Below are 70358 nucleotides of genomic sequence, written 5' to 3'. Positions count from 1 at the left end.
CAAACCCACCATTTTAATGAATATTCTAGATGTCTTTGTCCCTCACACTATGCACATTTCCCCAAAGTGCAGCCTGAAATATGTGGTATCTTTTAAACCTTAAGGATTGACTAGAATTTAAAATAAACTTGTGGAAGTTTGAACAATGTTTAGCTGCACAACATGAGTTTGTAATGACTGAGGTTTAAGGTGTTAAACAACTGAAGACCGTCTAGTATTACATATAATCTGTTTATTGTTCTGGAGGCATTTACCCCAATAAGTGAAGCATGTGTTTTAGGTTTATAAACACATTTTACAAAGTGCTTGCAAGAGAAGTATATATCTGTGCCCCTTTAAACACAACGAATATTCAGTCAATAAACATAATTTACTGACTATTATCATCTTACTTCAGCTCTGAAGTACACTATATTCAAGTAGATGGACGGACAGTTGTTTTTTTCAGCGGTGAACGTCCGCGGTGCTGATGTTGCAGGGAGGGACGTGACGTCACGGGAGAGACCGGGATGAAGAGGCGAATGAGGAGATGAGAAGAGGGGGAAGGAGAAGGGACGGAATGAGAGAGCGGGGGGATGACTGCATGAAAAGGGGGGAAAAAAACAAAAAAACAAAAACAAAACAACAATCATGACTCCCGTAATTCATCCTTCGTTCTTTTATAAATCACAATGCGTGGTCTGTTCACCTAGTATGCTGCAATAAATGACGAGCCTCCCCGATAAGGTAATTATCCTCTTTCGCGTTTCAATTTGCACGCCTGCATCATCTTCTAACACAGTTAAGTCAATTGTGTGGTCTTCACATTAAGGACCAAATGTCAATTCGAGGATAATATCGAGGATTATTAGAAGAAAAGACGGAAAAACCCCCAATCGATCGGCTACCTGGCTACATGTAGGATCTATAGTCAAATGTTTAGTTTAAATCGGAGCGATAATGATACGTAATCCTTGTAACTACCTCGAAAGCCATCATTGTGACAATCAGCGGCTCCATTGTAACCGATTTGAGCTTCCTCCATGAAATATTAAAATGGAAACAGCTTCACGAGAGCGCTGCCGCATACTACCCTGCTGTAGTCAGCCACGCCGAGCACATGGGTTTTGCGCACACCACTAGCATGCGCATTGGTTGCAGTGCGGCATGCCCATGATCGCTGTGCCATCGCTGTCTTCTGATGACTGCAGTGTCCTGGTGGTAGCACTACAGAACCATCAGCAGCACTAAGTTACTCACGTGACCACCATGCTACTTATGATGATCTTGAATGACCTCTAATGTGTAAAATCAACCCCATACTAGTCTGAACTTAACAATGTGTGTCACCCTTATGTATGCTACAGTGTAAGCTGGCTTGAGAGAAATGTCATCTCCGGGCATGGGCACCCCCAGTGACCCCCTTTTGGCCAGTCCAGGAGGGAGGTTACCCACAGCTCAGGAAGGTCTCTGGAGGAGCTCACTCTCCAAAACCGCCAGCTTCCCAACGTCCACCACCCGGCACCTCAGTCACCGAGCCAACAACTTCCAGAGACAGCCAAAGCGCCCGAAGCTGATTAGACCTTCACCACCTCCGCCGCCCAACACACCCTGTCCCCTGGACCAGCTGGACCTCAGTGAGCTTCCCCCAAGGCGTACCTTCCAAGAGCTGCTCTTCAATGGCTGCGTACTGTTTGGTATTGAATTCAGCTATGCCATGGAAACGGCTTATGTGACTCCTGTGCTGCTACAGATGGGCTTGCCTGATCAATTCTACAGCCTGGTGTGGTTTATTAGCCCCATTCTGGGTAAGTGAACAGCAAGGCAGGGATATATGATACATTCTCTTGTGATTTTGAGTATAGCAATAAGTTTTGTACAGTACTTATTAAGACTCTAACTTCGTCCTCTGTCTTTGGTATGAAGGATTCCTCGTTCAGCCTCTCCTTGGAGCATGGAGTGATCGTTGTACGTCCCGGTTCGGACGACGAAGACCTTTTATTTTTGCCTTGGCTATAGGTAAGAAAAGTATTGTGCCCAGTCAGTACAATACTAAATGTCAGTATGTATGTAAGTATACTTGTGAAAAGTTGGGGGACTTAAGAGAGACAGATTAATGGTCAAAACTGATGCAACAGAGGCTAAGATATCCTGACTTTTTGTCCATATTATGACATGGCAGGATTCTATACTTCTCGTAATGCAACTCAAATACACATCTTTTGTTAGATCTTTCCTGCCTGGTTATTGCAAATGTCTCCCAAACTTCACAGCCCAGTTATAAACGGGTTTACTGTTAATATTTGCATTTTATAAGCCTCGTTGATGTGACATTAATATTTGGCAAAGCTCCTCCAGAGCCACAGAAGACATTATACAACAGCTTTGCACTGCTCTCCATGCCTAGTAAATTGACTGTAAACTCAGAGGAGGGTAGGTTAACTCTCACCTGCAGAATTTTCAGTTGAACCTTACTTTCCTCCTTCTTAGGGGCTCTGTTTGGTCTAACCCTGGTGCTGAACGGGCGGGACATTGGAGGTGCGCTGGCTGACACTGCATCCAATCACAAGTGGGGAATTATCCTGACGGTGTGTGGTGTGGTCCTGATGGACTTCAGTGCAGATTCAGCCGACAACCCGAGCCACGCCTACATGATGGATGTGTGCAGTCCAGAGGACCAGGATCGGGGGCTGAACATCCATGCACTACTGGCAGGTAAGAAAACACTTTACACAGTACAAACTCAGGGTTGCTTTATCATTACACAGTGGAAGCTATAACTTATATTCATTATAATTTGGAGAAAAGAGACCCAAAATAAAGCTTTAAGACATTACCAATGTATTTTTTGTTGTTTCTTAATCTTGCTCTGCAGGACTAGGAGGGGGTTTTGGCTACATCGTGGGTGGCATCAACTGGGACCAGACACAATTTGGAAGGTTGATGGGAGGTCAACTGCGGGTCATATACCTGTTTACGAGTATCACTTTGGTGTTCGCCACAGCCATGACTCTGTTGAGTATCCCCGAGCGGCCGCTACCAAAGAACAAAAACTCCAGCAAAGCTCATCTAAAAAGCCCCAGCCTCGCCCTTCCTCCCTCTCCTCCTGTTCCCCCAGCTTTGGGACTGGATGAGGAAGACGAGGAAGGTCTTTACAGCTACAATTTTTCAACGTCTCACCCATATAACTCTGACCATCTTGCCCATTCTTGCAGTGCCAATGCAAGGCTCTGTGCTGGCCTCACTAGCCCCATATCGCCCATGAGCCCCCTCACTCCGAAATATGGCAGCTTTATTAGTAGGGACAGCTCGCTCACTGGCATCAATGACTTTGCCTCTTCATTAGGAACCTCCTATATAGACAGTGTGCTCATAAACTGCTACACAGGTCAGCAGACACCACAAGCCTCTGCCAATTCCACCACTGTGCTCCTGCCTCCTGGGGACTCTCCTCCCCCTGACGAATCCACGCAGGGATCAGGGAGCCATCCTGCAGGACAGACCCAGGCCAACGTGGTGTCTCATCCAGCTGGGGAAGCTCAGGATGCAGAAGCGCCCCAGCCTGAGGGAGAAGGACAATCTCAGGTCACAGCTGGGGCTCAGCCTGGTGCTGGATCACATAGAGGCTCTTCTGCTGGTATCCTGAAGCGACCCCAGAGTCTTGCACTAATGGTGGACCCCATTTCAACCCAGATTGGTGGGCTGGAGAACGGACGCAGGAGAACAGTGACCTTCAGCCAGCAGGTCCGGACACATATTTTGGAAACGATCGAAGCTGTTTAGTCAGTAGAAGCCACCACAGCATTTCTAAACACTGTGTCTTTCTTTTTCTGATGAAGGTTGCAAACATTCTGCTGAATGGGGTGCGCTATGAGAGTGACCTGAGCGAGAATGTCGAGACTGGAGAGTCGCAATTGTCAATAAGGCTGCTGTGTGTAGCCATTTACAGGATGCCTCCCTCTCTGCGGAGTTTATGCACTAATCATTTCCTGGGTGAGAATTATCACCATTTATGATTTGTTGCACATCAAACCCTGCAACACTGTAAAAACGGCCTGGCTTGTATTTAATATGAACTAATTGTCTCTCTCTAGGCTGGCTGTCCTTTGAAGGCATGCTGCTCTTCTACACTGACTTCATGGGGGAGGTTGTGTTCAAAGGAGACCCCAAAGCACCCCACGACTCTGAGGCTTACCAACGGTACAACGCTGGTGTTAGCATGGGCTGCTGGGGCATGTGCATCTATGCATTCAGTGCTGCTTTCTATTCAGGTAAGCTACACTCGCAATCACCACATGTATGGGTTGTTAGTGCAGCACCATTATTTTGTCTTCCTTTCCTTGGCAATCTTTATATGTGTGCCTTCTGTTTCTCTCTTGGGATTCTTCTTCAATTTTCAGCCATATTGGAGAAACTGGAGGAGCGTTTCTCTCTTCGCACTCTATATTTTTTTGCCTACCTGGCGTTCGGTTTGGGCACGGGCCTGGCCACACTATCCACCAACCTCTACGTGGTCCTTTCTCTCTGTGTCACCTATGGGGTGCTCTTCTCCTCTCTATGCACGCTGCCTTACTCTCTGCTGTGTGAATACTACCAGAGCCCTCAGGTCAGTATCTAGATATGGAGCTTTATGATATTTTACTTACTTCAAGGAATAGTTCAACGTTTTGGTTTAGAGTTAGATTGGAAGATCTATCCCACTCACACGTTTGTACAGTAAACATGAAGCCAGAGCTAGCAGCTTCGCTTAGCACAAAGACTTTGTTTCCCTGTTTGCGGTCTTAATGCAAATGTAAATTAGCCAAATTCTGGCTGGAGCTGTATATATAGAGCACAGGCATGAGTGGTATCAATCTTCTCATCTAAATCTCAGCAAGAACGCGCATAATTGTACGTCTCATAAATGTTTAACTACTCCTTCAATGCTGTAGTGATTTTGTGGTGCACTACAGAGGATGACCATATACGTAAACTGTTTGCATATGTCCCTCAGTTTTGTGGCTCATCGGAGGAAGGGACCAAACGAGGGATGGGGGTGGACATCTCCCTGCTCAGCTGCCAGTATTTCCTGGCACAGATCCTGGTCTCTGTGGCGATGGGACCTCTGACCTCACTGGTGGGTGGGGCCCAGGGAGTGATGTACTTTTCAAGCCTGATGTCATTCGTGGGCTGCGTGTACTCCTCTCTCTTCGTGGTGTACCATCTCCCCCCCCCTGAGGGTGAGCCCCCCGATAGCGAGACCCAGCCACTATTGGTGCACATTTAGAAAAGTCTCTTAGTTTACTTTACCTCACACGCGCAGTCTCGGCGGGGCACGCGCTCTCACGCTGTCGCTTAGTGTCTTGAGTGTGTATACCTTCACAGCAGTCATAGGACAAACACACTGCACCTCCAGCAGCACATTGTACAGCACAATTCCATATATCGTTTCACACCAATCGGCACTGCTCTTCTCAGAGCTAGACAGACAGACAGACAGACATTGGCCACCGCTCTAGTATGTGTATACATGACCAGTGTGTTCATACAGTGTGTGTGCCCATGCATTTTTTCCTAACTTTTGCAAACGAATGTGTGACCTTTTTGAATGCAGTGTGGGATAAATGGATGAGAGAGAGAGAGAGAGAAAGAGAGAGAGACAGAGAGAGAGTCAGGATAGATAAGCCTAAGCTGTTCTTCTGTCTGATTCTTTGCTGTAATATCTTGCATCATCTTTTCTTGCTTGTTTGTGTTCAGTATAGAAATGTCGATCACTACGCGCAAGCTAACCACAGCTTCCCCCCTCTATTTCTTCCTTTTATCAGTTGCCTAACATCTGCATGAGCTGCAATGTAATCTCTCAAAAACTTTTATTTTTTATTGTTTTGTTTGGTCATACGGCCAGGGAATGTCTACCTGCCTGTTTCTCTGAGTTAGAATATGAGCATCACACCTTAAGCAGGTTTTGTCTGAATAAATGAATGTGCTGCCAGTGTCCACGCGCACTCACCGTTAATGCACCTTCATTAATTCAAGAGCTCTTTAATTTAGCAAACACATACTTAATATTTAAGCTGAACAACACGTAATCACTGTAACAGTCTTGAAGGGCTCCACATTGTTCTCATTTTAACAGCAGATAAAAACAACTCTTCCCACAAAAAGCAATCATTATGAGACTTACCAGTGTGCTATCCCTAAATTTCACACTTTGGTGCTGGTTGACTCCTAATCAAGTCCCAAGTATGAGTACAATTGCCAATTACGTACTAAAACAGCATAGAGCCATAACTAATAGAATGACACGCATACACACGCTCCTACACAAACTTTCAAAAACACAGAGAAATGTGTGCTGGTGGCAAATTCTGTCTGGGCCCTCACTAAGCCATGGTACAGCCGTGAGCTGTCACCCTACTCCAGGCCATGCCATTGTAATAATGACAGTGATTCTTGTCATTGTCAGGAAGAGGAGAAGTTGAAACTGGGGTGTGAATCAGCATTCAGTGGGAAACCGAACGAAACAGAAGAACAGCAAACAGGGAGAAGACTCATGTGAACAATGGGTAACCCTGAAGGTGGACAACACTGAAGGAAAAGACTGTGGGAGTTCATAGAGCCAGCAGCAAGTGCTTATTGTCATCATTAGGGCGCATGCTTGAGGTAGTAGGCTTCTGCTCCACCCCCGCTCGGCCCATCAACTCACTATAGTGATTATCTTACTTTCGTTAGCCAGCTTCCTCCTTTTTTCCATCCTAAAGAAGCCATCTTCATCAGCACAACGGTAGTTTTTTTTGTTTTTGTACATCTGTTGTGCCAGAGCAAACAGTATGCTTCGTCAGCCTCAACACAGGCACCATGTCTGACTTCAGGGCTTTAACAAAAGGTTAAGTATATAACCTGTTTCAAGCCCACCATTGTGATAAGTTTCATTGACCGGCGCTCACACTGAACACACCAACATTAGACTGGTGCCAGTCTTAATTGCTGCCTCAGCAGAATGTCAATTGCCTACTATTTAAGCCTCCTGGACTGAATGGATGCACGCCATGCTAACGTTTCTGAGGGAACAGCAACTGTATGGATCATGCTGTTGCAGCTTGCTTGAGAAGAAAATAAGTTTTTGTGTTATATGGTACCACCTATTGCTCAATATTTGCAGTTTTACTGTAAAAGCTACTTTTAGTCAGGGTTCAGTTCAAACTAAAATGATAATTTTGCCATTTTGGACTCCTGTGTCAGTTATTGTTTTTCACTGATAACCATTATAGCCCATACCAGTTGTCCTTCCAGCTCACTTCAGAAATAATGATCTGCAATCTTTAAGCACACCACACGGGGGAGCCAGGAGACAAGACTGCAATCCATTCTGTGCACCCATTTCCATTACCAAGTGAATTAGATTATTCCTGTTCCTTCCTGCAGCTAAGCCAGCCATTTTCCATGATAAGAAAAATTGGGTCAAGTGACATCATCTACTTATAAAACCATGGTTTTAAGAAGCACTAATGATCAAGTAACACACATAAAAAAAAGATATACTTAAGTAAAAAGACAATTTATTTGTTAATCAGAATATACAAAGCAGTGGCTGAAGTAACCGAATGTCATTCTGGTTCTGAGAAAGGCAGTCTTGGACACAAAACTGGGCTACCCAGCCACAACATAAAACTCATTGAAATTGTAAGAAAAACAAAAGTATAAATGGTACAAACTTGCATGGAATGCATACAGAACAAATGACCAAAGTGTTAAGATTTAAGAGGGGTTAACTAACATTGCAAAATTCTACCTCCATAAAACAAGGTCAAGCAATCTTATGAGGAAGGCGCAAGACGGAGCCCCTTTATACATTTGCACCATCTGTTATGTTAACAGGGCAGCCAAGCCAAGGATTAGCAAGCAGCTCAACACAAAAAAATGATGCCTCAACTAATAATGCTAACAACTGTCCATTAGCCCCTGCTTAAAACTTATCTTTGGTCCTTAAGTGAATCTGAGAGGTCAACATGAGCCATGGAGGAGTTGAGCAGCTACCTGTACGTATGAATCATCTGGTCAGCACTGACATAATAGAGATTGTGCTTCTAACATCCTGAAAGAACACCTCAAGAAATGATCTCATGGTGTGGCCCAATTTGTACAAGTAAAGACAAAACAAAGCTCATTTTAAAGACCAATAAATAACATTTCATAAAAAAAAAGAAAAAAAAAAAAAAAAAAAAAAAGATTCAGGGCCACTATGTTTAAGGACTCCAGTGCAATGTGATAACATGGGAGCAAACAAAAAGAAATATTTCTCAAAAGGTACAGAAAGCACAAGCCCTACAACGCGGTGTTGACCAGGCTGGTGGGACAGTGCTGAAAAACAAGTAGCAGGGCAGAGACCTAAGCCTTCACTTCTGCCTCTTTTGAATCTCCATTTTCCTCCGTCTTCTGCTTTTTTGTCTCCACCTTCTCCTATTTAAAAAAAAAAAGAAAAAAGAAAAAAAAAGGGAAACATTTCAGGCATTAGCAAAGACTGAAGTTCACCAGATTAGTCAACGCACTTGATTATAATTGTATATTTCAGCCCGGTGACAACCCACCTCCTCCTCCTCCTCCTCCTCCTCTTCAGCTGCACGCTTCACAGGCTGTGCATCAGTCTCCTCAGCAGGGGGCGCCTCCTCTGCCTCTCCTGTAAACACAGTTTGTCACTTCAGAAAGTACATCGCTCACTTTGAGTGTAATCAAGAGAAGCTTCATGGAATTTCAACCTCAAGGCCACACACGGTAACGGCATTTATGACGCAAAATCGGAGGACACAAAATGAGACACGTAGAGACTTGCTTTAGGTATTTTCCTGAAAACAGTAACACTGCTTCCTGTGAACATACCATCTCCATTCTTGTGTTTCTCCTCTGTCTTTTTTTCGGTCTTCTTTTCTGTCTTCTTTTCCACTTTGTCACTGTGATCAGCACCATTCTGAATGAAGAGAGGGAAGATGTCAGTCCAATAAAACAGCAAAATTCAGGATTGGGCTTTTATTATACGAGCAATGTTGCACAGAAGAAAAAAATCAAAACATGGAATACCAAGCATATTTGAAATAATCCTCCCAGGGTCTTACAAGTACAGACCCCTGTGGAGACACACTTAAAAAAGGCATGTGTGGAGCTCTTACTCCCCAGAGGATTAGCTACAAAGCTAAACTAGAGACACCAATGGAAACGTCCAAAGGCTGGCTAGCTAACATCTGTGCCATTTCACAACCCAAACAAAGCACTGTGTGGAGAGCAGCTGAACAGGAAGGGGAGGCGGGTGCAGCGACACCTGCATCATGAGGGCTGCTAAGACAAAAGGCCATGAGGCCGGTCCTCGTCTCCTACTCACTGTGCCATTGGCAGGTGCGTCCCCGTTGTCGGTCTTCTTCTCCTCCTCCTCCTCCTCCTCCTCCTCCTTCACTTCTACGTCTTTCTTCTCCTTCACCTCTACGTCTTTCTTCTCCTTCAGCTCCTACAAAATAAAAGCATGGCTCTCGATCAATGTGACGGCTCAGCGAAAGAGTTTATTCTGAAGTGCCCACGTCTGGCTTTTAATGAGAAAGCGTGTTTACCATATCTGGGATAAAGTCTAATTCAAGCAAAACCCATGTTAGAAGGTAATTAGTGGCGATGTTGAACGTTTTCATCCCAACCCGTAATGCAACGTTAACGTAACGGTTGCTTCCCGCCCACAGCAGCAGCTCTACCGCTTTGTCTGCTCAACAAGACGCGTTAAGCTCACCACACCACACACGTTTGAGTTTACACTCAATATTTAGCGGAACACGCTGAAGTTGACGAACACGTCCCTTCTGCGGTGAATGGTTTGTCGACAAGTTACAATTCAAGATAAGACTCATTTAGGTAATTCACATTTTTTTTTTGCCCAATTACTATTAACTTAAAATTAAATAACATTAAAAGGGTAAACGTGTAGCTTCTGCAATCGCCCACGAGCTAGCCAAACCAATGGTGAACACAAATAATACAACTTCAAAAAGTTCAGAAAATCTTTTAACACGACAGTTCAACCGAAGAAAAAAAACGGAATGAAACGAACCTTGGCTGTAACCTCTGCAGTTGCGGGTTTGTCGACAGCTGTGTCGGCCATGGCTAATTTTCTAAATTAATTTAGATAAGTATATTCCTGTTAAGATTTTTTTTTTTAATTTTTTTTTGTTCTTGGCTCTTTGCCTTCGTGTAGATAGTCCAAAGGCGCTGAGAGAGAAATGATGTCTGCCTGTCTCCGCTTTTCTCTCGAGCTCGTTGAAAATCCACTCTTGTTGGATACAGCGGGTCGATCCCGCACACAATTGGACAATGTCTGCCACCGGAGTATTTGATTGGAGGGTTGTCCTGTCAATCTTGACAAGGTATCCCGCCCACTTGCCATCTCGTCGTTGATTGGTCAATTGTATTAAAGCTCCGAACCAAGGTATCAGACTTCGTTTTCCTACGATACATCAGTTTGCGTTTGATTTTTGTACTTAAAATGTCAACAATGGCCCGTTGTTGAAGTAGTGATGAACCGCGAAAGCCTACTCACAGCTGAATATCGAATCAAGTTGATGGAGTGAAAAGTTTCTAAACATATGCCCATGAACGGCATTCACAGGTTTTAGCGCCCTTTCTCTGCAGACATGGGGTATCAAATTACAAGCAGAGAGGAATAATGTGACGATTTGAAAACACTGCGGCCACTCCTCCTTTCTATATTTAACACATGTAACAAAATGTGTTCCTGCTTAAATGTGCTTACGCTTTCACTGGTTTAAATGGAGGACCAGTAACACCGCAATTTGCACATTGAACAAGCGTAATTAAACAATTCATTATTCCATTACAAAATTCCCTAAAGACAACATAGCTGCACAGCTTGAGAGCTATACATCCACTTTACAGATTCAAATGTATTTGAATACTAAAATGGGCAGTGAATGATAATTTGATATCAATATACATGAATTGATCATCATCTCATATAGTTTTGTCCTTCTGTGGTATTTGCATATCATTGGAGAACAATAAGTTAGTGAAACTAGTTGTCTGTTTAAGGCAATATTTGAAACAAAGAAAAGGAAAAACATGTGCTGAGAAGAGGCTAAGCAATAAATGTGTTGCCTTGTGATTTGTGAGTACCAGGGACAGTAATGGGGTGATGTGTGGTATAGTAAGTGTGTGTAGCTATAGTACTGTGTGAAATCATTTACAGCATGCATTGAATCACAGTTATTGTCATAATACCATTAAAGGTGATATTTTTTCTTCGCCCTGGGAAAGAACAAAGTGACCTTGCTATAAGCACTTATATACACATGCAGAGAATGAAAAAGGACAGCATGCACCTCATGAATACATGATGTGTCTTGGGGTATTTCTTAGGAAGAGATTTGCCAGACCTCATAGATGAGATACTATTGTCTTTTATTCATAGCCAGTTTCAAGTGTAACTGATAATTTAAAGGTTATATTTCTTCAGATATGTTTCCCTTTCCCTCTCAATTAAGAAACATGCACTCGCTCATCCAACTGTTAAACCAAAGGAAGTGGCAACACACACAACTTTGTGGGTTGTAATTTAAGCCTCCACATGGTCAGTTCCTCAATTAAAATAAATCATTATTTTTTTTTATCACGGGTAAAATCTATCATTTTTTTGCCATACTCTAACCTACAATGAAATTTCTCAAGTATCAACATGATCATGAACAACCCTATTTGCCACGCCTGTTATTGTTTTCAACCCACACACATCATACAACTTTTACCTGCACTTATCAGCAGATAGTTGTCAGAGCAACAGAGTCATTTACACTTGCATGACTCTGTTTATAAAACATTTGTGTGTTCCAGATGATATGGATTTTAAATATTTCTAAGCAGCCGTACTACTGTTTGTGTCCTTAACTTGCCTCAACAAACCCATTGAGGATATCTTGACACAAGTATGTTTTCAGTCTCTAATTTTAGGGCTTAATCCTTAACCGCCTCACTTATTCTCTATGCCAGTATTCATACTGGTTTTGAAGAAGCCTCCAGGCCCCATTTAGTCATTCACCTCACATTCAGCTGAAATATTATCATAAAGACTGTAATTACAGAGATCAAAGGGTTGTGTGTCAGTGTGCCAGCTGGTTACTTTGAGATTTATTTTATGCCTCATATACAGTAAGGATGTTTTTTGAATTATTCTGTTGTTCAAACATAAGTCTACTAAGCGCATATGAAAATATTGCTAATTTGAATACTAAAACTTCTGATATACATCATGTGAAAGATTTATATACACACAAACTACTCATCACGAACTACACACAATAGATAATAACACTGACAAAGCATTGGTTGTATATTGTTTGGCAATTTAAGACATTATGTCACTGCACTTAAAGGCAAGGACTCATCTGGGCATTGCATAAAGTGTAATATCCTTTTATTTGGGAAATAAAGACCATGTGGCAACTACAGAGCATTAAAGCACATCCACAATGTAATGGTCTTCAGTAGATCCACGGGAGGAACAGAGGAGCAGACTCAAAGCAGCAGAAGGCATTACTCACTCTGTTTCTGTAACTGGAAAATGGGAGCAATCAGAGGGGGAGTGTTTGTGAGATCATTTCCTGTCTTTTTTTTCTTTATTTGCCTACCTCAACATGTTTCCATGTGCCACCAATCTTTAACAAAAAAAAGAAAATCCATCTATGGGCAGCCTATTTCACTCTGCAGGTAATTAAGCGAACCAAACCGTTGCAGGAAGTAGGGCAGTCAAGGAAAAGCCGAAAAAGAGATTACATTTATGTGGGGATTTCTTCAAACCTCTCATTTGCCAACAACTGGAGTGTTTACCACACTTTCCACAAGTAGGAACAGGAAAACCTTTTTGACACTAATCAAAATTATGGAAACACAGAAAGCAATACTGTATAAAATAAAAGCCTCTTTGTGTTTACGATGAAATACGTTTGACAGTAAATGTTTTGCATCAGTTCCCAGCCTGGGGAAACATTTATTTTAATGTTAAACTTGATATATGTGCAGCACCTTAATTTCACTTAATTTCTTCAGGACAAAGGACTGACCTGACTTGTGGAATGTCAGTGCTGCAGGGGTAAGTGAGGCCCATCAAAGAGCATAGGGGCCGGGATTAGGCGGGGGAAGGGTCCCTATAATTGGATGCATTGGCAGGGGGCAAACTGAGCTCTTTTGTTTTGAACAGCAGTGTCCTGCATGGTCTGTCTGGCTTTCTCTGGCGTTCAGGTCCTGCAGAGTACAGGACAACATGAAGTTGACTTCTCAGTGGAATGCACAGTAAGGGAGAAAGTTATTGATCTATAAGTAACACAATTAAGTACAGTCATTGTGGACCACAATTACAACATGTACACTAGTGGTGCTGCCAGACCCCCAGAGGCTCATACCGTATTTTCAAATAAAAGCTGCAGGGATGTTTCTAAAGTGCCTTCATAGTCAAAAGTCACATGTTTAACAATGTTTCTGTAAACTAATACTGTTATGCAAGGTCTATATTGAATAAAACAATGGCATTTTTATTAATATTCTTTTGAGATGTCTTTATAGTTGTGCAAAAAGTAAACCATTATTTTCTTTCCTTTAAATTTTATTTTACATGATACAAGTTCTTGTAGGAACAATAAAAGTGCATCAATATCACTCAATAACAACACAAAGACCCAAGAACTAAGGCAACTAAATAAAACAACAGCAAGACTATAATAATAATAATAATAATAATAAACAGCAAATTAATGAATACTTTCATGTATAGGGATGGGTATATGCAATTAAAGAAAATGTTTACATTGTAGGGCTCACATTTACACAGTTACATTGGGGATATTACGTCACTGCAACAGCCATATAGGATTCAAATGATAAAATGAAAAGAAAAAAAACAGTATGAAAGTAAGCAATAATAACTGCACAAACAAATATTTCAATAAAATAGCAAAATTAAAAACAACCGCCAAGTTACAATACAACCAAAAACAATTTACATGGAGCATGAAAAACTAATATGAAAAACGTAGTCGAGAGAAACACAAATAATGTAAACCAAAGCTCCTCAGAGTCAGGGTGCCAAGAGATCTGGAAATCCTAGTTTGGGCTGTTGTGGTTTAAATGTATCTTCAGTGTTGCATGGATTAGTCTGTAGGTGCTTTGAGGATTTGGAAAATGCCAGAGCTAGTGTTTCTGAATATCAAAGTCTATTATTGGTCTCTCTAAACTCGGATTTAACACACTGTTTGTCATTATCTCAAGCCAGTTCAAAAGGATGTGCATTGTCCCCTTCCCTGTTTGCAGGATATCATGGGGCAGCCACAGTCTGGAGATGTTGCTCTGTCAACATTTGGGTTATGAACTCCGCTGGCTCTGGCTCCATTTTTGATGCACAGCAGCCAACTGCTCCCGGGTGTAAAGTAGTAGTGGGACCACATCCCAAACTGAGGCTGAAAATTCTCTCCTGAAGAAAAAGGTGTCTTTTCCCATCCAGGGGAGGTGAAAGAAACTACCATATGTATAGGAGTTCAGATTATTCAGGGTCTCATTACAAACAAATGTAGAACACAAATGCATCAGTAGCCATTGTAAGCTACTGGACCATGGGGCTGACAAGAGGGCTAAACCATAATGCACGCTATTTGGCTGTTCATCTTTTCTTTGACCCTGACCTAAAAGTAGTGACAAGAATAACAATGAGAATACATGCAGCTGAAATATTGGGGGGGGGGCCTCCCTCTGAAGGATTGGAAAAAGATCCCAGAACAGACTCAGTACATGCCACAGGGACTACATCTCCCAGCTGGCTTGTGAGCGCTTGGTGGAGGTGTTGAAAGAAACTGCTGGGGAAAAGGTCACCTGGGTGACTACTGACTGTGTTGCCACAGCTACGTTGACACAGAAAAGCTGCTGGAAAATAAATCAATGGATAGATGGATGAAGAGATGTGTAAAGGTGCTATGTACTCAAGTTACAGAAGCCAAGATACTGTATGTATTTTGTAAATTGTATGTTCAAAACATAGGTTGAAATGTCAAAGAATGTATTTAAATTCAACAGATGTTGAAATATGTGCAGAGATTTATACTATGTTTGCATTTATTGTTACAACACAGCAATAGCAAATGATGAGCATATTTCAGTCCTACCATCTGATTGCAGTGCAACATATCATCTGTCAGCAAGCACTTTGCCTTCCTAACCAGGAAATAATACATAATTCACAGCATTAAAACCAATACCACACATGCATACTACATTTCTCTGTAAAACATATACACAAAGAAGAAGAAAAAACAAAATACAATATATATATTTATGTATATATACATAAATATATATTGATATGTCGGTTATCTTAAGTTGAGTTAGTGAATCATTACTGGTGTTATATCACCGTCTCATCAGAGATCATTTAAGTCTTATCTTATTTTTCTTAAACTTCATATTACATTGTCTTTCATAGATCTTGCATTTCCTAAACATTTTGGGATGACTTTGGTTTATTCAAGTATATCCTGATTATTTTACTCCCATGTAAACACACCAGAACCTGAAAAAGTACTGCTGTCGATGTTTGCTGTATACATTTACAACATTCTGTCGTCATTTCTTGCCCAAAAGGTATCAGAAATTGAACATACAATAATTATTTAACAACTTATTACATCCACATAAGCACAATTTCTTCTTCTTCCTTCAACATTGCCTGACAGTATATTAAGCTGGGTGCATAACTGAACAAACACAGTAACAGGAACAGGAACACAGGTGTCAGTGATCAGATGGATGTGTGAAGAGATGTGTGCATTTTGATTGTTATATGAATAAAATATATAAAGTTAATCAATTAATCAAAGGTTATAATAACGTAGGACACATATAATGTTATGTTATTCTATGTAATCTTCACATCTTCAATTTTTAATGTGAGGATGTCGGCCATATTATCCACCCGGTTCATTGTTTCTGTTGCTGCTGTTTACATTCCTTATGATGCAAATTCAAGAAATGCACTAAAGAAATGTACTACTGTTTTTGTTTTGTTTGTCATGTGTTTGTTGTGTTTGAAATGGGCTACAACTGAATTTAGTTTTGCATCCCTGTGTTACATAATCACCATTAATGATCATTGAATCCTTGAATTTAACATATACTATGTATATACATATATAAAGTAAAAAAAAACGTCTTTTAGGTTTCATAAACTTAATTAACAAATATGAAAGAGTAGCTTCAGTTTTCCCTCTGCGCTGCTGAAGTTCAACTGTACTACCTTATTTATTACACCTTCTACAGCTCCACCCTTGCAACTGCCTTGCCAGAGAAGTGGAAATTTCCAGTAATTTCTTCTGGTTTGCAAGAAATGCTCCTCCTCCTTCTAGTTTCCCGCCTTTCAGTCTACCTGCTCCTTCCTGCTATAAACCCCAACCAAGACCTCACAGCCCTCTGCTGCTGAGCTTTAGTGCCCAGCGGATTTTACTTTGTACAATGGGAAAACCTATTTCTCACATAGACAAAACATAACATCTGTTTATGCTTCTGGCATTATCGTTTGTCTGTAAATGTATGTATATTGGCACCGAAATATGATCCTTGAACTGAAGATGTTAAAGATTAGAGTGTTTAAACTCTATTTTATTTGGATGACAGGCGGATTAGTAAATGTGCAATTTGCACTGATCTTTCTGTGAGAGATGCCTGAATGTTTCTTTGTTTACTAGTCTGAAAGTACATCTTGTTATCCTCAGAATTATAAAGGGTAAGCTATACGAGTAAGTATTACACTAGCTCTTGAATGATGAAGGGTTGGATTGGGATCACAGAACAGATGGTGGATTTGCATTTCTATTTCTCTGGCTGATCTGATATTCTGCTCTCTGGTTTGTTACAGAGATGCTCCGAAGCTTGTCTTCAACTGCCATATCAAGAATTAGGAAATGTGACGAGTGTTTAAGAGATCACAAAGAATGCCCTGGTGTAGTGCAGTTTTGTGAAAACAAGGTGACATCTGTTGTCGCCTTTACAGCCTGAAAGGTCCAGGCTATCTCTGCGCTACATCTGTGGTTTTAGAACTTCCTCTTAATTCAAGACCACAACATAACCGTGTACACATGAGCAGCCCTGATGCTTGCTAGAGAATTATTTTAGATAAACTAAGAAAATAGTTACGAGACAGCTGCAGTGGAGAAGTTTGAGTGTGCTGATGGCATGAGGCACACTGACCTTAGACCCATTGTGAAGCACCAACAAAGAGCCATCTGCACAGCAACCAAAGCTGAGATGAGGGACTCGCACACAGGGGAATCGAGGAGGGGGAGGGACACAGGGACCTGGGGAGTGTAAAAAAAGACAACAAACCAGTGATTAAGAAATATCTGAACGGGACTTGATCAGCTGGATCATGTCTGAAACATCAAAGCAGTCCATGCTAAATATCTCAGAGGTTTGTACACAAAGAAAACAGGAAGCTGCACAACACGTCAGCCCACAGAGTGTATGGATCGCTCCACTGCTGGTAAAGTGGAAGACAAGAGCTGCTGGCCTAATCACTCAAGAGCACATTTCCTGCCTCCTGCATGATGAGATGAAGTCAGCTGAAGCCGTTCAAGGCTAATGTTTAACCCAAACCTGCAGATCTCACACACGGTGGATATCTCAATCCTTCTGCCAGCAGAAACACGCAGGCTTTGTCTCCGCAGTGGTCTGAATTGTAATGATATCTTTCGGAGGGTTCATCATTTTGGATTTGAAGAGATTTCATAGTGCAACCAAAATTGTTTTCCTTCTCGAGTGGGGTGCATTTCAAAATGGTGAAAACAAAGACAAAATGGTGGCAGGGACATCTGTAAAAATCAAAAATGTTTCACAGGTAAGACATGAGAGTCAGGATTGCTTAGCAACAGCAGTAAAAGATTCTTGCAGCCTGAATGGAAACATAGAAACTGATCCTGCTGCCACCCAGTGGTGCACTGCTAATACGAGCTAGGGAGGAACCGGCATTGGAAATGATCAAAGGCTCACTTCTCTAAAATATGTGTGTAGCATAACGATATAGCTACAATTACCTGCAAGGTGTAAACCCCATAATTGATGAAGGACTTGATGGGGGGGAAAAAAGGTGATATGCTTGTTCCTTCCTCAACACCGTTTGAAAATATGTTCAGTAATTTGATTGGCTGAAAATTGCACCAGCTCTCATGTTGCTTAGCAACATACATGGAAGGGTGGATTGTGGGTGGGAGGGTGTGAGAGTTGGGTTAGGGGGGGGTGGAGCAGTTCTTCAAGAGGAGGGAACATTGTGGGTGCAGCATGCAGGCAGACTGGCTGGGGAAATACCTGGCAAAATTCCCAAATAAACAAACAAGAGGGAGGAGGACAGCGCGGCAGACAGAGGACAGGGGTATTTTCTGGGTCCAGATAACAGTCTTGTTTGAGATAAAGGGAACAATGCATTTTATAAGTGCTACCACAGTTTGTTCCCAAAGCAGAACAAGACTAGAGATAGGAAGTGGAGAGCATTACACTGAAAACTTTGCCTGCCGTCAGATGGAAGTTGACAAGAACTTTACAATCCATATTAAACTGCTAGTGGCTTGAGACAAATGTCTTTCAGCATTAGTTTTTGGAGAGATTGAGGGGACTGTGAGTAGCACTATGGTTATTACAGGACATGGGACTCTGCAGTTGATCATGTAACAGTTTGACGAGGAACAGATGAATAGGCGGCGGACAAGCGTGTAGTTTCTTGATGAGTGTGGAGAAACGTTACCTGTTCATGCAGGTTTTTGTTGGTGTGGTTCGGTGTGTAGGGTTTTCCAAGCACCAGTTAATCATTACTTTTTGATTAGGATAAGTTGAACTTAATACAACAATCAGCCTGCAGCAGATGTAAAAAAAAAAGAATGAAAAGGACAAACATTACAAATGATTACAAGGTGCGAAGCAGAAGGTGCACAAAAAAAATGAGGCAACTGTTAAGCTAAAGGAAGAGAAAAGATGGAAAATGTGCTTATATGGAGAGGGAAGGGTAAATAAAGCTGCTGCTGGTAGGTACAGCCTGCAGAAGGAGGCGGGCCTTGGAAATGGCTGATGCAGGCGGTCTCTACAGGCAATGAGGACTCTTTTGTCAGGAGTAGGAAATGAGGTTTCTGTTGTGATTAAAAGGAAGGTTTCTATGGCAATGCAGAGAGCCGTGTGCACAGAGCGTTTGTCGGGAGTGGAGGGGGCTAAGTGAGAGTAGAATTTCAAAGAAAGCAGCCTCCTCCATCTCATCTCCCACCATCGCCACCCGTCTGTCTTTCCACAGCACTCTTTTATCTCTGATAATCTGTTTTCATAGCCACACAGTTGAGACTGCAAGGAGGATTATCCTGAGCAGACCAAGTCATTGGTCAATCGGTCATAAAGGTTTACAGAGTAACAGTTTCACTTCCCAAAAATCGCTGCTGTCAAAACCGGAAAAATAACCTTTAACAGATAAGCTAATTAAAACCACACAACTCAAGTTAGATTGTTAACATAATGCCCGATATGTCTCTTTCTTGTTTGGACAGGTACACTTGTCAAATCATTCTTTCCTTGAACAGCCCATGATACATAAAAAAAGCTATGATGGCATCAAGGTGACCTTTAAAGCTAAATATAGCAACACCCTTTGTTAATTGTTTCACAGTTAAAAAAATATGTTTCTTAAAATAAGTTCCCCGTGCCAATGTTCTCATGACAGAGGAAGCTGCTCTCTGCAGCAGTGACTGCCATCTTTTCCCAACCAGAGGCTTGCCCCAGGATGTTTGGATAAGATGACATGAAACTCCTGAGGATCAAAGTGAAGTTTTTTTTTTAAATCCTTGCACATTACAAGCCACACTGAACGAAAAAAAAGAGAGACAGACGCTCCTGATATTACTGGTACACATGAAGATGATATGGTAAGCCTAAACTACAAATATGTAGCTGACTGAGCATGAAGAGTGGCTGGTGTTAACTGTGGTGTATGAACAGATAACTGATTTAATGGAAAGGTAACAGTTTATTTAAATAATGACACTGATTTGATAACATACATCTGAGCATGATTCGGCAAAAACACATCTGAGAAAAATCTGCATTATTCCAGCAACAAAAATGTGTTCAAAATCTGTGTGTACGGTGAAGCACTAAATGCTCCTCGTGTCCTTTTTGGAAACACAGACTCAAGAGCTCAGCAAGCCAATTAGAATTACAAAAGGTTCTGCTGCCCCCAACCTTTCCGTTTCAGCATAGCAGCAACTATCATGTAATGAAACGCTGCCAGTGCGGGAGGGTTGTACTGCAACCAGATTACATAGTCAAAGCCAGATGGCAAGTCCCACATCAAAAGGACAGCTGGTTACCAGAATCCGAAAAGCCATCTTTATAGCTCTCAACCTAATTATTTCCAACAAAACAAATCACACCAACATGCAGGCATTGAACAGGCCATGCCAATGATTCATCATAAAAGGTGACATGCATAACATAATTAAGCTTTAAATGTTTACATGTGCAAGCTGCAACATTTGAAAATGGCCAATCAGGCTGGTTCCATCAGCGGCCGTGGCCTTCGTGGATCTATATTATGCTTAGCAATAAAAGCAGGCCCTTCAGATGCAGATGACGAGGATCCCATTTTAAACATCAGCTCAAAGTGTCAGATTAGTGCGTCCTCCAGCGAGCGTCGTCTGTCGTCAAACTGCTGACTACTCTTTGAGGCTTTGGTTGCTGCCTGCCGGACTGACCTCTCTTTCTGCAGAACCTGTGAATCATAATCCAGAAGAATGAACAAAGTACTGGAAAAATGTATCATGATGAAAAGCACAAACAATCACTTAAGTGCAGGATTGGCACTTAGCATTGCACTAACCCCTTTTAATATTCTCTTGCGAAGTTCCCCCTGTGAAAGTGGTCGTTCTTCCTCATCAGTGACAGGAGACTCTTCTGCATCATATTCCACACTGAGGAGCCCAACCAACACAGAAACACTCATCAACCTGATGTTCGAGGTGTTTAGATGTATTTATAGGTTTACTAATTATAAAAACATGGGCATCAAATTGAATAGATAAAAGGCCGACCCGTTGATTGCAGGTTGGATGCTAACGCTCTGCTGAAGTAGCTCTGGATTTTGACCTAAAAGAAATTTGGCCAGATCTTTTGGATTGTAGTCCTTTTCTAGATCCTGCAAGAGTCACAAATACAGAGGCACATTACATCACAAGGCAGAAATACAACAGGAACGTTCGTCAGGAGAGTAAAAGACAGAACCACAGGTTGACAGGTTACTTTAGAATTGAGGAAAGCTTGTATGGTGAGCAGCTCGTTGGTCTTCTGTTCCACCAGACCCAGGTAGGACATGATGTTGTTCTCACTGATCCCTGTAGAGGAGCCCAGTAGATCCTCCATCACTGAGCGGTCGCAATCCATTTTAGAGAAGATGCTGTTCACCCCTACGAGATGGAAAAGACCACAGTCAGGAGTACCTGGAACTGTCTGTGTAGGCTTATGTGTGATACAAATATGTACATACTGTATATCTGTAGTTTCTTGATAGTTTTAAGGAATATTTCTCAAATTTTATACTTATTTAAGGGAAACTGCTCAAATCGAACCATGTAAATATTCAGTAATTATACATTTCCTATTGGATATTGTTCTTTATTTGTGTTGAACTGCATGCTTGCCCAATTTGACATTTTTGCATGTTCATCCGGCCTGCTTAACATTGACTAAAAGACTCCAAGTGACGCTGCCTATTTATTGGAATGAATGAATTGAAATTATATTAACAGAACATTGACACTATTTCCCCTATAGTTACTAATGATAAAACGTCTTTTAAAAAACGATGAATGAGGAAATTACACACCAGTAAAATAAATTGTTGCCAAACTAAGGCTGGGAGTTATGCGAAAAATACCTAATTACCTAATTTATTATATTTATATTGTAGGGTTGACTATTGGTGCATTCACAAAATATTTATGACAATGAGATTTTGGTTAAATTGTGATCAGTAATGTGGATAAAATGACTAAATGGAAGGCAATGACAGAACAGTCTGGTAAGTCAGAAAATGACACGACTCTACTGTAATGCAGCCTTTAAAACCAGGAAAAGACATTTGTGCGATATTAGGATATCAAAATTGAAGACAATATCTTGTCTCATATCCCAATATAATATTGACATATTTCCTAGCTGTATGCCAAACCTGTTTTGATCTCGTCCAGGATTTTGCTTATGATGCTGGCTTGGTTTTCATAGTCCTCAGCTTGAGACTCGCTTTCCTTTTGCTGCTCATCGATGTCTTTCAGCAGAGAGCGATGATCCTGCTCTTGTTGCAAACCTGCTACTCGAAATTGCTGTATCTCTGCTTGTGTCTGCAAATTCACACATTCACACACAGACATTCAAATACATAGATATTTGGTGTCAACCAACAACACTGAATACTACATGCTCCCTTTCACTCACTCTAACTATAGACAGAAATGACCACTTTCATTCAATTTCCTAGAACTTACTATAATTTTGTAAGAACTCTATGACTCTGGCCATTGAAGCCCTTCATACTGGTTGCTTGTAAACTTTGTGAACAAGGAATTAAGTATATCTGCTCTATTGTTACACTGAATAGGAGTATAGGTACATTTTGTGAAGCTAAAAATGACGAGTACATAGAGAAAAGATACTCACCTTGCTGATCTGATCTCTCAGTGCCTCAGCCTCATTGTTTTGCTCATTTACAAAGTTGAAGAGTGCAAAGTTCTGGTCTTCAGCTACATAGCAAATCAGCAATACAACAGAAAGATACATTTAAATATCTTCAACTGAAACTGATTATTACCAAAGTGGGACATAAAGTGTTCCTCCAAATGCAAAAAAAAAAACATCATATATAATCTTTTGTCAAAGGAAAGAGATGCAATTATGGTGTCATTGTTTATAAATCAACAATGAATATACAAATAACATACATTTTTATAACTCAGATCCTGTCATAACTTAAATAATGAATTCAGGTTCCAGAGCCAAAGGACTGTAAGAAGTGTTGTCTTTGTGTCTGTGTGAGTCTGAAACCTGTGTTGGTAAGACGTACCCTGGATGAACCTGCTGACCAGCATGTCCAGGTTGTCCTCCCCTGTCACTGCTTGGATCCTCTCAAACACCTCCTCTAGAGCGTCCAGCGACTCTTCCCCCGAGTCCATCCTCCTCTGCTCCTTCATCTCTGACACTTGGACAAACGAGCACCTTCATATCAGTATCATCAGAACTGTACAACTGTCAAGTCTCAAGTCTTTGAGCCATCTAGTCTGCTTAGAACAGCTATATCTACTATATTCTAAGTCAAAGCATGCACTGTATTATCACTCCTTTATCTATTATTATGATATGATCACTTTAAACACGCTCTTGCATATGAAAAACACACACAATGACAAAACTTTCCTTTAAGGTAAATTACTGTATTTTGCCCCTAAAAAAATCAATATAGACCAACGTCACTCAGGGTAACAGGAAAATATTGCTAACATTATTGGACTTGCAATAATAAGCCTAACCTATTTGTCAATAACAGTTATGGTTATTGTATAATTTCACTGGGTCTCCAACTAACATCTTATAATCTACGATAATTTAACACATCCCTCCAGCCTCTCAAGCCAAGAGGTGCTCACAAGTCATTTTTAGCAAGTCCATGGCAAGTCTCAAGTCACTGTGTGTTAACACACTCTGTGGAAAGTGTAGTGTTTGGTTCTATTACAGTTGTGATGACTCTGGTATCATTTAGTTTGCTGCCTCATTCACCTGTCAGTGCTCTCTCTCTGCAGGTGATCGTTAGAGCAACTGGGAACACCTGAGGGTTTTTTGAGTCAGCTACTCTCTGGCTGACCATCCACTCTGCTGCACTTTGCTTCTCTTGTTTATTGGATCACATTTATGCACCTTTTCAACGCCTACACATGCTGCAGACTTTACTGATATCCACGCCCCACATTTCAAGTTAAGCCTTTAATTTGGTCTAAATTGCTTTAATTTGTTAAACAATGCTTCTTTTGTTAATTGGGCATGTCTGTCTTTTGTTATGGCCACCTGGGCCAGGTTATAACACAGCGTTCAAGGACTCGCTGTCAGGACAGACTGTACTGTTTCCCTCTTGTTAGTTTCAAGACAAAAGAAACTTTACCAAAGTTTTCTTTCTTTCTCTTGCTGCTGTCTGATTGTTTCTGCTGTAAAATCCTAAATAATTGTTGGCTATACTGTGTCAATTGTAGCGTGTTAATAATGTTTTATTGCCTATTTGCAAAAAGCAGGCACTGCTTGTGGTACTGTAAAGAAGTTATATTCACATTTTGTCCTGACTGAAAAGAAACCATCAATAAAAAAAAACAAACAATGTTACTGATACATCTGAGTAAATACTGTGTTTTAGCAAACCATCCTAATTGTTGTGAGCATAAACTGAACTAAGCAATGCTATGGTGTTTGCCATTATACAGTTTGGCACAGACAGGGAATGACGAATAGATGATTGATGAGTCAAACAATGTTCCTCTAACTTTTTACATAGAAATGAGATCTGTACTATCCAGGGTTAAACGTTAATGGTTTTTTTCACATTCTCAATGTGGCTACATTAGGCTTTTGAATCATCTCAAAATCATTTCACAAGGACCTTATATTTGTATTACATGTAGACCACATTAGATTCTTCTCTCTAGCTTGAGCTCGTTGTATATATTGCATGAGACTGTGCCGGGGCATTCATAAAGCAGAAGCTGATAATTGGTAGGACTCCTGAATAAACATTGAATAACCGCTGCCAGCGTTATTATCGTCGGCAACACTTTTGCCATTCACATAATGATCAATATTGTCAAAACAGCAATATTAGCTACAACACAGAGGCTGTGTCTTACGTTGTTTGTGTCCCATCTCATGGCCCTCATCCTGCCCACTCCTCTCGCTGCACTTGGTGGTCATAAACTCTTTCAGGCTGAACTCTTGTGCAATAACCCTCTCCAGTTCCTTCATCTCAGTGTTGTACTGGGCGAGGTCCTTCACTGCCTTCTCCCTCATCATGGTCAACTTGGATTGGGCCTCCAACCTGAAACACAAAAGTTTGTAAATAATCCAAAAACCAAGATAATGACGTGCATATCCTTTTGATTCTTACATTTTATTACACAACCGTCTAAAATCTGACCTGGTATCATAGGCAACATTGGACAAGTTGACAGTTTCCCCGATTTTCTTGCGGACATCGTAAAGTTCCTACAACACACAGAAAACAGCAACGTGTTGAAAACCAGTTTACGAACATGTCTTCTAATCATGTATGGTGTGACCTCTGACCTTGTCCAGCTTGTTGTGGAGTTGCTGGAAACGGATGCGCTCAATATGAAGAGTCTGCAACTCCTCTCTCAGGTGGCTGTTTTTGGTCAGCTGCTCATTGAAGCGAGTCAAGGACTGGAGAGGACATAGAACATTAACAAACTTTTAAAATAATATAATAAAAGTATATGTGAAGTGTCTCTGAAAACAGACAAAGAACAGTATAACTTCATAACATGATAATATTTGGAGATCCGTTTTCTCCGTATTTTGTGATAATGGCTTTCACAACTCACTCTGTCCAGTTTGTATTCCAAAGTGTGTATGGCCTTCTGAGTCCTCCGTAACTTAGACTTTTGTGTATCCCCAGTGCCGACCTCCCCTTTTCTCAACTCTGCCAGCTTCAACTCTGTGTTTTTAATCTGCTTACATTACAGACACATGACATAAACTGTGGTTTGTGACCAAAACTATCAGTAAACATGAAATGTATAGTATCATATAGAGTGAACGGACTTAAATCACCTCTTTTTCAAGCTCTTTTTGACACTGCTTCTCTTTCCACAGCTCCTCCTCTAACATGTCTCTCTGCTCCAGCAGAGCACGAAGACTCTGAGTGTCCTCACTGTCCTGCTGCTGGCGTGACACGCTTTTACATGCACCAAGGTTTGTATGAAGGTCCTCCTGCTCCTTCAGCAGCTTCTCTATCTCCTGCCTTCATCCACATCACATAGACAAGCAATCAGGCAAATAAAAAAAAACCACACATGCACATTTGACAATGTGATGAAGGCGTAGTGCTTAGTCACTGTTGTTTGCGGATCTGCTCCTGGGCTTGGAAGTTGTAGGCCTGCCGATCTCCTTCCATGATCCTGAACTGTCTCTGCAGTTTGGCTATCTCTGATTCTGCTTTTTAAATAAATCACATGGACATTATAACTGTTTCAACCATTCAAATGGCAAAAATATTATTAAGAGAGCATCAACATCTAGTTGATAGCAACATAACCAACATTACCTGTACCATCAATATCCATCTCACTGCTGTCTGAACGGGCACTAGTGGCTGTTCTTCCACGTGGCATGGTTACACTGGGCTTTACCGGATGAAACAAAAAAAGTAAAGTGACATTTGCAGAAAATATTGAACTTTTACTTGTGGAAATGTCATTTTCCTCTGACCATTAAGTTTAATCCAAACTCTCATATTCAGCTTTCAAACCTTAAAGCTGAATATGAGACTACATTAGTTATAAATGTTTTCCTTTAGTGATTGCCTGGAAGCAGCATTCGATTAACATTGATCTTGTCAGCACATTGCATCACTAGAGTAAGTTTTAAGATTGGAGGGGGAATTTAAATCATTTTTCCTTTTACATTGCTTTTGAAGTGGTAGTTTAAGTGAGGAAATGCTATATAGCCATATTTGTCATTTACAATGAACAAGACACATTTATCTTCACAAACCATTAGTGTGCACTGCTGCATGTTCCTATATGATTAATCAATATTTAAATCAAGGTTTAAGATCATCTAACTAGCAGAATAGCAACTCCAAGGCATCATATTCAGTTATAAGACAGACAAGATATTGGTTATAGTTAGCTAACATATGAAAGGTATCTAAAAAGTGCCTGCTGTTGAGGACAAATAAGAATTTATCTCACCAGTTCAATGTTTAAAAAGGTAGAAACCCCAGTGCTACCTCCCAGGACACACGACAGGCTCACAGCCTGAGTTGTTAGCAACCGTTGCTCAGTGCCCTGTGAGCGGCAGTCCCTATTGGACAGGTTGAGTGAAGAGGTCCGAGTCTGCAGTGCCACACACAGCCTGAGGGGAGCACGTTTTGATGTGTGAGTCCAAACTCAAATAACGACCCGAAAGCAAGACAGGTGACACGAAGGTCAGAGTATATACAAATAAAGGTCAAAGCAATAGAAGGACCATCTGCAAGACATTCTTATATAAAGTCTATTATGCAAGCACATAACAGGGTAACATTAGAAGAAATACATAAAACTAAGCCAATGTGAGTATGACGCTTGTGGTTGATTATAGGTGGTTTAATATGGTATATTTATCCAGTTTTCGATTAACGAGTGCATTTTTTGGTGCAGTGCAGTATATAATTTAATCTAAGTTGTAATTGTGCGTGCAGAGTTGTTGCTCTTTTTTCTACCGTTTCCACTGTTGCTTGAGTAAACGCAGCTTGGACTGGAAAGTGTTTAACTTCTCTACCACTAGATGGCAGTATGAGTAAATTAAATCGTATATTTAGAAATATATGCCTGTGTCTTTGCTAATTATCTAGGTTAATGATACAGATGTATTTAAAAATGCTGTTGATTTGATTTACTTTGTATTTCTATGTAATTTCAGATCCACACATATCTATGTTTTCTTTGGCCATAAATAATGGTAATTGAAAAATAAAGAGATTTATTTGGTTTATTCTAATTGAAAACCTTTCAGTGGACTTCAGTTACCACCCAGTCTTAGTACCATGTGCTCCCCGTTTTTACCTTTATCCTGTATCCTCATCTTCATCACTGTCGTCATCATCATTCATCCTCAAACCTGCATGTCCTGTTCAAACTCATCCTCTTAACAGTTCTGGCAAACTCACATCATCATAATATAAAGTAGGTTTTGGTCTAAAGAATGATTCAGTACTGTGCTTGTGTGTGAACACTATTTTAGGAGTTGACTGCACGGCTACTCACAATTCTAAGGAGATGACTTGCATCTTTTTACTTTGTTCCGCTTTGTTGTCCCTGTTTTTAGTTGCATGTCCATTTCTGTGCACTGACATTGAGACCAACAAAAGTCATATTTCTTGTAGGTGCACACACTTACTTGGCCATTAAAGCTGATTCCGATTATATAATTGACAATATTTTAATTTGATGTTCCTGTAAAACGGAGCAACAGAGCCTTTGGGTGACCCAGGTTACATGTCGGACGCAAATAAACCCACATCAGCAGGTCATGACCTTCGTTAGCTAAGAGCAGTAGCTCACATCTATTTGTGACATCTGCACACATGTCTAGATTGGCAGAGAAGGACCATATTTGGTATTTCCTAATTCTGTATGTGAGTTTAGTGATCGTCTCCAGACAGGAGACCCTTAGAAACGAAGATGGAACGATTCACTGTAAATAGTAATAGTAAAGCATTTGCACATCAATATTTATATCTTTTCATATTTATATAATACACTTATAGTAAAGTGTTACAGATTCTTACTATTCCATTGAACACGGGAACTTCAGTCTAAAATATGTCAACAAGCCAGTAAACTCAAGCTGTTACACTTCTAACCCTCAAATATTATCAAATTGTTCTTTTAATAAACACTCAAGTAATGTCACTAAACACATATGTCATTGCTTTACTGTAAATCAATTCATTTATTGACTACTAATGAGCAAAAAGCTGCAGGGTTGCTTGAGAATTTCCCGCAGAGGATCAATACATTCTTTGCTGATTATATTTACTATATTAAATAAAGTTACAAAATAAACAGACTAAAAAGTACAATATTTCCCTCTGAAATGCAAAATGGCCTCTGTCAGTATTAAATTGTGCCTTAAAGGTCCAGAAAGAAATAACTATGTATATATCTTATTCTATGCACACAAGATAATAATTTGTACACACAAGTTATTATCTCTTGCAATAAGATAAAACAAAATCCAGGACTTAAGGGCTCTCCTGCATGTGTTGAGGGGCAACTTATTATTTATCTTTGCTTCTACCTCATGACCTCCCTTAAATCTCAGCATACAGTAACTCCTACCTGGAGTAGTCTAATCAGCAGCATAACTGAAAACTCCTGTGAGGGTATGTGGGGCCTGTATAACAATGCATCATATTTAGTTCGTTGATCATGTGTTTTGTATTTAAAAACAAAGTAACTAACTATAGCGTGATGAAGTTAAAAGTACAATATTTATTTTTGAAATGTATAAAGTAGCATAAATTGCATATGCTTAACATACAAGATTACATGATTAAATGATTTCCACCACTGACTAAATTTACATTCACGTTGTACTCGATTACATTTTCCGATTGTGCATATGTGGAGCTTAAAAATGCCCTTTTTATTTATTTAACTACCCCACAAGATATGTTGAAATTGGCTCCAAGCCTTCAACTTGACCAGCCACATTAAAATGCGCTCTACATAACCACTGATCGTTATTTCAAGTAAAAGCAGTGCCTTGAAAAATCTAAGAAAATGTTATCTTATATCTATATATATATATTACATATCTTGCATAAACATAGCTTAGCAATGTTAAAAATACATTTTGACCCTTTATTATCATGGAAAATTTCAAAATACATGTTTGAGCTGATTTGTGTTATGTTTTTCACAATAACATATTCATATTACATAATAGGAGCCTATACTGTAGGCCTAAACTAGTTTATGACACACACAAACATTCTTTGTTCACATATAAAGCATGCAAATGTACAATTTACAATATATATGACTGGTACAGATCCTTTCTTTGAGCTTTTATGCATAAACGGCATTCATAAATCTTAAGTTTATTTCCCTGACTCTTTCAGGGGTTGTGGTTCCTCCTGAGCTTGTGTTACTGGAGTGACCTCTAGGAAGGTACAAAAGTGCTCTGCTGTATTGAGCTCAGGCTTTCTCAAGAGCAAGTAACATTTTGGGAAATAGTAGGCTGCCACCAATCCCATGTTGCTTGCCAGGGAGAAAAAAACATGGACTATAGACTTCTTCCTCTCATTCAAACCTATGTAGATCGGAATAAAGGTCATCCAAATCACACAGTAGAACAGAGAAGAAAAGGTGATGTCCCTGGCGAGGTTGTACTGATGAAGAGGCTTTGCTGCCATGAAGGTGCACATGAATGATATAAGGGCCAATGCGCCGTTGAACCCTTGCATTACAGCAAATCCAGACAAGGGTGACATTGGACATGACAGAAATGCTCTCACAAAGGCTATTTTCATTTCTGTCACATACTCAGACAGCGAAGGCCCTTCCTGAACAAACCAGCCACAGAGAGCAGCCTGTACAGTACAGCAGACCACCACAAATAGCCAGCTTCCAGGGCCTCTTAGTATGTGTAGGTGAGAGGCGGCCATCTTTGGGAACTCTGTCACGTACAGAATCTGTTTAAAAAGACGGGTTTGCAACCAGATTACAATGTGCGCTCTTTATTTCGTCCTTCAGTTGTCTACATTAATGTATTTTACCATTTTCATTACTCACCTGTAGTGAGATGGATGTGATAATGGAGAGGGCCACTGTTTGGAAAATGGTGGTGAGGGGCAGCTGAATACGACACACCATGTCCCCTGGCTGCCCCAGGAAGAGCAGCACACTGAGGCAAGCTCCCATCAGGCTAAGCAGAGCCACAAAACTCAGGGCTCCCCCCGAGGCTGTTACCAACAGGGTCCCCCGGTGTTTCAGGAACACGACACCCACTGAAATCTGACATACCAGGAGCAGCACCATAGCCAGTGTCATTTCCAGAGCCTCAGTCGTGTCCCAGGACAAATAGAAAAAGGTGGGTTCAATGCAATTGTTGCTGCGAATCGGAGACCATTTACGTTTTGGGCACTTCTTGCACTGGATGTCGTCTACAAGTCAGAAAGCACAACATGACATTTGGTTTGATTAACAAGCACACCATCTACCGCTCTCATGTCTGTGTATTACATCTGGAGATACAGCCAGCAGCTGTGCTAGCTTAGTTTAGCACTAAAGACTGGAGGCAGGGGGAAACAGCTAGCCTGGCTGTGTCCGGTGTAATACAAATCTGCCTACTAGCACCTCCAAAGCTCACTAATTAACACATTGTCTTGTTTGTTTAATCTGTACAAAAACTGAAATGTGAAAAATTAAAGTTGTTTTTTTAGGCAGATTATGTTACCTTTGGACTGAGCCAGGCTAGCTTGTTTTGTGCTGTCTCCAATCTTTATGCTGAGCTAAACAAACCGCCTCAAGGCTGGAGGCTTAAATTGACCATATGGACATGAGGGTGATATGAATCTTCTCATTTAGCTGTTGGTTTTTAAGCGAATAAGCACATTTCCTGAAATGCTCCACTATTACTTTAAATACAATTCAAGTATTTGAATGATACCACATTACCCTCATTTGCCCGGTAAGTTCCCGGCAAACAGTCGATACAATCATAACAGCAGGAATGGAAGCCTTTGACTCTGCGAACCTGGCCGTCATTACATTCTGCTGAACAGGTGGACTGAGGAACCTGCAAAAGTTGTTAAAAAAGTTTGGATTGTTATGGTAACAATTACAACAATTACAACATTTCAGGAACCCAAACTGGATTAGGATCAGATGGAAGATAACCACCAAGCTTTTAAAGTATGCATGTTCAAATGTATATAATAACTTCTTAATACATTTCTGAAATTACCTTAGAGTTTGCAGTGTGCCATTTGAAGAGGGTTTTGTTGATGGTCAGTTCTCTACGAAAGTTTCCAACTTCTATAAAGTCTAAAACCGAACCATTCCAGACCCACTCAATTATCTTGTATCCCATGTTTGGGTTGCCATTGCTGTCAAACTTTAAATGTGTGCCATTTATGTCCACATAAGTATTCTTTAAAACCTCCAACAGCTGCAAAACAAGATTGTATTCATAAAATAATCTTAATGTTTTTAAAAAAAATGTTTTATTACAAATCATAACCACCTATACAGCAGACCAAAAAAAAGAAAGACATCACCTTCCAGGGAAAGATTTTGGTTTCAGGTCCCTGCATGCATGCAGTTGAATTGCATTCCAGCAGGTTGTGCAGGGCCTGTGCCACACTGTAGACGGCAGCATACACACTGAAAGCTTGGTGCTTCACTGCAGGGTCTGTCACCAAGCTAATATTAGCAGGTGACAGGTTCCAACATTGTGGGCAGGGATTGTCAGGAAGGCCTGTGGACTTTTGTGCTGGAAGGGGGGTCTTCGCCCTCTCTTCACTCAGTTTCGTGAAGAGCTCCTCTGTGTAGGGACGGAGCAGGTCCAGGGGCTGTGTCTTGTCAATGAATCCAATGATTGTGCCGATTGTTTGGATATTGGGTAGCGATGTCAGCCGATTATTGATGGCCCAACTTGTGCTGGCAATCCAGACAGCAGTTATGTTCTTCCTGATGACCTGGAGTAGATTGGATTTGATCATTGGTTGTGAATTGAATATAATGTATCCACCAATTACATGTAATACTTGTTAAAAGTGATTCGCTAACCTCTTTAAAAAAGACCTCAACTTGCTCTGCGATAGAAAAGACCACTACCACTTTAACTTTTGTTGTGTTGATGTTATTGATGATGGTAGCTATCGCTGGTTTCGGGTCAGTATACACTGGAATCAGTCCCTGATAGGCCACACAGACAGACGTATTCTCTGCTGTTTTGGAGAATTCCTGCACACCTCGTTGTCCATACTCCTCTTCACTGCCCACCACTGCCACCCAGTTCCAGTTAAACCGCTGCAGCAGAAGCACCATGACTTCCACTTGCCATTTGTCACTGGGCACCGTGCGGAAGAATGACGGGTAGAGAAGCTTGTTACTGAATTTGTCACTGGTGGCACCGAAGCTGACCTGAAGTAAGAAAAGTTGTATTATAGCACTTTTGAATTTTACCCCACTGATGTTCCCCAGCAATTCTCCATCATTAAAATAGAAGGCCTAATGTACTTTTAACATTAGAAATATTTCTTTAAGGAAATGTCAAATCAGCCCAGGACATGAATGTGAGCAGATATATGACCTGACATATTTGTAATCAAACCTGCGGCATCAGAAAGAATCCCAGGAGTTTTCCTATGACCGACACCATCTCTGAGCTAAGAGGACCAATCACGGCTGATATGCTGGTCTCATATTGTGTGTAATTACACTCCACAGATAGCACTTTGTTCGATTTTGCAGTGAGGAAAGACATGGTGGGCTTCACAACGACGGCAGATTGTTTGCATGTATCATAGATTTCATAACCCAACTTAATGCCAGGGAGCATAATTTGGTTTGCATTGATCTCATCCACTGCATATTTCATCACAAGAGCGAGGGCCAGTCCAAGCTCATATGTACTGTGGAACCACAAGCAGATAAAAAAACAAGGAGACTTGTTAGTCGGGTAGAGCATACATACTGTATTTGTGCAGAATCTCAAATAATAGGGTAATTATTTCCCAAAAATGCTATTTTTCACAACCTCTCACCTTTCACAGCTGATGTTGTCAGGCTCCGTCCTCTGGCTGAGGTTGCTGGAGAGCTGGTTAATGGGAAAGAGCCCTCCGAGCATAATGTCACCAGACAAATTGAAGAGACTGGTAGAAATGTTGTGGAACCATTCCGGATTCTCACCGCAGCTCGGTCTGAATGCCCAGCACAAAACCAGCAGTGTGAAAGGTGTAGCCATGATGCAGATAACCGGGAGAGTGAAGGTAAAGTAACGATAACAGTGCGTATATGTGTCAGTACTTCTGTTGTTGTATGCAAACTCACCCAAAACCCCCAAAGCGAAATTGGTGCAATGGGCCCCTCCCCTTACCGGCCACAAACAGAGTATTGATGTAATACCAAGTAACTGCAAATCATGTGAAATGATCCTTATAATATTTCACCCACATTTGCATTTGTGGTATAAAATGACGTGACATTTTATATTACAGATAATCTTTACTAATGTTATCAGAAAAAGCAATAGCTGTAGCATTAATTGCACTACTATTGTGATCATGTCTAGATCAATAGATCCTTAATTCTAAAGTAATTGTAAATGATAGCATCTTATTTAATGACATTATTGACTTGTTTGTCAGGCGCTGCAATGAAGAAGGAAAGATTCACTCTGCACCTTGTGTGTATGTATACGTGTGTGTCGTGCAAGTGGTGTTTATCTTTTCCGGAGCATTTTCCTGACATTTGCTTGTGGCTTGCTCTTTGAATCTCTTTGGTCTAACTATCTGTCGGGAGATAAGCAAGCATTTTTACCTTCTCACCCTGAGTTGTTATCACAGCAAAACCTCACATTTATCCCTTTGCAAATGTTACTTTTAGTGGGTGGTTAATTATGTCACCTTAGGGAAAATATATACTACATTAACTCAGCCATTGCAACCAGTGAGCCGTTAAGATAACCAGCAATAAGTATCAAGCTCAATACTGTTAAAGCTCATAATACAATGTGTATCAAGTTCGTTTGCATTAAATGTTTTGAATGCATTCACCTCAGTGTTGCTTTTGCATATACATTTGCATGCAACACTGAATGTTTGTCATCCAAACAAGGATATTGACATATTTCCTCCCAAGACATTTGCATAGTAGACTTAATGCTCTTTTAAAAGGCTCTTGACAACAACATATTGAACAAGCCGTAATATTTTTCTGCTGTTACAGGTCCAGGCTATTTGTTTCAAAGCTGTTGTTCACAGAGCTTTGTAAACCACATAGCTTATTTTAACATGTATAGTCGGACAACAATTAAAGCAAATGTGAGATACCAAGGGCAGAGGAAAGGACAAAGCACTGGCACTCACAGATAAAGGGTATTTTTTGTGTGATAATAGCTTCTAGCTATAGGACAATGATATTTTTACCACGACACAAGAGTGTCGTGGCTTTGTTTCTTCTTTTACATGAAATACAAACCCTTTTGTACAGTAAGAACCTTTTAAATCTGCACTGTGAACTATGCCGCACTGTCTCAAACAAAGGCTGAATATGAGAATAATCGTGTCGTCTATTACATCACTCAAGTAAGACTTCAATAAGGAAGGAAAATGAGGAAATTAAGTCAATGGCAAATGTCACAGGCTAGAAATGTTACAGCAATTATTTAATTGGAGCACAATGACAGATTAACTGACAGAATGATGGATGCGGAGAGTAAAAATGGAAACAAAAGGTAGACTTCTTCATTGTATTATACAAGGAAGACTTGGGTTTTGTTCCTGAGCATTTCTCTTTGATCTTAGCATGCACACTTTCATACAAAGTCCAAAACGGAGTCAATTGAGGAAGTGTTTTGTTTATCTGCCTCACGGGCAAAAGTATTCTTCTCAATCACACGTCAACACAAGATTCTCATTTGATTAATAGGTCAATAATTAGTTGTCAAACCAGGCAGAGCAAGCCTCAGTGCAAAGCAATTAATGTTACATGAATTTACAACCACTTACAGTTGTAGTTGACATTCATTAATGATTTCACTCTACAGTGCAATTGGCTCTCATGATGTCTATTTTTTTTTCTTTACATTGCTTTCAAAGTGTGGTTGTTTATGTGGAAAAATGCTGCATAGACATATTTGTCTTTTGTCATAATTATTTGATTGCCATTTTAAAACATAATGCATTAGATTTCATGTCATATCACAATATAGAGTTTCCCCCAAATAGTTTTGCTTTTACCAATATACATTTATCTCAACACCTTTAGTGTGCACTGCTGCAGGTTCTTGTAATTATACGTGATTGCAACTTTTCTGTACTTGCATTATCATTTGTCTCATGTGCATTTATCTTTTGAGGTCAACCAGACCGCTTCAAAGACATATCAGTTACAGGAAGGGTTTGTTCAGGGACAGAAAAGAGGTGTTCTGTTGCCTATCTTGTTAGTCATCTTGACGTAGGAAGACCGGTGATGACACTCAATGTTTTCAGTACAGCCTGTCTACTTGTTCCACCTACAGATTGTTCTTATACAGCAAGCTGGGAATGCAAGGTTCAATCCTCTATGTGACTAATGTTAATGACATGATTTGCAGAAACATATGAAATTGCTTACAAGTCTCTGACTGGATCTTGTGTTGGCTCAGTGTTTCTGTTCTGTTCTTGTCTGCAGACGGTGGATTTAGATTGACATCTTGTTTTGGTTGAGGCAGGTTTCTTTCTCAAGCATGAATTCACCTTTTGCCTTGTTGGGTGTCGTAGTTACAGAGACTTTCATTGACGATTTGCGCCAGCATCACACACATACAAACATACCCATCTGTTTTGTTTCAAGGTTATTAAATTCTTTCTCAGTGGCCTGACACGCTTAATAGAAAATAACTGGTACATGGACAATCGCTATCATTATTGCCACTTGATGGTCAAATAAGTAAGCTCACAGTAAATGCATGGTAATAATTTTGTGGTTTAGAGCTGGTGAATGTAGGATGAACGCTTGTTAAACACTCAAATTACAGGGTCATTTGAAAAAATGTAATGCAAATAGTTTTGTTATTAAACGTCTCGGTTTTTTGATTTTGGTTGGATATTGATTTCTGCTTCAATCACAATACAATGGAATTTTGTTTATGATGCATCACATTGAAAAATTGCAAAAGCAACCTATTCTTCAGATGCAATGTCCCAGCTACTTCGAATAATCCACATATAGGCTACTAGCCTCTAAACCGCTCTAATCCCACTTCTTTCTAACTCCACACCTCCAGATTTATTTTCATTTACAATCTTGTAAGCTTCAGCCCTCACCAACGCTGTCTGAAGTGACATCACTTTAGGTCAAGAAGAAGCAGCAAACTCACACATTTTTGTGAAACTGTATCCAGCTAATTTGTGGAGGTTTGGCTTGAATAATGACTGACATGATTATCGATTATCAATAGCTGTAGATTAATTGATTAAATGGTGCAGCTCTAGTGTAAAAGTGTAGAAGTTTACACTGAGCAAGTGTACACTGAGCTCCTCTCTTTCTTTTTCTTTCTCTCCTTCTGTAAGAATTCATGTCCCATTAGTGCACATTACTAACTTTGCTTCTTCCCCGGAGTCTTTGTGCTTTCTCGCCTCACAGGTTTCCGTGGATCGTGGTTATATCTGGACCGTGACATTTCTGTCATATGTATTTAATGTGTTGTAACTCTGTTGTGTTGTTCATTCTGTACACATGACATCTATTGCACTTCTATCCATCCTGGGAGAGGGGTCCCTCCTCTGTTGCTCTCCCAAAGGTTTCTTCCATTTTTTCTCCCTGTTAAAGTTTTTTTTTGGGGGGGGGTTTCCTGTACCAATGTGAGGGTCCCAGGACAGAGGTTGTGTACAGATTGTAAAGCTCTCTTAGGCAAATTTGTGATTTGTGATTTTGGGCTATAATAAATTGAATGGAATTGAATTGAAAGTGAGAAAATCTTTTGTGAAAAAAGTCTTTCCATTACTTGGATGAACTGATCCTCAAAAAAGGGGTTCACACTTACATTTAGTCCTCTGGTTGCCTTGATATTGTGAAGCTTATGATAAGTCCTCCACTCCCTGAGTGTGTACATTTATATAGCTCAACCACTAGGTGTCATGTGTGTGTATCATATTATCGCCACCCCCTGGACTCATACTGCCTGTCTTTTAGGGCTGTTGAAATCTGGCACTTTACTTGTACATACATATGGGGAATATTTACGTTATGAGGAGCTGGTGAGAAATCTCAGAACGAGACATATTGTGTTGCTTGTGATGGAGGTGAAGGTGGAGCTTCTTGTAGCTGTGTGGGCAGCAGGTACTTTGTGTAGCAAAGGGCTGTTTGAACAACTGATAACGGAGGGGAGTCAACCTGCGTTAAGGCTGAAATGATTTTCTTGGTAGCCTACTGCTATGTTTTGGGTCAATCGTTTGCATTGATTAGCCCTATGACCTGCAAAGAAGGGAACATTGCTGCACAACTCCTCTCAGATTGAGAAATTACAGACGTTCTTTGCATCAAGGGAGCACCATGTGCGATATGAAGAAATAGATACTCGCGCACGTATGGGTACTTTGTGCATGTGTTATGAACTGTAGCTGGCAAACATAATATGCCACCAGTGCCCCCTCTGTCAGTCCCAAATGGCTGTGACTGTTGCAAAACACTGAGCTAGATTCCCTCCCTGAGAGAGACCCAGGAATACCACCCTCTCTCCCTTGCTTCCTTTCACCCTCTTTCCCTCCCACTACTCCCCCCCCCCTTTGCCTGCACAGTGGCCGGATAAGCCCCGCTCTCTAATCTCCATCGCTGGCCTGAGAAACACTGGGCCCGTTGTTGACATGCTGGCCTCATACCCCACAGGGGCTGACAAATTATTAGCCAGCCTCTCCGTGCAGAGTGAGGACAGCCGTGCAGCCAGGGAGCAGAGAGCTAAGCTGTGCTGCCGGACATCTGTCTTGATCAGCTTCATGGCAATGATGCTGGAGGAAATGTGGGAACGACGAGATTCTGTTGAACGATGATGGGGGGCGGCTGGTCAGGGTTGAACCAGCTGTGGTGGTGCAACATTCCTCAGTTTACTACACCATGCAGAAACGCTTGTGCGTCTTATCACAGCCTGAACACTTGCAGTATGAAGGTGTTTTTACCGCACCATGAAGGGTTAAATAAAGGATTCATCCTCCCTCCTTCCAGCAGTAAAACTTGTTCTACTTCGTGTCTTCAGCCTGTGTGTGTATGTGTGTGTGTGTGTGGGATACATTATTGTGCATTGTTTTATGTAGTTGCTTTGTTTCATATCCACAAGTGCTTAAACTTATCACACTTCTCTGTGGAGGTTTATCCATGGCTACAACATTTTACTGTACACAGCAGAGAGAAAACCTAACTAAAATTCAACAAAAAGTGCCTACAAATTAACCCGATTCTTAGAACTGTGTTGGCACTGTCCAAGGACTGGAACATTGATGTTTGCACTCTGGGTTGACTAACCTGTGGCTCTGAAAACCATTTACAGTTCACATCGGGACAAGAGTATTTGGCTTCATCTCTGTCAGTCTGCTTTTCTACTTACACAGCAGTGAATGACTGATAGCAGCAGCTCACAGGCTTGAAGCAGTTGGAAATGTATGAGAAAAAAGTGTGTCACCTTGTTCTGGGGGCTTGTGCTGTGTTATGAAATGACATGAAAAGGGATTGGCAAACAGCTGACTTGCACACAGTTGTCACGCAAAAAGTTGAGTTACTATTTTAAGTGTTGGAAATGTTGCATGATTTATTCAGACTGTTTGGGCAGAAAGTTGGAGGGGGGGGGGGGGAGAAGTGAGCGATAGAATGACAGAGGACCTTGAAATTTTGACATCAGTGTAACGATTGATTCAGTTATCTTTCAGTTTGAGCAAACGCAGTGTTTAGAAATCCAGCTGTCACAGCTGTGTAAAGTCTGTTAACATTATGGACCAAAGATAAGTACAGTGTGTGTTGTACAACCAATGCCAGACCTCCACAAAGTTGAATATACAATATGCTCAGTTGTTATCTTGCGCATACAATGCACATTGTTGGAGGTAGTTAATCATCTGTTAAGGAACATCATTGCAATCATAGTACACAAACATATTCAGATATAATTCTTAAGATGTCAGTGCTTAACAGAAGAAAGAAACAATTTAGTAGTTTCTGAATTGCATCAGCCAGAATATGTGTAACTGATCCATTTTATTGATGTTACACTGGATTTAAAATGGACATGAGTAATGCTGCAGAAAGCTCTTACTATCTGACTTTTTATCAGTCATATTTGACTGTGTGTGTGAGTGTGTGTGTGTGTGTGTGAGAGTGTGTGTGTGTGTGTGCGTGTGTGTGTGTGCGTGTGCGTGTGACTGTGAGTGAACTCTCCTGTGGTGGTGTCGTGTTACATCCCAAAGTGAACTGATAGGTCTCATCTGTCATCCTCCGGTCTGTGACTCATGCGAGTTATCTGTGATCTCTGAGTTAGTCTTCTCTCCTGCTGCAGTTTTTACCTGCTGGAAATGGTAATTTGAGACATTTTCTAAAGAATCTGCACAGCGAATAAGAAATGAAAAGACAAGGTAGTGCAACGGGGGTAAGAGTAATGCTGTGTTCACACCAAACGCGACGTGAATTATTCTAAAAGGGATAAACAAATTAAAGCCATATTAGCATCTGATGTTCACTGTGTGCACATTTAGCCAATTTTAGTTAAGTCATATATTTCGTTTCCTATTCCCTATAGATAAAAGTGGTGTTTAATGTCCTTCAGATCAGTGGCAGCCAAAGCGTCCCCAGTTCACATGAGAGTGAGAAGACCACTTAAAACATTGACACAGTGTTTTCAGATGATGGGCTCTCGTAAAGGTGAAGCCTCTCCTCCGTCAAGCCCCCTTTAAAGTGAGGTGGCCTGTTTGTGAGCAGCTGGAAAAACATCCTATGAGTGGACAGCTGGATCTGAACAGTAGGAAATTGTTGTCGCTACGGGGTGAAACACTTGTAAGTCAGAGGAGCAGGGAGCAAAGTGAGCGCTGTGGAATTTTACCAGGTCAACTTTATGTCAGAGGATAAGAGTCATACAGCCAGACACACAGAGAGAGAGACTGGAGCCAAGAGTGGAGGATTGAAATGCTGTTCATGAGGCAAGAAATGAAAGTGTGGGATGTCTGGTGCCCGAAGCTCTGTCTTCCCTGCATGAGTCTGCCTCTATTAAGACCTGTAATTCATTTTTCTCTTTGTCATTGTTGAAGCTCTTCACTTCCGTCCAACGCGTGAGTCATACGGTTGTCAGTCAATGGATGATTTGATGTGGGTTTATTAAAGGGAGGCGTGTCTTTCCCTCTGACTCAATAATTGCTTCCTCCTGAAGACAGACAGGATCAGCATCTGCTGTGAAGAATAGAGGAGGAGGTGAGGAAGGGAGGGTAGGTTGCCTGTTTTTAGAAGCATGCCAGCTGCCACAGTCTGACCCTCGGGGGTGTCTGTCTTCCTCAACACAGGTTAGGAGCTGCCCCATGCAGCCACATGCCCAGTCAAGGGACCTGACTGTCTCCAGTCATAGTCTTTTTCACGTTTACCACCACAAACATTTAAAGCATCTTTGCTAAGTAAGTGAGGTTCGGCTTGTGCTTCCAGCTGCATTATCTTTGTAAATTACTCTGTTTTCAATCTTTTAGGTCCATTTTGCCATTTTATATCTTTTATAAAAGTGTACCATCATCTCTGAAATCATACAAGCACCTGAAGTTTTAAATGTGGCAAGATGAAACATATGCTTTCCAATACGTGACATGGGTAACACTCTGCTTTAAACTTTAATTATTTGTCAACAACCAGCCTATAATATCTCCTGAAGTCATATTTTATATTACTGTGTTCTACTAAATTGTGATTCATTATCTGTTTATGCAGCAGCCGTCACTTATGTGTACCCACAGAAGGAGTTATAGTACATTAATAAATTAATAAGAGCTTATATCTGCATACAGCTGATAGTGTGTAAAGTGTCGCTGTTGCTTGTTTCTCTCCAAATTAAAAAAAGAAAGATCATTTAGATTTTTGCCAGCCTCTTTTGTTAGATGTAATGGAAACACTGGCAAAGCTCATGACCCTGAACATCACTTAACCGGAGCAGCCTTCACATTACTGTTATCACTGGACCAAATTTTCCAGCAGTCACTGATGAGTTGCAGATGAAGGCAGTACCTCTGCAGTTTCCAGCTGCTCATTAAGGCTGCTTGACAGTGTATCACTATTTCAATTATTTTTAGTGCCGCCGGCCCAAGGGCAGCCGCGTGGGTGAGAGGAAGGAGGGAGAAACAGGAGACAGAGGGGGATGAAGAAAGGGAAATGGGTAAAAAGAAAATTAACACATTTATTATTTCAGGAAGGAGGAGGGTTTTCAAGTGTTGTATTAGCTGCATTAAAACATATAGGCCTCTATTCTGAACTCCTTTAAATGACCTTATTTTGCCATTGCAACATTAATCAAGCTGGAGTCTATTTAAGCTGTAACAAGACACTGACATATTATCACCTTTATATAGCGAAGTTGTTTGCAAACAGTTGCCTATTACACATCAAGCAAATACAGAGCAACATTAGCATTCATTTGGACTCCTGTTTCTGTCCGCCTATATAGATCCTCAATTCACGGCCCAATCAGCTCTTTGCTCTCCACCGACTCCTGAGGGAAATATCTGGTTCCTAAGCTGCTAAATGCTCCACAATGTTCACCAGCTAGTTGCTAACTTTGTTTGTCTTCCGTCTGTTGCTGGACAGACAGTGTGCAGTTGGTTTTTAGGGGTTCCTTATCCGATGCAACTGTCCAAGGACAGAAGATGTGGTATGTTGTACAGATTGTAAAGCCCTCTGAGGCAAATTTGTGATTAAAACATGATTAAAACAATCATACAGCCTAAAGTTAGAATATTTTGTGTGAGAAATTACTTAGGACTGTTTGCTAGCTGAGCTATAATAAAACAACAAAAACTGCTGAACATGCATTTTTGCACCGAATGAGGACTGTTGATTTGGTCCATCTCTTAAGAAGTTATTTCTTCATGCATTGATAGACAGTTAACGCTTTAATACAGTTTCACAAAGTTTTTCTCTGGGGATCCACTAATCTATAAATCACGAGAGTTTGTGCGTTATTGGAAAATTCTGCACATGTCGAATGCTTTATAAGTAAGATCAAATACAGACAGAGTTAACATGCTATCTCATTGTTTCCATTTCCTCTCATCAGTTAAACAAACAGAATGTTCACCAGCCTATCATATTAGATTTAATGTTATAAGTAGGCTGCAATTATCAAAACAATACGAACATGCAGGCTCCCTCATGTGACTTAAAGGTCTACTGCAAATACAAATGTGAAATAAAAGACTATATAAAATATTCTTCAAATTTATTTGGCGACCTCAATGAAATCTCCTGCGACCCACGTGTGGGTCCCGACCCAGTCTTTGGGAATAGCTGCTTTCATACATAAATGTATCTTTCATAAATACAGGCTTGTTAAAATTGTTTTAAAATGTGATCCTACCTTTAACGACGTCCTCTGATCTACTATCTATGATAAACTATGTGTTGTAGATGCGATACAGATCAGTATGAGTTCATATGATTTGTGGAAAGAAAAGTGGAGAGGAAACCCATGTAGAGAGATCAGTAAAACTCCACTCAGAAACATGCCAGTCTTATCTGGGCAGGTTCCGAACCACTGAACCACGAGGATTTCAAGTCATCGACACAAGCTGAAAAGCTGGCGAAGAGGCCTGCAGTTTATCGTGTATCCCAGATTTGGCACAATGTGTTCTAAACACAAGGTGATAGACATGTGAAAGTGCTGTACTCACACCAGATATATTGCATTTTATCTGGATAGATGACTGAGTTTGTGCTCTTGAGACACAGGCTTTGCGTCACTCTGGTGGCCTTACAGGAAAATCCACATTGCATTACTCCACGCAAGTGACAATACCAGTCATCACCATTATCGTACATTGGTTATAGCCCTTATGATGACAGGCTAGTACTGTGATATAGGGCTGGGCTCTGGGTTGGACTGAAGACCCCCAACTTTGTTAAAAACTCTCTGAACCTAAAAGGAAGAATGTCCTTATGTGTTTTTAGATCCTCGGTGTGTGTGTGTGTGTGTGTGTACCTAATCTGAACATCCAGATTTAACTCTGTCTCTTTTATGGAGCTTAATACAATCATTATCAGTGTTTGTTATCCTTAAATAAGTGCAAACTCTACCTGTGTCTGATATCAACTTGCCTCCCAAGGGAGAGATCAGTTGTATCCAAGCCTGGTCTAAATCTGTCAACGTGTAAACACAGACGCCCCCAGCTGCAAACCCTCCGACTGTCTCCAGTGTGATGAATGATAACCTACACGCTCCTCCTGACTGACAGCAGGCTTGCGTGTGAAGCTGCAGGCTGCCTCATAACTATACACCTATGAAACCTGGGGAAGGGGGTGGTGTTAGAGGCCTCCCTTAAATTGCAAAACACCTGTATCTGACTCACACAGAGTTAATCACACACCTTCACGGTGCAGCAGAACAGCCTGCACTGTTCCACACTGATGGAAGAGAGAGAGAGAACAATGAGACGGACTCTGTTTGATCTATGTTAGACCTTTCATTTATTTTAAAGTAGCATGTATTAAAATCATTCAATTATTCTTATTCTTATTAGGTGTTTACTGACACACTATACAACATTTCTCTCTACATCAATTTGTACCTTCTATGCTGCACATTTCTATTGCCACTGTACCTTTGCTGTAAAGTAGGACTCACTGGATTGATGTGGCAGAGGATTAGTCTATGAGCAAAAGACTCGGGGCGGCATCTAGACATCCATTAGCAGCTGCGTGGGATATACTGTACTGACTGTGAAATCCAAAGAGAGATGCATTTATATCAATTTAAACCAGGTGCATACTGCTGTATGGCTGGTGTTGGTCAGTGTGTGGGGGAGAGCACAGTCTGACCCACCAGCTATTGCTCACCACCAGACCTTGCTTTAGCAGAGAGAGTGTGTGTGTGTGTGTGTGTGTGTGGAGAGAGAGAAATAGAGATTGAGAGAGAGTTGAGTGGACAAAACAGGAGAAGGGAGGAGCTACTCTTCATATCTAAAAGATCTCAAACTGCATATGTTTACATTTGGTTGGCAGCAACAAGATTGAGACCGTTATGAAAAGAACGATGTGCACTCGGCAAACATTGTGTATGTGCAGATGAGCGAGACAGACGTGAAATGTGAAGTTTTATTAGGGTAAAGTGGATGGTATAAATCGGGTACACCTTTAGTGTACAGTATGTGTGTGTGAGCAAGAGAAAAACTGTAAAGAGGAGATGTGTGTGTGTGTGTGTGTGTGTGTGTGTGTGTGTGTGTGTGTGTGTGTGTGTGGAGGAGTGTGTGTTGTGAGGGTAAAGTGGATGGTTGACTCCACTGGAATGCGGCGCTGACTCAGTCCGTCTGTCAGCCACGACCATGTTCGCTCTGTGGACTTATTCACACTCTGCGACCCTTTCAAGGGGGCGGCCTGTTGCCTCATGTTGGATTTCCGGCAGCAACTCTTGGAATTTCAGGGAACAGAACTCCAGGAAGCTCTGGGATATGGCTATGTTTGGGTTCAGGCTTTACTGTGCTTTTGTAGATAAAACATGTCTGATGTTTTTTATTTAATTTGAGTCATTTATAGGTTTAAAGGTAGAGTAATATGATAGGCATAAAAGGTAAAAAATAGTATTTCAGCTTTAAAGTTTCTATCAGAAATGTTGACTTCATTCACAGGCTGATAATGATCACTGATCTATAACTGATCAGAGACCAGTGCAATGAGCTCAACTGATCAGCACTTTTAAAAAATCAAACTGGCGGACTCAAGTTCTCACGCTGCAAAGGTGCTGTCTTTGATTCCCCTATAGTATTTAAAAACATGATAACATGTCCTGCAGTGGCCCAATGTGTAAGAAAACATGATGAAGTGCCCTCTAGGGTGCACTTCCAGTGGAAAAAATGCTATGCAATGCCATATAAAATGCGCTACTTGCTAGACAATTTTCGGCATGCTGTCTTATAGGAAGCATCCTAAAGAGACATAATACACAAGTGGAGAGATGATTTGATTCAGACTGTGAAGGTACAATCTTAGTGACCTATATTGCTCGTGACTGGCAACTTTTAGTCTAGCGCCACCAACAGGTCTGTTTCCACTTGTCCAACACTTAAGTGACCAAATTCCTCTCAGCCTCAGTTCTTTATTAATGGTAACATGGCACGCTAATATGCTAATGTTATTGCGGTACACTAGCATGTTAAATGATGCTAACATGGAAAACATGCTTAATGCTGACATGCTAACTGTGTGTCACTATGGTCACATTATTTCAACAAGCCAAATGAACACGTGAGCATGTTTTCATCTATTTAATGATTTCCCTTTTTTGGTGTGTGTGACCAGCTTTATCGCCTCATGCGGCTGCTAGCGTTGAAATTTTGTCTTTTTTAGAGCTTTGATTAATTTCAAACACAATTTTTAAACACAAAGTCAAAGCTCGACTGTTAGCCAAAACTTAAATCCTGCACATGTTTTTACTAAAATCAGTTGGTTATCCAACAGAACCCTCACAGTGCTGTTTGTATTCTCTGTAGCAATCAGACATGTCTCATGTCAGTTTCTTGGCCTCCCACGCTCATATGTCACACCCTCTCCAGACAGACAGAGATCTGCTGTGTGTGTGTCTCGTCCTCTGTGGGCTCCTCATCAGATTGCTTCTCCCTTTCCAGATGATGGCCAGGGCAGAAAACAAGACCAGGACAGGTCATCTTGTGATTACCTGGGTCTCCTCTCCCTCACTGGGTTCAGACAAGTATCATTTCTGATGCTTTCTGTGTATTCAGTTAAAGTTTTGCTGTTGGGGAAATTTGTTGGATTTGCATGCAATTTGGCATGAATTGCTTCTGGACATGGACACAAAAAGTTGTAGGCAGTGGTGTAATGTATGTAACTATAACACTTACTCAAGTACTGTATTGAAGTACACGTTAGAGAGACTTTAAATAAGTATTTCTACTGCCTGCTTCTCTATACTTTACATTCAATATACATTTGCTCCACTGCATTTATGTAGCAGCTGTTGTTACTATAACTCAACAGATTTCTGTAAGATTTGACATGCAGGACATGTGACGGTTTTATATAATGTGATGCTTTGCTATTGATTCATTCGATTCTTCTGCTGATTTGCTGATATTAGGTTGTTTTTTCATTGATGCTGCTGTTATTTGAATGGAGTTTTTTATAGTGTAGTATTAACATTTTTATTTACATAAAAGATCTGATTCTGTAGCTAATTTAAGAAGAAAAAATCAAATTATCTCTGATGCTGGTTAACAATATGCAGTATTCCTGCACTCTATATGAAAATAGCTTCTGCCTTTGGGGGATCTCTATGGCTGGGTTTTTTTAAATGCCAAACTGTGTTGAATTTCTCACATAGTGCTCTACTGACTCTCTTCACTTCCGCTGGTGTGCTCAAGTGTCAAGTACACAGAGCCTAAATCAACCAGATAGACTTAAAATATGTCTATTTGCAATTGATCCTGAAGGATCAGTGTCCACCCCCGAGCAAACAGCAGTTTCTCATAGCACTCGCCTCGCAGCCAACCAGGACTGTTGAAAGTATGTATGGAGACAACCACATTAATCACACTCCCGTACAACATGTCCTTTTAAAGCTCTATATTTCAAATACAACCTGTGTGTGTGTGTGTGTGTGTGTGTGTGTGTGTGTGTGTGTCCCTCTATCTGTCACCAGTGCAGAACTCTCTTGCAATGCCTCTCCTCGAACAGAATGCAGTTTGTGGCATGAAAGACAAACAATCCATGCACACACGCCACACAAACACACATGCGCACACACACACTTCCACACTACTTGAACCCTGGGGCAGAATGCCAAAGAGCTGGAGGAATGTGACCTGGTGACCTTGGCTTGCAGACTTCCACATGGAGACCGGACACTAGGATGGTGTGCATCGGAAGAGGAGGCTAGAATAGCTCCGGTGTCCGGTAACGGGAGACTGACTCTGTTTGTAAACTGTAGCCATATGACACACTGAGAGCCTGAAGTGCACATGTATATGCACAGATCCACAGGTGATGGAAACACATGTCCAGAGATTAGGAGGTGGGCGATGATGGGCAACATGCAAGGGGGGTGCTAGCTTTGAGATTTGGTACATTTCTCCTGTACAACACTGGGTTAAAACCTTGCAGAAACACATTTTTCTACTTTCATAAATCCTGACTTTCCTGTTTGACTTTCAAGTTTTTTTCTTTTTCTTTAAATACGTCCTTAGAACAGAGAGAGGCCAAGTTTGACTTACTCGATAGTACTTCAATCTACAAATCTCTCAGTATAAAATAAAATTTAAAGTATTCCAGCAAGAGAAATAAATCCTACATGTGGGTGGACATAGAATCAGCGATGCACGTGTATGCACGTTCAGATTACCAAATGCAATTTTCGCATTTGTTTCTGCACACATTTACTTGCATTGCCTGCCACACAACAATCTCCATGTCAAACGGTTGCTCAATATGCTGACCTGTTTTTTTTCTCTGCTTCAGTGAGTGCATGCAGTGGGGATCCAAGTCATGCATCAAAGATGGTGAAGATAAGAGTGTACCACAGCTGCTAGAAATATATGTGACACTTTTTATAAACCTCATACCGGTAGGTGTATTGTCAGAGCATCGCAGCAACATGCAGCCTTCCTTTCTCAGATGTCTGTTGATATAAAAGGTTAGTGGCCACATCATCGTTTTAGTTAAATACTTTTACTGATTCCACAATCTGCATGTTTTCACTTAATCTTATTCGTTTAACGAAATAGACAGAAAATGTGTTTTCTGTAAATCTTTTTTCTTTTACTCTTCTGCACAGAAAGGACAGGGGTAAACCCCACCCCTTGTGCTCAGAGGGAGGACAGAGATACAAGTGACAGATCAGGTCCAACCAGTCACAGATGACAAACCCTCAGTGTTGCCCCACCATTATCTGACAAACACTTGAGCCCTCTGCAAGAGTCTTTCTTTGAATAAGTTTGATTTCTTGCTAATGCAACCAACGTTTTTGAATTTCTGTCATTATTTTGTAGATTAGTTTCAGCTGATTCATTTTTAAAGATATGTGGAACTAATAAAAGGCTCTGTAACATCATACTTTGTTGCTAAGCACATTTATATTCATATTGTCAGCATAGTAGTATCAAATTCACTGTTCCAGTGTGTGACAAATGGTTTCATCTGATTCCCCACTTAACACTTGCTCATAAAGTACCTGACTACTCTGACTGAGGAGACAGTCAGCTTTTAAAGTCTTAGGAGGCTGTCTCCAGACCTGTGTGTAGTTTTGTGTGTGTACCCTATCAGTCTTGCTGAGCACACAGGTGCAGATCCTACCTGAGGCAGACGGTCTGGTGCCAATGGGTTGTAAAACAATCAGACAGAGGTAATATAACCCTCTGCCTATCAAATAGCTAACAGAGCAGGAAAGGAACAGGGTGTTGATCCAGAACCAAACAGTGTACAGCCCCCACACCTCCCCAGGATGATCTGTTTTAGTCGCTCTTCATCACTGTCACTCCAGAAACAGACTCCAGCCTTCCTTCACGCCGAGTAGAGCTACCAATCATACACACAGCCCTGAAAGTGACCATGTTATTTTGAAATGTACCTATTGGAAAGGTCTTATTTAAGACAAAGCAGCACTGTAAGAGTATATCAGCAGCTGAAAGAGACTGTATACTTTACTACCGAAAGCAAGCAAGCCCAGTGTAATGTATTTGCTGGGATTGATAGACTATAGTCTGATCCATTTCTATTCTCATATGTTTAGCAGAAGCAAAGCAAATCAAGCTGTGCCCGGCGCTAACACCATGGCATCTATTCAGGTCAACTATTGAGAGATGCCACTATCACTAGGGCAACAAGTAAAACAAACAATGTGTGGGTTTTGAATGTGTATGAAACACTAGACTCAAGTCAGTCAGCCACACAAAATGCAGCAGAGGTCTGCGCCCAGTTCAAGCTGTACTTTCAACCACGTCCTGCCTTTATGAGACAGTGTGGGTGGTGGGAGTTTAAAATCCGTCAGACCTTTTTTATCCCGTGTTTACCACAATGGGGAGCTCTGTAAACACATTGGTTTGCCACAACATTATTCCAACAAGCCAGCATGCTTGGATCCAGAACACACTGAGGTCTCTCCAACTAGGAGCTGATTGTACTCCGAGATGAGCTGGCTCCTAACTGTTTAACATTTCCCAGACTTTTGGTAACATTGTGGCTCGGAACAATGACAGGTCGTGACAACTTGGACAAGATGGAGAAGTCTTTGAACATTTTCAAACAGCTGTTTAAAATCCAAATATGTAATACCTCTTACCCTCCAGTGCTGTACGGTGCTCGTCCAGTTCTTCATTTAACTTTAGTTTTCTGCATCCGGCCTAGAGCTGGCACCTGCTCTTAATTCAATATAATGGAGACAAACACAACTTGGCCCCTGTTGAGTAATCGACTCATACACAGCGTGCAATCCAGGAAAGTTTTACATTTTGTGTCACACAAAAGAACTGTACTGTTGTGTAGTAACTCCAGAATCGGATAACTAAGTATCTAACAAATGGTGACAAGACCTGAAGCATTCGTTAAGTGTTTGCACTAAGTGCAATTTGCCCCAGAGGGCTTAGTGGGATGACAGGAATGTTTTTTTTTTCCTTCTTCTTCCGTAGTTTGAGAAGATTTCAACACATCCAATCAGAAATCACCCTAAAGCCCTGGGAGAGCTGGTAAGAACAGATTTATACACATCACATGTGTGTGTGCCCCAATAAGAGTGCACACTAACCATTCTAGATGTCGTAATCACAGGCTCTTATCTAAGTGTCCATAGGAGGGAGGGTTTTATCAGCTTGGCTACACAAGCCGGAGAGAAACAGAGTGTTCACAAAGTGACTCGGGACACATGAAAACAGGAAAGAGAGGCCAGGTGCTAAAACAAAACATCAGGTGTTATATACGATCATAACAACTCACATTGATAGCTAACATGGGACAGGAACAATAAATACTCTCAGAAAGGAGATTGCACCACAGCTCATTTGCATAAAGTCCTCCCAAATGTCTTACTTTGGCATGGGAAGGAAAGCGATATCTCTTTCTGATTTTCTCTGACCACCACACAGAAATGATTGACCCTGTTAGAGCTGATTAGAGATTGCAGAAAAAGAGCAATAACAAGCACAATGTGTCAACAGTGTATATGGCTACTGTTCAAACAAAGCACAAAACAAACAAATGATGGTCTTTTAGATGTAGAAAAGAAGTGATCAGACACACAGAAGTATAAAGTGTTGCAGAGCTCAGTTATTCACTGCTGAAGCATGCTACACACCCTTACTGTGTGACATGGCGTGCATGACTACAAGCTCTGACATTGTGTGCTCTCTGCAGGGTTGTATGTCATGATTTGGATAATTGTGTGTCCGCTCTAATCAGTCACTGGTCACTGTGGCTCCAGTCGTGAAAGCTGCTGTCAGTGGTTTGGATGCTCTGCTCTGCTCCTTCTCAGGGGCCAGGCAGCACATCCTGCAGAGGAGTCCCAGTGTAATGTCCCTGTCCCAGAGCCGTGTGCCAACCAAACCGCATGAGTCAAGCATCTGCGGTAAGTGTGGGTGGCTTCTCTCCTGTGACTACTCTCTGACCCATCTTTCTTAAACTCTCTCACACCCTTCCCTCTTAAACCCCCTCTTTTCCATGTGAATCATCAAGTCGATTTTTAGGAATGTTTAGCCTCAGAAATGCTCTCTTCAATTCCTGACAAAGATCTGAGCAATATCACCAATACTACACTGGCTTTGGAACAACATGACACAGCTCTGTTTGCCGAGCTCTAGCCATTTCACATGAGAGATCTGTATTACGTCACATAGACACGTGCCTATGCCAACACAAAAGGCCAGAAGACAGCAGGGAGTGGTGCTCTTGTATAAGTAAGGTGTTCGGTGCAGGCCAGCATGTCCTTCAGACCGAAGTCTGTCCCATTAAAAAAAACATTCTTCCCCTGTGTGTCTACTGTTCTTCTGAGTAACAGGCAACCGGGGACTAGGCAAACACATCTAGGGTTGCGTCTGCTTCTTCTCACACAGAGTGCCAACAACATGCTGACATACTCCCATGAAGTGCTGCCTGTGCTCTGAGCTCTGCTGACGCTATATGTCCCACTCTTACGCTCGCAATGACACAAGGTGCATGTGGACATACTGCATGTGCATCATAAACTCAAACTCATCATATTTCATTTTCAAGGACACCCATTCCCATTAGCTTAGTTTCCTACGTCAGGGGAAAAGCCAGAGGAAGCAGAGCTGTTGTTGTCGGCTGGGTGCTTCCTGCCCTGATAGAGGTTCAAGTAGAGATATCCCTGAAAGGAGCTGTTGGAACAGGGGAGAGAAGAGCTGGGTGTTTTGGACCTCTTTCAATGGCTTACAATCTTATCTGGCCTGAGTTTGGTATGCATCCACTAGTTAGAGCTGGGCACAGTTTGAGAGAATGTGTTAGAGCCTCCCCTGCTTCCCCTCTCCATTACAAATAGGAAACAATTTGCAGAGCTGCAGATAGCCCTTCATCAGTGGACTTTAATGTAAAAACACCTTTACATTCTGACTTTCATCATGCTTTCTCACCACACAGAGATCAGACATTTCTAAATAGTTTGTTTTTTCTGAAAGATATCACAGGGATTTTTGTGGTGTTCGCAGCATTCCCGACAGTATTTCAAAGGAGCTACTTTCAGCATTTTAATGAGCATGAAGTTAATTAGTGTGTCCCGATGTGAACACTTTGCAAACTCACTTCAAAAAAGATTGCAGCTATGCCGGATAAACTCAAAGCACTCACTGTGTAGCAGCATGTTGTTAAATATAAACAACAGGAGTTTATAATATACCATCGCGTTCAACAAAGTAACTGTAACTCTACTCTCTTACTCTGGTCATGGCCAAGTAGGTGTGACTGCTTTTGCCATCATTGTTTTTTTCTGAAGCCCTTCAACGTGACAAACTGCCATTGTGTTCTCTTGGCGACGTCTGCTGCATTTCAAGATGCTTACTTTCGGTTAGAACTATATATACGTATAATCTGAGTAAACATTCAAAGACAGGCCTCTTCCTCGTCTGTGTGGTCTGTCTATCACACTGTGATTGACACACTCTCTCTTGTTTATGACACGATGGTGGCCTGAGAGGCTCAATCTGTGGGAAAACACATTCATATGCCTGTTTGTGGTGGGACTAATGTATACATTAGGCTCCTCATCCTGTCTGACGATAAGGGTTACGGAAATGGATATGATTAAATAATCAAAGGAGGAGCAGATGTGTCGAGACTATCATCGGTAGTCAGGATAGCCAAGCTTATCCTTGTCAAGGAAACAGGATTGGTAATTGGATGGCCGGATATAGTCGCCTCCAAATGAAGGACACAGATACTGATGTCTCAGACGTCGCAGACACACATGCTCATGGAAACTTACCCACGCTTTCATCTGAGGCTTTGTGCTCAAGTGTATTCAGGGCAGAGTTATTCCAGGTTATTATGGCAGCATTTTAATTAAGGCTAATTATCAGGGCGGATTAATTCAAAGAGCAATGTTTTCTATTGTCCGATGTATTATATGGTTAATCTCCCTAAAAATTCACAGTGGAAACCTAACATGAGCTGTTTATTTACAATACTTTCTCTCTGTTCTGCGAGAGTAGTATTGGTTAATGCTGTACAAACGGGATGTCATACGTTCTATTTTTGTAAAACTAGAGAAATCGTTCCTTTCTTTAATTCTTTTGAAAATGTCTCCTGAAGACAGACACGTTCGGGGCCTGGTTCGGTGTACGAGAGATAACATGAAAGGCTCTTTAACGCAAGCAGAGTGTCACAATGTGTCTTAACCACTTCGACATGAGCCCCTATTTAAAGCCAGTCCTTCAACAAAGGCAGTCTGAGGTCAGAAGCGCACGTATATGAGTGTGATATCTCTTAGAGAAGTGTAAAATGACACTATTTTCCTGTGCAGTGGATATCTCACAATGCTTGTCAGTAAAGGGTAATCGGGGAAGGCTCCAAATGAAGGAGTAATTATGTGAGGGGGCTTTACAGTAAATATAGTTCCAGAGAGAGATTTGTGGCTAGAGGGTGTTAAGTATAGACTAGTGCTCTCAAAGTGTTCTGAAAATGAAAATGTTTGCCTTAAGCATGTACATGTGCGCGCCTGTCTGTACATCTGTCTGTGTGTAAACTCAAGTATGTGTAAGCGTCTGTATGTGCACAGATTTTTTTCACGAGTCAATATGAGGTTACGTGCACGTCTGTGTAAACAGCAAAGTCTATTTTTTCACTTGACGAGGAAGTAACAAGCACATTGTGCCCTGTGAGTTCGGTGCACACCTCCCACACGCCTTCAGGCTCCAGAGGCCCTTGTAGTGTTTGGTCTGGGGCGGCTCCCTGGCTGATTTACTTCCTACTGGGGACCACAGCGGTGCGGTGAGGAGAGTGTCAGCAGGGTTTGCCAGAAGGCAAAAAGAAGGCAAGGATAAACTGAGACGTATGGTAAATGCACAAGGCATAACAACAGTTCATTCTACATTTCATCGCCTCTTCAAACAGAAGCGGTCTGTCTTAGTGACCCCACTGTTTTAGAAACGGTTAGTTCACTGAACACACAGTAGACCTACAGAACAAAGCATGACTATGTTTGAGAAGCTAAATCACAATTACTCTGTTCCACGAGTAATGTAATACTCTTAACATTTGTATATTTTTACCCCAGCATACAAATTTATGTAGTTTGCTTTACAATTGCATACAACATTACATATTAATAAACTGAAAACTTGCACAACCCACCTACACACTGAGCCAATATTCATCCATTCAAATTCTTCTATTGTACTTGCTGTACTTTACTGTTTTCATCCTGTTTCCTTTTTCAAATTCTTATTTTAATTATTGGTATTCATTGCATTCTTTTTTTTTTTTTAAATCTCAGCCATAAGGGTTTTCCACCCTGAATTTCACTACATACTGTTTGTGTAAACAAACCTTGAATATCCTTCAATCCTTGAATATATTTAGGTTTTTCTTTCACCTTTTTGTATATTGTTTATTTTAACATGAAACATTAAAACAATGAAAAGGAATAGTTCTGTATAGTATGCATGAATACCTCTAAGGGACCTTTAATAAACACATTGATGCAGCTGTGACTGCCCAGAATTCAGTGTTCTCCGAAATAACACCATGGGTTAGTGTGACTTTGCATCAATGATGTTGTGGTGCTAATTAGATGACAGTTTAATTAATCATTAGCTTCCACTGTGAAACCCCAAGGCTGTAATAGTCCTCGTACCCTGAAAATTGAGTTGAGGACAGGACTGCATTCCCGCCCACGCATGGTTCTCCCTTGAAGCGCCACATTTTGCCCCAAACATATGCGTCTGCACAGCCAATCTGCTCATAAGAGATGGAAAATGAGAGCTGGACCTCATCTGCATTCTCCTGATCCAGTAGGCTTGCTCGTTAAGAGGCTTGTGTGAGCGGTGATCCAGAGCGTTTCTGTTGTGAGGAATTAATGTGGCTCCTGCCCAGCGTCAGATCAGGTAGTCTGGCTGACTTCATCAGGGCCCCTAAATCCATGTGTGAATGGAACAAAAGGCCCTCTAACAAAGCGGATACTCTGCCCTGAATGACTCAGGGCCTGTCATCAGACCCTACTGCATGACATTATTCATACACACACACACACCGACACACACATACACAAATGGGGAAACGGGACTCGTTCAGTTCACTGACTGTAGCTCATCTGTGGACTGTATCCTTCATTACACATGTGTTTGTCTAGCCCTGTGGCTACTGATTTATACCTTTCTGCATTAGAGGTGTCCCCTTTTGAGGGCAAGCCTGGTGATCTTCTTGGTGGACAACATCTGAAATCTCTATCAGCGGACCCGGGGGCCTTGGGTCCTGCTGTGTGCTGAGTATCTAATATCCCCCATGAGTGAGGCTGAGCCAGGAAATCAGTTGTTACCTAAGATTAACAGATTGCTACATTAAGCAAAACCTAAACCTTCTCCTCTGCAGGCTGACATCAAAAACAACGGAAACCTGGGATACTCATCAATCAAATACCAGAAACTCCTGTTTTGGACGTTTGAAATACAATACAGGCATTACATTGCGGGAAACAGGCTCTTCACTAGACCCTTTAGGATTCAATGATGCAGCCAGCACAGAAGATGAAAATGTAGGCAACAGAAAGCTGATGTTCTGTGCACTGAACATTAGCTGTGAGGCCCGGAAAGGAGCTGGTTTCCATCTGCGTCAGTCAATCCTGTAGAGCTCCGGTGGTGCAGCCTGTGAGCAGAGTTGGCTCTGAACCAGCAGCTGGAGAACCAGCGTGACGTTCTCCATCACACCACAGCTGTCGTTTTCACAGCTTCTCCCCGAACACCAGACACAAATGAGAGCGTTTGTGTGGGTGTCTGTGCCAGGGATTATGTGTGACTGTGAGTGTATGTTCCCATTCTTTTTACTACTGCCCGTAATCCAAAAAAGAAGAATTGGTACAGTATGTTAGCATTACTGATATTCAGCCATCATAATCACGAGCATGACTTTGATTCAGCCTCAGTCATAGGATGAGCGCGCCAATAACTCCCCCGGTCTAAGTCTGAAATGATCCTCGGGTCATGGAGACTAAACACACCCTGTCATCATCAAGGAGGCGGTGTGGCTCGCTCCACCCATTACTAACAGCAGGCTGTGGCGGCACTTGAACCACTCAACAAAACAATGTCGAGGAGTGATGCAATGATGACTCGTCGTTGCTGCTTTTGATTATGTTACTCTCCAGAATTGAAAATACATGTGTGTGAGGCAAGCTACTCATAATTTACCCTCCATTTCCCAGAAGTCTTTGTACCAATACAGGAAGTGATTAATAACTGAAGCAGCTGCAGGATTCTCAGGAGTTCGGTATGGTTACCAAGTAGAAGTGCTTTAATATGGTCGTATTTACATAGTGGAGAGAGATGACAGTCCGTTGCCTGGGGATTTGTGTATTGTTTCCACGGTAAGAGCCAAGTGTGTGTGGGTCTGCCAGACGAAACCACGATCCAGAACTAATACACGGCGATGTGTCAGCGTAAGTCTCAACTGTATTGCCCTAAACTTCACAGGCTGGAAGCTCAGCTCACCAAAGTTGTCATATAGAACTAAAAAGTAAAACCTACCCATGAGTTATTGGTGCATTTCCCTGTGGGTATTTAAGAAGTGTTTGACATTATTGGTGCTTACAACAGTTTATTTGTTAGCACTTGTCAAGAGTCACTAATTCTTTTACAATCAAGAAATACATAAAAATAAGTCAGGTCAAATCAATTCACCCCAACTATGAACAAATCCATATTTCCTTTACTTCCTTAGCTGTGCACATACTTTTAACTTTATTTGTCATAGTTTTGAGACATAATTTCTGCCACAAGGTAAATATAATGGAAGTGAATGTGATTATTTTCCCAAAAGCTTTGAAAATGTGCTTCCAAAGGAATAGTGTGACTTGATCAATACCACAGAGGTATAATATAATAGGCTTTATGCAGATTTCTACTTCACCCCGGATTTTAACATAGGGTAATTCGTAAAGGTGTCAACATCGGCCACAATTCTCATGTCTAAAGGGAGGAAGTTGAAGACTTTGCTTACAATAATCTCTCAATTTAACAGAGGGACAGCTAGTTTATCACCTATTCACTGGAATCTTTGACAGACTCACAGGCTTTACGTCACCTTACTACAACACTGACCCTTCTGCTGCTGTGTTTATATCAGCGTGAACTTTGGACGTAGGCTAATTATGCACGTAATTTAATTACCTCTGCAGGCAGAAGCAATCAATGCTGTGACCTCCATAGTCAATAAATCATTTACACTGATAATACGCTGTTGTTGTTTTTTTCATTTCTATCTAAACTCTTCCCTTCATGTTGTTGAGGGATTCCTAATAAGCTGAGGGACTGAAGCGTCACGCCGTAAGTATACAATTGTTCTGAAGTGTGAGCCACAAAGGGAAATTCCTTTCTGTTCCAAGTGCAGCTGAATGTGAGACGAGCTGAAGGTGTAACTTTTTCGGGGGTTGGAGGATGCTGGATATGGTGGATAAATTTCAGCATGAGTCATGAAGCAGAACCAAAGAAAAGGCAGTGTAACTTTTCCTGAGAAGGACATCCACTTTGGCACGATTTCTTTCATCTGACATCTCAAACTGTCATCAGAGCTGCTTATAGCTGTGGATGCTTATCTCCCTCCCTGACTTTTTTATTTTTTTCCCCTCCCTGACTAACTTTATAAGGAACTTCCTGTGAGTGATGACATCACGATGTGGCTCACAAGCAGGGAGGGGAGGGGAAGGGGGGAAGGGGGGGAGGGGAGGGGAGGGGGGCTGAAGTGGGAGTAGAGACTGTGAAGCCTATTTATCCCACTGAGTGTGTCTGTTTGGTGAAACATGGAAAGAGTTTTACCAACAGATTCAGAGATGTGAAGCAGAAATAAACATAAGCAGACGCTTTATTGAACTGGATTTGATTACATTTCATTCCTCCCACAATATGTAGCGCCATAGGTGAGTATTTCCTGCACCATCCATCACATCAAACGTGTAAATCATTTACAAAACTCTGATGCTCATATTATTCACATCCACACTTATCACCTAGCAAAAACCCCTTCCTCGGCTGGTCAACTGGCCAAGGGAATCCCAAAAATGTGTCTGAAATTATAAAGGGGGATTAGCAGTGGCCTGGTCCATGTAGGGGCCAAATATGTCACGATAAGCCTTTTGGCTTTGAGGGGCCCCCGTGCCCAAGCTGTAAAGGATTTACGAACTCAGGCACAAGAACACTCTGTTCTCTCTCTGCACCCACCTCTGCTTTCTGCCACTATTGATTCAACATATGAGTTGTTTGTAGCCATTGTATCGCTGTGTTTGGTTAGCGTGCATGTCAGTGTTGGGTTTGTATAGCTCGGTTAGATTTGATGACATAGTTAATACAACACCACTTAAGATCTAAGTAGGCTAAGTGACTGAAAATAGAGGGTGTGCGACTGAGGGGTGGCGCATGCAAGATTATTCACATATTAGCCGAAACAGAAACAAAGAGAATTCAGTTGACATCAACCCTGTAGCCTGGGTTATCTAATTACACTGGGTTTAAGTGAACATCATGGCAGGTAAACAGGTCCAGCCAAAATAATCTGAATCTGAATCTGATAAGTGAGCTGCTAAACAATCTGGGCTCCATTCAGCTATCAGCTGTGCAGATAACGGTGTTTCTGTCTGTGTTGCTTTTCCCGTTGTCTGTGTTATCTGCCCTGGAGCCATCCCCATTACTGCCTCTGTCTCCCTGCAGATCCATGAAGTTTGACGTTTGACTGCAGCACGTATGCTTGCTGTTTGTTAAACCACACAGGAGACACATTTGAAGTACAACATAGGTCAAGACATGAACAGTTTTTTAAAGGCCAAACTACCAGGATGATGTGGCATCTTATAATTATCACTTTACACTGCTGCAAAGCAGAGTATACAATTATGAATAAACATCACTCCACTGCATCAACCAATCCCCATTGAGCTGTAGCCAAATCGCAGAGCAACTGCATGTCCAACAGTCTAATTGTTGAGGTGTTTACTGTATCCTGCATGTCCCCCACTGCAGCACTTTATCAGCTGACTGTATCCTTATGTTCACACATGCTCTGTCCTCTAATTAAAGGCAGACTTTGATCACATCAAGTTAACGTAATGCTTAAATTAGACCTGCGTTTATGTCCCATATAGCCTACACTCAGCCTGTAGCCTACTGCCGCACGTACGCTGCAGAGAGACGTGGTGAAAATGAAGACTGCGCCTTTAAGGGCAAGTGTTCCGGGCGGAGCCAGCGCGCTTATAAAATATCGCTCACTACAATACTAGACTTATATAAAAGTGTCACAGTATAGCCGGAGCGCCACCTATTCGCTGGCGTGCTGTCTCTGGTGCAATCGGACCATTACAGACTCAAACAAACCAAAGAAACCGAGGAGCTATTTTTCACCAAAGAGGAGTCTAGGAGCGAGTCGGCGGAGGAAAACTGTAACAGTTATTTAGGTGAGTTCAGAAAGAGCTTTGAAATGTCTGGTGTTGGCTGCTGTAAGTAGGAGCCCGTGTCTATTGTTTTGTATGTTGGTGCCAGCGCGACAGACACCTCTGTTGGATGCAACATTGAGGTTAGGCTTATTCGTGTGTATTTTTGTTTGTTCGTTTATTTGTTTATGTGTATGTGTTCTTTCTAAGCCATTCAGAGGAGCGACTTGTCTTCAAGCCGACATTTCGAGGATTTAAAAAGATCTTGGATAAATGAGCAACAAATTGGGAACATATGTTACAACTTTCACTAAATATATAGACCGTGTCTGTCTTCTATGATGGATATAAAACGTTTGAGCCCTTCCATAACTTTAAATCGATTGCAAACTTATAACTGTTTTTATGTAGTCAACATTATCCATTTGTTTTTAAATCGTTTCCGCTTCCACTAAAGGGAAATGACAAACCACTCTATATCATCATTACCTGTCCTTGCCAGATAGCTGTCTTGTGGTGTGAGTCACCTCCTTGCTAGAGGGCTTTTAACCATTATTATCTCAATCCGGTAAAGTGAGGGGGTGTGCGCGCTGTTTGCTTGCCGCACAGGTAGAGCGGGTATGGTTGCTCGGAAACCGCTGCAGGGATGTCATGAGCGGGGTGTGAACTCTTTCTTTCAAGGTCTGTGTGACTACTGCAATCCTGAATCAAAGGCAAGCTATCTCCTACTGTCACTGCTAACCCCATTCGACCTCTTCCTTTCCGGCACCCATGGGCCCTATTTTATCTTCACACTCCCATTGAGCATGTCCACCTATTGTACAAACAGAAAGGCCAGACTCGACCATATAAAGACTCTCTCATTCTCTGGCCAAATGATCTGAATTAAGTGACTGGAAGTAAATTCCCTCTTAAGAGGGTCAATGCTCTGCACGGCACGTCATTTGTGTTATCCCGTTGCCTGTACATTCTCCTGTGGTTAACTGCCAGGATGAACTGTCTTTGCACCTGTTGCAAGAGGAAGCACAAGCCCCCGGGGTTCATTATCGGGGATCATGTTGCTTCCCATCCCCGCCAAACCGAATCGACGACCCTGGGCATAGGGATTGCATGCCTTGGTGGGCAGTTTGGCTCATGTTGGTGCCCCAGACTTCCTGTTGTTTTAGAGCTTTGTTTCTCACCAGTTGTCAGTGCAGCGCGTAAATATGGCTCATAGGAGACCAGGAAGGAGGGGGCCGTGTTCTTCTCAGTCATCACGTCAACATTATAAGGAGGACAGCGTGTCTCTGGGTGTGTGCACGCACCTCATTTGTGGTCTCTAGAAGAGATGACCACCAGGCTGACGGATGCACCTGTTTTGCTGCATTCTGAAAAATAGGACTTCTGATAGGGTGCTGAAGTCAAAGACAAACAAAGACGCCCACAGCTACCCGTGATACACTTGCTTGAAAATGTAAAGGCTCTGCATACTTTGATATAACACCTTCTAAACTCATGTCTCCAGGGATTGTGACACACTGAACAGGTTAATCCAGTGCGAGGTACAAATATTAGTTTAGATTTTACATACAAATTCTGACCCCAGAAATGTCAAAATCCTGCCAGGTCCCCCCCCCCCCTGAATATTGTACACATTGTTTACTCAGCCCTGACACATACTTGACATGACTCGAACATTCAGGTCATTTGACTTGACGAGTTCTTGCAACATCAGGTATATCTCTGGTAACTGGAGGAGCCCTTTCCTCTGCTGTTCAGGACAAGCGAGATTGCAGCACTGGAGCACGGCACAGTCAAGTTTAAAATAAACTGTAAACTTATTAAGAGCTGGAACAGCCTGTACAAATGGAAGTCTGAAAGTTGGTTTAATGGGTTGACACATAAGATTGAGTATTGTTGAAATCTAGCTTGTTGAATATAGCACTATATTTGAAATGTAAAGATCATTCAGTGACCTGGTGGAAAAATAGCAATTGTATTTGTTTATCAATATAAGGCACCAATTATTGTCACACAAAACTCTCTTAACTTGTATCCTTCAGGCCAGTTGTATAAATAAAGTAGACAAAAAAACCAATCTGCGCATTATACCGACATTCTTACATCAAGATCCTTCTCCGTCATTTTGGTCTGTCGACTACTTTTCTGCTTTCTTTGTACAATACTTTGACCAGAAAGTTATGAACGACCGAGTCCTCTGTCCTCTTGGTGTGTTGTGACAGAGTCCTATAATCTTGCCAAAGTGAGCTTTAATCATTCCTCTGTCACAGAAGATTGTAGTCTAGTCTTGATAGAGGGAAACAAATGACAAAGCACAAGGCCATGACTAAATATTTGGTTTGGTGGGCAGCAGAAAGGGTGTAGATTTGGGTAATTTGCTCTCTGTTCCAATATCAGGACTGTATTTATTTTTTAGCTTCAGTAGAGGATGTGGGCTCTGCTTACAAAGAGTGTTTTTCAATGTGCTACCCCATGTTCTGTTTCTCTTCATCTACTTTTGCGTTCACCCCCCTTTTTCCATCATTCATGGCTGTATCTTGGCTGTGTTACAGGTACACCAGAAGCAGGGGCAGCCAGCCGGGTGATCTGAGTGTTTCCTGACTTTGATGCGACCCGAGTGTGCCTGGAGCATGTCCACAGTGGGCCTGACTGCCCAGGAGATTTCTTTTCCCATAGAAAACCCCTTCCTGAGGGGCAGCTACTGTCACAGCATGGCTGGATCCAAACCCTCCTGGAGCCATCACCATGAGCTGGACAAGTGAGTGTTCAGGTGCCAAGACTAACAGGCCCTTAGGGGATGTTTTGTTGAAAATCTGCATGACGTGCTGCACTTTTATGATTCAGGTCAGTCTGAGATTTATTGTAAATAAGGATGATAAGTCCTTACTGGTACTCATTTTGTTTTTTTCTTCCTTTTTAAACAGCTTCTACTTCAGTATGAACACTGCACACTCAGATCACAGCTCTCGTGCTCATCATAAAGGGCCACCTCCACCGTCTCTAAATTATGAAAGTAAGTGCATGATCTGTCAACTGCACAGTGCAGGTCTTCTGAAATACACACGCGCTGCTTTGGATGTGCTGTTTCTTTGAATCATTTGCTACATGCATACTAGATTCTGCTCATGCATTCCTGCCTTGCATAGAGAAAGCTAGTAGTTCATGCAAGTGTTTTTTTACAGGAAGTTGAAGTAGTAAATTGTGATTGTCGTTAACCAACCGTTATAAGTTGATACTGCGTTATTAATGTAATCTTCCTTTTCCTCTCTTGACAGGACAGAAACACAGTCCTAGTTCACAGAGATTACCTCCAAAGAAATCCCGGCCCTCCCATCTCTCCTTGTTCTGCAGTGCCGAACCATCCTCCCCAAGTCCTGCTGATGACGACCAGGTGGTCCCCTCATTCCAGAGGCTCTCGGTGTACGAGTGCAGCAGTCCACCACAGACGCCAGACAGATGCTCCAAGCCTCTGCCCCCCATCCCTCCACAAACGGACATCTCCCCTGAGCAGGCTATGGACAAAGAGGTAGAATTTTTCACAAGTTCAGACGACAGCCGCTGCCTTGTGTCAGATCAGTGTCCCAAATCGTCTCCCTTTCGATATGGAGTCCCCAGTCGAAGGAGCTTCAGGGACTGTGGGCAAATTAACTATGCTTACTACGACGGCCCATTAGGACCGCAGAGCCAGAGACAGCCCAAGCAACAGCATCAGCATCAGCATCAGCAGCAGCAGCAGCAGCATCAGCATCAGGCACATCCTCCACAGGAAGTGCGGGAACAGTATGAGCTGCAGCGACAGGAACTACCGGAGCCAACGGTCTGTCAGAGACAGCAGCAGGACAAAGCTCAGAGGAGACTGCGACGCTCGCACTCTGGCCCAGCTGGATCCTTTAACAAGCCCTCACTGCTGCGCCTCACGTGCCACAAACGCCACACCCAAAGTATGGATAAGGCCGAGGTACCACCCCCTATCCCTCCACGAACAATCAAGACAGGAGACTACCGCCGCTGGTCAGCAGAGGTCTCGTCTGGGGCTTACAGCGATGAGGACAAACCACCCAAGGTGCCACCAAGGGAACCTTTGTCTAGAAGCAGCTCCCGCACTCCCAGCCCCAAGAGCCTCCCAACATACGTTAATGGGGTGATGCCCCCAACTCAAAGCTTTGCACCAGATCCTAAATACGTAAGCTGTCGTGGTTTACAGAGACAGAACAGTGAGGGCTCCCCCTGCATCCTCCCTGATATGGAGAACGGCAAGAAGGCCAGCACCACACATTACTATCTCCTGCCTCAGCGGCCCGCTTTCGTGGACTCGCCTTGTGTAGAGAGATTTCTTCGGGTCATGGAAAGCCCTGCAGCTCGCAATACAGATGTATCAGACTCGGACTGGGACTGTGACACCAGGAGGAAAGCACATGTGGATTTAGTTTGAAAAGTTTAAGTGGAAGTAGCAGAGGACTCTTTACATGAGCAAAAGCCACTTGAAAAAAATGGTGAAACTGGACGCTAACAACCCTCAAACTGCTGCTTTTACGTTTTTATTTTTTTAACCCCCTATGTATTCTGAACACACAGGGTATGTGTGCACTGTATTCAGTTACTGGTAATGCTAAGTAGCTATCACGGCTGAGATACTTAATGTAAAAACTGTATCTCTGACAATAGACTGTGGGAGAATTCCACATTGTAGAGCTTACTTTCTATATGATTTTGTTTTTTTACGGCATTCAATATTGTGCGGTTTTTGCTGATGTCGTGGTACAAGCGGGCCTTGAACCTCATGTGGTTCAGTGTTTTTCTGTGTCTTGAAGGTTGAGGATGTTTTGTGAGATGCATTGACGCTGCTTTTGTAAGGGACAAAAGGTCAGTAATTTAATCATGAATCACTTAATATATGAAGTCTCAATACAAGGCCAATTAATTTTTTAACAAAATGAAGGATATTAGCACACAAATCTCTTTTCTGTTTGCTATTGTACATCAACACTGATGTGGTTTCCCTACCTTGATGAAGTTTCAGTCTTACTCAGGCTACTATATCTGTGTAAATGAATGTTTTCCGTGTGTGTGTGTGTGTGTGTGTGTGTGTGTGTGTGTGTGTGTGTGTGTACATGGACGTGTGTGTGTACATGGACGTGTGTGTGTACATGGACGTGTGTGTGTACATGGACGTGTGTGTGTACATGGACGTGTGTGTGTACATGGACGTGTGTGTGTACATGGACGTGTGTGTGTACATGGACGTGTGTGTGTACATGGACGTGTGTGTGTGTACATGGACGTGTGTGTGTGGACATGGACGTGTGTGTGTGGACATGGACGTGTGTGTGTGGACATGGACGTGTGTGTGTGGACATGGACGTGTGGACATGGACGTGTGGACATGGACGTGTGGACATGGACGTGTGTGTGTGGACATGGACGTGTGGACATGGACGTGTATGGACGTGTGTGTGTGGACATGGACATGGACGTGTGTGTGTGGACATGGACGTGTGTGTGTGGACATGGACGTGTGTGTATGGACATGGACGTGTGTGTATGGACATGGACATGGACGTGCATACGTGCATGTGAGCATCAGTTGGAAAAGTGTTCCGGTGAGACTTTATACAAATTAGTTTCTACGATCGGTAGAAACTATCAACCATACTTGTTACTGTGCTCTGCTTATTTGCGGCACCTGCTTTTGAGTACAGCCCTCTAAAAAGTGATTGCTTTCTTTCAGTGTCCAGGTCTGTTTTGTTGCACAGAAATTGGCCTGTTGAACATGAAGTGAATGCGATTCTCACTGAAATTCCATGAAACAGTTGGAGGAGCTTATTCTTGTTTTTTGGTCAAGCTGTGAGCAATTGCTTGGAACTAATTTGCCTCAAGTACTACCTCCCTTTGATATAATCCTATATTTCACATACTCCCCATTAAGAAAACATTGAAAATTATAATCTGCAAAAGACGAGGTAACCAGCTCTGTATGTTACCTGACAAACTGCTTTTTAATTCAAGTACACTTCACTTAAGAGTAACACAAAGGTAATTCTAACCGGATATCCTTAAAAAGAGATTTTAGATCACGTGGATCTTAGATCACAGAGATGTTAGGCTGACCTGTTAATACAGACGTGCAGTACAAAGACAGTGCAGGGTTTACCTACCTGACACGGACTTTCCTGTTCTGCTCATGCATTCCTGCCTTACATGATTGCAGTGGGTGTGGTCTGAGAGACTTTGGCTGCTGGCAGCCTAGAAAATATATGGTTTTTATTGTTGTAGATTGTTCAAGAAGCATCAGGATGATATAGTAAATGTAGCACATGTATTGAAGTAACCCTTGGTATCGAACACGGTGTTCAGTTTGGGAAACAGATAACTGCTAAGGTCAAACGGTCATTGAAATATACTTTCTCTCTCCCGCCTGCTCACACAACCTTGCCAACACAATGTTGCTTTTGACTTAAATGTCTGAAAAAATGTTTACATCATACACTGATACTATTTAATCTTAAGGTATTCATATGTCTTATTAGAAATAATAAAACTGAATGAAGACTAGTTTATCATGAAATAACTTCTCTGCTGTGGTGAAGACATGCACTGGGAGAGTACAGTATGCTGTGTACAGTATTTAACAATTCCATTTGTTATGAATAGTTGATGCGTATATTCTTTAAAAAGAAAGCAAAATAAAATGACTTATTTATAACCCTGCTTCATTCTGTTTCTTGAATCTGTCGAGTCTAAACTCTCAACTCAGCTGTTTGGCCTGTTTTATCACCCACACACCCTCATGCTGTGCCTTATTGTGACTGGCCTCTATCCAGAGATAGAAGAGTGACTTTCAATGGTCGACTAACAGGTAAACAGTGTATTGCCTTCCTCTTCCTGGTTATAACGCGGTCTCCTCCTGCATGACTGCTTAGATGCTCTGTGGCAGCCAGCTTTTCGCCCACAGGTTTCTTAAGTGCTTAAGTACTGGTTTTGTTTTGATAGTAATTGATTTAGCGCTATCGTCTTAATCGAATAAAAGGCGGTAGTTTGAACTATCCAGGCCAAACCTTTCACCTGGTTCACTTTTAGGGGAGCTGCTGGGCGACAGCATGGGTAGTGACCAACTAAAGACAGGCTGCTCATTTTGAACGTCTGTTGGGGGCAAGAATGAATCCAAATGTGGTTTGTGATTAGCTTCTGAGTAAAACACATTATTGCACTGCAGTGGCACTAAAAGGTATTGTTGTGCTCTAGGTCAGAGCTCAGACATGTTTAGGCTCCACTTTCACCATTTTCATTACTTTTTTTTATCGAACTTGGTAAAAAAAGGTAGAAGGGATCATTACAATTCTTCGTGAAATGAAGTCACTTTGTCCCTCAAACTGTTTCTATGGCTGATTCCGTCTTCTTAAACCTTTATTTCCTGACTGAGCTTGCTTTAGTCAACACAACTTGAATCTTTTACTTAAATATATCATTGGATTTTGACCCTTACATGGGTTCAATTCAGGGATCGAGCATATAGGACTTAACTTCCATTTGTAGCGTCTCAACTACATCTATTTTTTTTACAATAATTTCAGTTAATTAAATAGAAGTCATTGAATGGCACTGCTGATGGATGAACAAGTGCAACACATTTTTCATGATTAAAATTATGACAGTAATTATGATTACTGCTTCGTGTCCTCTGCTGATTAGTCTGCAGGTGTCTGAGTGGAAGAGAGCATGCAGGTTTTCTGAGACTGGCGCTTAACACATGTCTGCACTGCTGCAGAAATAGATACAGATATACAATCAAAATTTGAGCGGGCAAAGAAAATGACATAAACTTCTGCCATAAACAAATAGGTATGCTGGGAGGCCTCTGGCTCAGGCCCCAGTGTGTCTCTGCAACTGCAAGGTATATTGGTATCATAATAAAGGTAACACTTGCGAGAGGTCTGCAGGTGTCAGCATCAGCATATGTTACTGGGTATATTAAAATGAAGATGGACAAAACTGTACACTTTTAGAGTGGGTGAGTTTTGAAACGTTTTCAGGTAAAACACGTTGCATGTCCCTGTAGGTATTAATTCAATCTAAATCCAGCAGTTTTTTGGCTTTGATTTAGGAAAACAATCAATCAGATCTCTACACATGTTATATAAACGTTGCCATTCAAAGAAAACCACAACACATTGGTCTATTTGACCTCATGCACGTATTGACGATCAATGCTTTTATTATAAAACAGTACCACTATTCATCCACCAGATAGAGACATAGACCACATAAAAGGCTGAGGAGGCTGTTCGATGCTCAAGTAAGACAGAGTGCAAATAATGAAGTACAGACAGTAAGAATCGACTTAAAATGACACAAAGACATTGGAGTAGCCATAAGCAGTGTTGACATGCCCTGGAAAAACAATTGCATAATTTATGGTTATGGCTGGAACAAGTGAAGTTTATTTTTTCCGTTCTTCACTGTTTGGTTCAGTGCGTTGTAGAGTGATACGATTTAATGCTATACTATCCTCAACTTTTGCAATGACTTCTTGTTAGTGTTGGTAGCAGGAAGTAGCAAAAGCGCTAGCACCACTATGCACCAGGGTTATTCCAGGGTTTACACACGTTTTGGCTAAACAGAGACATTACAGATATACTGTTATTATATGAAACATTCTCCAAAAGACACCAACACCACAAACATAACCAAGAGGTCAAATTCAGTGACTTCAATTAGTTGAGATGATGCATATAGGCCAACAATTGAAATTGAGTATCAAGCAGCTATTGTTATATACACACAACAAAAAAAATTAAAATATGAATTAGTTAAATGCAACCTACTTCTTCAATAGTAATGTACTGTAAATCCGAGCTATATAGAGGCAAATTCACGATCAATAACCTAAAACCTTTAATGATCAAAATAGCTTATTCTGCATGTTCTGAAATAGTTCCTACTCAACAACATATTATTCCATCTATAAGACAATTCAAACTACATGGCATTTCTAATTCATCTATAAAACATCTGCAATGTTTTCCTACGTTCAACTATATGTTATTTTTATAAACTTCTTTCTCTTAAAATGATGCCCATTTTTGCTCTTCATTGTGAGTGAAAGGGGTAGTTAACAGCAGGCTTTTGTGGCAGTGTCACAGGATAATATCTAACAAAAAATGAGAATCTGAGCTGGGAAAGCTGACCTGTATATTATAAATAAAATGTTGACAGTGAATCCAAGGTGCTAGTCTTGGAATATTACTTGTGCTCACTCATATCTAAATATACTTTAGTTATAGCAAGAGCAATTTGTCAAATTTTCAAGAGAAGTTGAATTCTATGGTAGCTTTTCCCTTGGGTACTCTGATTACCATCCCACTTTCCAAAACAAACAAAAAACATGCAGCCAGATAATCTGAAAAATCAGTGTGTGCATTGATTTAATGTAACCTTTCCTATCATTTGCTGAGTGGTGGACAGAGTTGTGAATATTCCGACTGAAGTGCTGCTTGTTCAATTTTACTCAGGTCAGAGTACTTGTAAAGAAAATATAGCACATCAAGCGAAGGTAAAGAAATTGGTTACAAGTGTCTCCTATGAGTCAACCATAGCTGGACACAAACAGCCATCACTGACTCCGATTGAAAGACAATCAGTATATTGCTGTTGGGGACCAGCAGTGCAGATGTGCACTAGTATTTCGAGGTGCAGTTGCACAGTTTAAAAAAAACGTACCAATCATTATCATAACTAGTAAGATCGGTCTGTAAAGCTATTATTACCTGATGCTGACAGTACAGAGTCCCAATTCTACAACAGGACAGTGATGGTCACGGCTGTGGTTGAGTAAACAATGACACATTTTCACATCACTCTCATTTGTTTTATAGATCATATATGTATTAAACTCACTCTATCTCTGTGACTCTCGATTCACATATTGCAAAGGCAAAACATCATTATAATGAATGTGTGTATGCCATCTAGTGACAAGATATTGTACTGACTCTGAGGGATGCAAACAAGCAAACATAAACCTCTTAGGCTGACAGTCGAAGTAGAATTTTGTATGTGTATTGGATTGCAAAAAATTTGACAGATGTTTGTAATTTGTTCTAACCCATGCATTTGAATGCGAAAGATTAACTAACTGCTATGGCAAGTGCATACTGCAGATATATCACAAAGTATGAGAAGCAGCAAGTTGGCAGCCCATTGCATTATTTTGCATAACACCAAAAACACTGAGATCTCAAAATCAATTTGCTCCAAACCCCATGTCAACGCTGATGAGAACTACATTCATCTAAGCTAACTTGAAATTATTTAAATATGATTTTATTCTAACTAGGTTACTCCTGGTCATAATTACATGTAGAACCTCTCTGAATTGAGAGCGTTTTCTACATATTTTTAATTAGTTTGTGCATTCTTCGTAAATGTAGACGTACAGTGCAATGCTTGCAGCAAAAACGCATTTTACTGAAGACAATAGTGCTGAAACAACCCCAACAACCAGTTTCAGGAAGATTAAATATTTATTA

At 41.4% G+C, this 70358-nt stretch overlaps 5 protein-coding genes across 11 annotated transcripts; 2 read left to right on the top strand and 3 right to left on the bottom strand.

The window, feature by feature from the left end:
* The first annotated feature begins 545 nt into the window (after positions 1-545).
* Positions 546-8590, top strand: slc45a1 (solute carrier family 45 member 1). Of its 3 annotated transcripts, none has more exons than XM_031853424.1 (10): positions 546-726; positions 1347-1787; positions 1906-1998; positions 2470-2694; positions 2855-3723; positions 3819-3972; positions 4074-4250; positions 4380-4585; positions 4973-5198; positions 6425-8590. In XM_031853424.1, the coding sequence occupies exons 2-10, from the start codon at positions 1367-1369 to the stop codon at positions 6451-6453; spliced, it is 2400 nt and encodes a 799-aa protein (XP_031709284.1). In that variant the 5' UTR covers positions 546-726; positions 1347-1366; the 3' UTR covers positions 6454-8590. The 3 variants fall into 3 exon arrangements, with proteins under 3 accessions (XP_031709284.1, XP_031709293.1, XP_031709276.1); XM_031853433.1 differs by having other exon boundaries at positions 4973-5095; positions 6425-8589; XM_031853416.1 differs by having other exon boundaries at positions 4973-6517.
* On the bottom strand, positions 7496-10288 carry LOC116386864 (prothymosin alpha). Of its 2 annotated transcripts, none has more exons than XM_031853443.1 (5): positions 10043-10288; positions 9332-9454; positions 8836-8923; positions 8547-8635; positions 7496-8418 (listed from the first exon to the last, which is right to left on the bottom strand). In XM_031853443.1, the coding sequence occupies exons 1-5, from the start codon at positions 10091-10093 to the stop codon at positions 8347-8349; spliced, it is 423 nt and encodes a 140-aa protein (XP_031709303.1). In that variant the 5' UTR covers positions 10094-10288; the 3' UTR covers positions 7496-8346. The 2 variants fall into 2 exon arrangements, with proteins under 2 accessions (XP_031709303.1, XP_031709311.1); XM_031853451.1 differs by having other exon boundaries at positions 7496-8415.
* An 8741-nt stretch (positions 10289-19029) lies between these two features.
* On the bottom strand, positions 19030-27099 carry odad1 (outer dynein arm docking complex subunit 1). 2 transcript variants are annotated; one of them, XM_031853647.1, is made up of 15 exons: positions 27024-27099; positions 26375-26453; positions 26166-26265; positions 25882-26071; positions 25653-25778; positions 25378-25491; positions 25229-25296; positions 24942-25129; positions 23120-23254; positions 22717-22799; positions 22232-22400; positions 21304-21467; positions 21096-21199; positions 20885-20975; positions 19030-20776 (listed from the first exon to the last, which is right to left on the bottom strand). In XM_031853647.1, the coding sequence occupies exons 2-15, from the start codon at positions 26439-26441 to the stop codon at positions 20672-20674; spliced, it is 1704 nt and encodes a 567-aa protein (XP_031709507.1). In that variant the 5' UTR covers positions 26442-26453; positions 27024-27099; the 3' UTR covers positions 19030-20671. The 2 variants fall into 2 exon arrangements, with proteins under 2 accessions (XP_031709507.1, XP_031708682.1); XM_031852822.1 differs by lacking the exon at positions 27024-27099 and having other exon boundaries at positions 25653-25781; positions 26375-26910.
* A 2777-nt stretch (positions 27100-29876) lies between these two features.
* Positions 29877-33792, bottom strand: tas1r3 (taste receptor, type 1, member 3). The gene is made up of 8 exons (XM_031853473.1): positions 33593-33792; positions 33160-33460; positions 32613-32969; positions 32102-32521; positions 31789-31992; positions 31500-31620; positions 30615-30985; positions 29877-30514 (listed from the first exon to the last, which is right to left on the bottom strand). The coding sequence occupies exons 1-8, from the start codon at positions 33790-33792 to the stop codon at positions 29921-29923; spliced, it is 2568 nt and encodes an 855-aa protein (XP_031709333.1). The 3' UTR covers positions 29877-29920.
* A 25912-nt stretch (positions 33793-59704) lies between these two features.
* Positions 59705-64934, top strand: errfi1a (ERBB receptor feedback inhibitor 1a). Of its 3 annotated transcripts, XM_031848815.1 has the most exons (4): positions 59705-59856; positions 62385-62590; positions 62757-62845; positions 63108-64934. In XM_031848815.1, exons 2-4 carry the CDS (start codon positions 62439-62441, stop codon positions 64262-64264), a joined length of 1398 nt encoding a protein of 465 aa, XP_031704675.1. In that variant the 5' UTR covers positions 59705-59856; positions 62385-62438; the 3' UTR covers positions 64265-64934. The 3 variants fall into 3 exon arrangements, with proteins under 3 accessions (XP_031704675.1, XP_031704682.1, XP_031704689.1); XM_031848822.1 differs by lacking the exon at positions 59705-59856 and having other exon boundaries at positions 61465-62590; XM_031848829.1 differs by lacking the exon at positions 59705-59856 and having other exon boundaries at positions 62588-62676.
* The last annotated feature ends 5424 nt before the right edge of the window (positions 64935-70358 follow it).

This window comes from Anarrhichthys ocellatus, unplaced genomic scaffold (assembly GCF_004355925.1).
Source record: "Anarrhichthys ocellatus isolate YVR2014 unplaced genomic scaffold, GSC_Weel_1.0 scaffold1, whole genome shotgun sequence".
In the NCBI taxonomy this organism is placed as follows: Eukaryota; Metazoa; Chordata; class Actinopteri; order Perciformes; family Anarhichadidae; genus Anarrhichthys; species Anarrhichthys ocellatus.
Note: the sequence above shows the minus strand (reverse complement) of the source record. Positions and strands in the feature narration are given on the sequence as shown.

Bases quoted from the DNA above. Each gene is read 5' to 3' on its own strand.
- slc45a1 (XM_031853416.1), top strand. From the start codon at position 1,367: ATGTCATCTCCGGGCATGGGCACCCCCAGTGACCCCCTTTTGGCCAGT. The intron at 2,695-2,854 runs GTAAGAAAACAC...CTTGCTCTGCAG, and splicing joins CATCCATGCACTACTGGCAG to GACTAGGAGGGGGTTTTGGC. The intron at 4,586-4,972 runs GTCAGTATCTAG...TATGTCCCTCAG, and splicing joins AATACTACCAGAGCCCTCAG to TTTTGTGGCTCATCGGAGGA.
- LOC116386864 (XM_031853443.1), bottom strand. From the start codon at position 10,093: ATGGCCGACACAGCTGTCGACAAACCCGCAACTGCAGAGGTTACAGCC. The intron at 9,455-10,042 runs GTTCGTTTCATT...TTTATTTTGTAG, and splicing joins CTGCAGAGGTTACAGCCAAG to GAGCTGAAGGAGAAGAAAGA. The intron at 8,636-8,835 runs GTATGTTCACAG...CTGTGTTTACAG, and splicing joins GAAACACAAGAATGGAGATG to GAGAGGCAGAGGAGGCGCCC.
- odad1 (XM_031852822.1), bottom strand. From the start codon at position 26,441: ATGCCACGTGGAAGAACAGCCACTAGTGCCCGTTCAGACAGCAGTGAG. The intron at 23,255-24,941 runs GTAAGACACAGC...CGTTTGTCCAAG, and splicing joins TGAGATGGGACACAAACAAC to TGTCAGAGATGAAGGAGCAG. The intron at 20,777-20,884 runs GTTAGTGCAATG...TATGATTCACAG, and splicing joins GCAAGAGAATATTAAAAGGG to GTTCTGCAGAAAGAGAGGTC.
- tas1r3 (XM_031853473.1), bottom strand. From the start codon at position 33,792: ATGGCTACACCTTTCACACTGCTGGTTTTGTGCTGGGCATTCAGACCG. The intron at 33,461-33,592 runs GTGAGAGGTTGT...GTGGTTCCACAG, and splicing joins GACAACATCAGCTGTGAAAG to TACATATGAGCTTGGACTGG. The intron at 30,986-31,499 runs GTAATGTGGTAT...TCTGACTTGTAG, and splicing joins AACTTACCGGGCAAATGAGG to ACGACATCCAGTGCAAGAAG.
- errfi1a (XM_031848815.1), top strand. From the start codon at position 62,439: ATGCGACCCGAGTGTGCCTGGAGCATGTCCACAGTGGGCCTGACTGCC. The intron at 62,591-62,756 runs GTGAGTGTTCAG...CTTTTTAAACAG, and splicing joins CATCACCATGAGCTGGACAA to CTTCTACTTCAGTATGAACA. The intron at 62,846-63,107 runs GTAAGTGCATGA...CTCTCTTGACAG, and splicing joins ACCGTCTCTAAATTATGAAA to GACAGAAACACAGTCCTAGT.